Here is a 72,089-nt window from a genome sequence, read left to right on the forward strand (position 1 = left end):
GCATGCACAAGAACTGTACAAGTTCACATCAGGAAAAAAAAATCCAGCACAGAGATGTGGAAATGGCCAGAAAGTCTCCCTCTACCCAAGAAGCTATTTTCAGTTGGTAGCTTTGGGGAAGAGAAAAATTGGTTTCCTCTGATGGAGTGTTATTGGGTTTATCAACCACACAGTGGGGAAGACCCCAGGCCCAGGAGTAGTTGGCCAACATGGAACAGAATCATAATTTTTGTATACCTTTTATTCCATTTTGTTTTATTTTTTGTCTTGTTGGTTTTTATTTGTTTGTTTTGACCTGCTTTGTTTTCTATTATGTAAACAGAAAGAGGAAAAGACAGGGATGAGGAGCGAGAGATGAAGTTGGGTGGGTAGGGAGATGTTAAGGGTTTGGAAAGTGTTGAGGGTGAGAAAATAATATGATCAAAATAAACTAAATTTTTGAAATAAAATACATTAAAATATACAACATGGTGGGAGCAGTCAGAGCTCTGGCATTCACAGGGGCCCTGAAATCATCCCCATAACATACTGCTGGGTGACTCTGTTATAACCATTCCAGTTTTACAGGCAAGAAACTTGTTGGTTCACCCAAAGTAAAGCCTGACTCAGGATCTTAAGAGAGTTTGATTCGGAAGTCCAGGCCAATAGCCATTCTCTGTTGGTAGGGGCAGCATGAAGTTCCCTTCCAGAGCCCTTAGAGTAATATAGTCTAATAAAACTTCCCAGAGGGAAGATGGACTAGGGCATCTTTGTAGTTCACAGAGTTGGGCTAAGATACTAATCCAGGATTGGTAGAGATCTTGCGATCAGCTAGTAGTCTGATGGAAATGGCCAACCAGTACCTGGGAACGAACGCAACTAAAATTGTGTCCAAAAGCCACACATCCTCATCTTATGCAGCCACCCGGACACACCCATAGTCTGCTCTGTAAGGAAGCCCATGAAAGCAAGTGTGATGACCACTCAGTGCCCCTCCTCCCACACCTGGCATTGCAATTAGCCCTCCACTGCTGTCCATTCTTTTGCTTTATATTTTTCAAAAGTCTTAGAGAAACAAGAACTGGATGTGAGGAGACAAAGAAGTGATTAAAGAGAAAAGTGCACAGATCATAAAGGGGAAAGCCTTAGGAGGATGGTAAGTTAGTGGGAAATTTTGTGGCAAAATATCAACACCAACCCCAAAGGAAAACTGCTCTGCAGACTTTGGGGGGTTAGGAGAGATGCAAACTTGGTTCATCCCCAAAAATTGTGTCATAGATCGGGGACTAACTCCACTTACAAGGTAACTCTGGGGAAGTCACAAGATACTCCACACAGCAACTTTGACATAGAGGAAACTGGAACAGCCAGGTGTTACAGGATTAAAAAGCATTGTGTGCCTGCTGAAGGTGTGGGAGGATGCTGGCTACTGACCAATTCCTCTTCTTAAAATTATGTCACCCAGAAAAGTGAAACACAGGTCAGAAGTTGGGAAATCAGATGAACCTGAGATAAGTGCTTTTGCTTCTAGAGAATGCAGCCAGTGACATGAGGGCACATGGGACTAATAATGTTTGCATCTGTTCCAGCTGCATGAACAAAGTGCCTTAAACTAGGTCAATTAAACACAAGTGTCATGTTGTTTGCAGTTTTGGAGACTGGGAAACCCCATATGAAAGTGCCAGAAGATTCACTATCAAGCTAAGGCTTTATTCCTCTTGGATGGTGCTATCTGGGTAGCTTTACATGCCAGAAAGGCCAAAATGTGGCAAACAAGCATCTTTAGGCATCAAGCTTTGTTTATACAGATACTGTCTTAGTTTCATTTCTGTCTCTGTGATAAAATATTCCAGCAGGAAAAAAGAAAGCAATTTAGGAGAGAAAATGGTTTATTTCAGCTTATAATTCTAGGTTATAGTCCGTCAATTTAGAGAAGTCAATATAAGAACTTCAAACAGCTAGTCACTTTTATAGAATGTTATAGGATTTGGTGTATTACCCTTATCAGGAGCATGTTTCCTACCAATGATAATTAAAACCTTAATCAAGGCCTTCTGGAATGTTATGGCTGATCTGCATAAGATTAAACTCCAGTGTCTACCCTAGTGGAGGTTGGTAGTCAAGGAAAAGTAAGATCTCTCTGAGGAATATTTAGCCTAAGACAGGGCATGAATGATGGAATTCATGTACCAATGACAGGTAAGAATATATCTTTCAAGAGAGACAACCTAAGACAGGCTCAATCTTTTGTTCCATAGCTCTTAAGCTATGGTCTTTTAAGATATAAAAAAAAAGGGAGACCTGTGGAGAGCTGCTTGTGTGTCAAGCTGCTTTGTTATTGAGTATTCAGTGAAAAACATGTTTTCACCCTGGCCTCCACCTTGAGACAGAGGTAAGAGGATGTTAAAACTTGTTTGTGTGACTTTGGACCATATCTACTCCAGGGAAGTAGTTTTAGAAAACAAGTTTGCAGGTCCACGAACTTCTTTTTTGTATTGATGTGACTTGTTTTTTGTGTTGCCTATAAAAAGGAATTGTGGAATGGACTCATGGCTGCAGTCTTACTGACATCCTTCTAGAGCTAATTCTGTGTGTAGTGTGACTTGCTTTAACAATTTCAAACCTCACTTCCCACTCAGGAACTGTTCGACTCTGCCAGCAGGCTTTGGCATAGCATTGAGACAGAAACTAACTCTCCCTTAAATACCCTCTCTCCTAATAATACCACATGGATTGGGGTTAAGTCTCAACATATGAATTTAGGGAAAGGGGATCACAACGCTGTGATCAGCATATAGATCCTGTGGCAATCGAGTAGAGAAGCTCCATAGAAAAATCTCCTAGCCAACTGGAGAGATGGCTCAGAGGTTAAGAGCACTGTCTGTTCTTCAAGGGGATACAGGTTCAATTCCCAGTAATCACATGGCAGCTCACAACTGTCTGTAACTCCCATGCTAAGGGATAAATACCCTCACACAGACATACATGCTGACAAGACACCTGTGTACACAAAATAAAAACTAAAAGGTAAGGATTGTGTGTTTGAAAAAGAAAAAAAAAAAGAAAGGCTAAGTCTCTAAGCTAGGGAGGCTACATGTGTACATAACATACTAGGAAGGCTGAAGTAAGTCTAGACTCAACTGCAACAGGATCTTGGGGGGATTGAGAAAGGGGAAGGGCAAGGATTGGGGCAGACAAGCTCTTGTGTGAACCAGTCTGGTTGTCCCTGAGGACTGCCTTAGATACACACAATGCAGAGTTTCCAAAATGCCTTGCTGTGACTGTTAATTCCAGAATGTCACTCATTAAAAGAAAACTCATATTCACTAATAGTCACCCCATCCTCACTCACATCCATTTCTACCCTTGGCAAAGAGTCACCTGCTCTCTGTCTCAGTGCTCAATGAATTTGTCTACTCTGTGTATTTTATGCCAAAGGAAATGAACATGAGTATAAAACTCTCTCTCTCTCTCTCTCTCTCTCTCTCTTTCTCTCTCTCAGAAGAGAATACTTTGGGGGATATATTTTGCTTTCACACATCTTAAGGATTCATTCATGCTGTAGTGTGTATGAGCATTTATTTCTTTTCATTTCCAAGTAACAGTTTACTGTATAACTATACCACATTTTGATTAACTCTTTATCAACTGATGCACACTTAAGTTGTTTCCTTTGTTTTTGTTGTTGATGAGCAATTGTATTGAAAATGTTCATGTACAGGTTTTTGTGTGGACATGTTTTAAAATATGCTGAATTGCTGGGCCTTATTGTGGCTGTACTGTAACTTCTTGTGAAGTTGTCAAAACTGTGTGATCCAGAGTGTTTGTGCCATTTAACAGTTCCACCAAAAGCACATGGAGGCTCTAACTTTCCTACCTGCTTGCCAACATTTTTTTTCTTAGAAAGTGCTCTATAGTTCCTTACCTGGACATGAGGTACATTTGCATTTATCTAATCAGCTGTTCCTCCCACGTATTCATGGATTACTTGTGTGTCTTTGGCTAAGTGTCTATTTAACTATTTTTTCTAATTTTAATTGTATTACTTGGATTCTAGGCTCTTGTCAGATATTCGCAACCATTTCCCCCCTCACATTTTTTCCCCTTTTCACTTTCTTGACAGTGTCATTTTGAGACAGTGATATCAGAAGAGCATTAGATAGAAAGTGAATTTCTTTCTGGTCAAGAGAACAGAATCTCTCTGGCCTAAGTAGAGACCTAACATTCCAAGCAATTCAAAACATGAAAGTAAATACAACTGAGAGATGGTGTATGGCCTGACTAAGGGTCAACTCCTCAGGAAGGCAGATTCACCCATTATAATAAAAAGATGGGGGATAATTAAACGTTTAATGAAATAATGTGCTTTTCCTTCCCCAAAACACCACCCTGGTGCCTACAGAGTTGCAGCCACCTTAAGCTTCACTCTTTCTTTCAAAACCCTCCTCCCCACCATGTGGTTGCTTGTCCTCCTTGTGTCTGACTTGCATGCTGGCTTAGCTTTTTTCTTTCTTCTTCACCTCCCTTCTCTAGGCAACTGCCAAGGTTCACAGTTGCAGCTCATCGGTTTTCCTTTTAAACTCTAGCAAAAAGTCCTCAAGCTTGCTTTTCAGTTTATTCTTAAAGCTTATTATTATTATTATTATTATTATTAAGACTAAGAACCCTAAGAGGGGAACACAGTTCCACAGATAACAGGAGGACACATGATGGCAGCCCAGCCTGTTTTCAGTAGCAAGCTTGTTGCACACACTTTAACTTTGACTATAAAGTCCAGTTTGACTATTTCCTTTGTGCATATGCTTTTAGTGTCTCGTATAAATATCCAAAATCATTATGACTTACTTTGTTTTTTAATCTGAGAAGGTTGTAATGTTCAACTGTATTAAAGTAGGACCATTTTGATCAGTTCATCTGCAAGGTGAGCAGAGAACAGCCTCATTATTTAGCATGCAGACAGCCAGTGGCCCAATAACCCTCCTGGAGAAGTTTCTATTTTCACACTGAGCAATACTGATTCTGTCTTCAAAGATCAGTTCAGCCTAAATATGCAACTTTGTATATGGACTCAGTCTTCATGCCAGGATCACACAGTCATGATTACTGTAATTTTGCAGTGTTTTATAACTCCTCCAACTTGTATTGTTTCTCAAGATTGTTTAAACTTTTTAGGTGTCTATGCATTCTATAGTTAGTATGTCTGGTTTTTCAGCATAGGTTGAGCATTTGATAAGGATAGTATTAAAATCTTGTTTAACTGGGAAGCATTGATTAACAGGGGAGGCATTGCTGTCCTAAAGATTATTAAGCCATTCCACTCCTGAACTTCATGTTTTCCTATATAGATTTTCTCTATTTTATTTGAATGATATTGGAGTTTTCCATGTGCATGTTGTGTATCTCTTTATTAAATATTTTGTTTTTCTTTCTAATGTTATTGTAAGGAGAAATGTTTAAGTTTACATCCACATTTTTTATTACTAATGTATAGTGACATAATTGACTTTTGTATGTTGATCTTGTATCCATAATGTCCTCTGAATTAATTTCCAATATTTTTAAAACAATGTTTAGTGAGCCCTTTAGGACTTAATCCTTTTTTTAATGTAACATCCCTTTAACAATTTCATACACGTAATACAATGTATTGTGATTTCTCTTTACATCATTACCCTCTCAGAGTCCCCTCCCACATCTTCTCCTTGTCCCATCAGTCCCTGCAGCCACTGTATGTCTTCTTGTTCTTAATGCACAACGTGTGCAAGGAGAAACCTTTCCAAACTCCCCCCTTACATCTGGTTCCCCTTTGTCTCTTTTTATTGCTAATTCCTGCTATGGATCTTCATCACAATGTTGAATAAGAATGAGTGCAGACATCCTGGTGCGTTCCTCATTTTAAGAGGAAAAGCATTCATTATTTCACCCCACATTGGTATTGTGAATTTCCTGGGGATGCCTTCTATTAAGTCTCATAGTTGATATGTGGCTTTTACAACCACTTGGTTTCATTTTCTAGCCCTCGCATACATGAAGAGCTGTTTATGCCGCTGAAGTTCTGGATGACAACTGAGAACATTCTGGGTACAAAATAAGTACACCCTGACTGTACAATATAATTATGCCAAAATAATTGTTTCTAGCATTTGCTAGACTAACATGCTAACTAATGTCTTTTATAAAAAAATACTTCCTAGTGTAGCTGAAGTAATTTGGACCATATATCAGAAAACAACTTTCTGTTTGACAAAATTATTTCTCCTGTCTCAGCATTAACTTTCTCTTCTACACCATGTGGGGACATTGCTTCTGCATTTTATGATCTAACTAGATATGTGGATATTTAGTAAGAAAAATTCATTTGAAAATCTGTGATCTTTAGAGTGCTGTGCCTGTTGAAAGATGGTGATGTTTATGCTGAAGATGTCCCAGGCAGAGGATACAGAGGCCATTTACCTTCTTCACCCCGGCCAGATGAGCTGTGGCTGTTCTCTGGGTACCTGCCTTCATACTTTGATGCAATTACACGTGTTCATTCTGTCCATGAATTGAAACACGGCACCTTGCAAGAAGCATGCCTATAGTGGGTAGCACTGTGGGGCAGAGGGGAGCACAGTAAGTCAAGACATGCTAGTTGGAGATGATGGAGATGTGAGGGCTGACAGGTTGCTTACCTTCACAACATCAGGGAGTGATGTAGCATTTGCTGGAGCCCAGAGAGCCTGTGGTCCATCCGGCATTGAGTGAGGTATCTTTCAACGAAGTCTGTGCTAAAACAAGAGCACAGGGTGACACAGAGGAAGAGTGGTGGGAAGCTTGTGCCTGCTGTTCCCAGAAGGGAGCTTTACGCTTGCACTCTGCCAAGGCAGTTGGACTTCAGGAACTCCAAGTTCACCAGCTTTCTTGAACTCAGTATTTACTGGAATAAACACCCTTTTCTAGGGGGTGATTATCCATGATGAGCCCCAAATGTAACATTCCCTACTAAGTGATTAGATGATGAAATGATAAACTCTGAGTTATACTCTAAGAAATATTTTAAGGAGGAAATTTGGAAGTCATTGGGGCATGTCACCATGATTACAATGCTCACAGCTGCCTCCTTTTAAAAGATGGAGCCAGAAAGCTTCTCAAATCAGTAACCAAAAGCGAAGTGTCTGCACACCCTGGCACCGTAACAGCCGAGAGCTTCAGAGAGTAGAAAGGCTTGCTTTTCCTAAGCAGCCATTATTGGATGCACAAGGAGGAGCCAGTAATGTCCTCTGCACGATAGAATGCTACTGTCACCCAGGACCTCATGGGACATAATCCGAAGAAGAGCATAGTGTGCCTATAAGTATGTCACGGAGTAGAAGAAGCAAACTTCCAGACTCATTCAATTTGAAGCACCTGACTTAGTGGAATAACTTCTCTCCCAAATGGACACCTTGGTCTGCTACCGTATACAGACAAGGGGACTGGCTCCCAAAATAATAGTTGGGAAGACACAACTAAAAACATAGCTAATGTTTGTGGCCTGTGAAATAAAAAGGAAAGTAGGTGGAAGAGCTAAAGTGTTTGTGAAGGGACGAAGGGAGAGCTGCATGATTCTTTCCTGAGGGATATGTTTAGTAAGAATTACACAGAAGCACAGGAGGCCTCATACTTTGAGCAACAACTTGGCACCAACTGAATAACCCTTGCTTACTACATGATGCTGGCATTTCCTCTTCCCACATTCTCCCACACTGTTGCTAGGCCTCTTCTTCCTTTTGTGGTGGTGTTCTGGGGAATGTGGCGGTAGGATTACCACATCTCATATAGAGCCATGTCTTCAAGGAGCAGTGTACAAAGAGTAGGTCCTGAAGTTCTCTGTGGTCCCCAGAAGTAAAGTGAGTGAGGAAAGGGTGTGGACATAGCTGGTGAGAGAGACCAAGGCTGATTGAAGGAGCCAGTACTGGTGGGAAAATCCCAGGTGATAGATGGAGCTGGTGATGGGAGATAGGAGGAGGGGATGAGGCTGTGGGAAAACCAGCTGTCAAATGCATGGGTAGGAACAGTCTAAGACCTGTCTCACAGGGCAGGAGAGACCATACAAGTGCTCTTTTGTCTTTATAATCGTGAAAGAAATGAAGATAGGGAAGTGACTCAGAAGAGGGACTGGAAGCCGGGGGAAAAAATTGGTACCAACTTCTCCATAACTGAGTGGGTGCAGAAATACCAAATTTTGAGATAGCAAAAATTGAATGTGACCCCCCCACACACACACACTTCTGTAACCCATGAGCTAGATTGTCTTGGGAAGAATAGAACTGGCTGAGCCTGGTCCCTTTACCTAAGTGCACAGACCCTGCTAGGAATCAAGCCCAGCCTGTAGTTCACTCCTGAGATGGAGTCGTCAGTAATCCACCACAGCCACAGTCACTAACAGAGCCAGAGAGTCCAAACCAGACAGACCCCTTCTTGATGGACTTCTAGTCATTTCTTCATGAAGTGGTGTTCCCCTCAAAAGTTACCAACTCCAGTTGCCTGGAGCCCTTGGTCAGCCAGGATTGAGCAACCATCTGCTCATCCTCCAGAGCTGTGCTGTCCTAGACCTCCAGAATAGCCCTTCAGAGCTCAAGCTGGGTTTCAACACCATTGACAGTCATCCCCATTTCCATGGCAACATGTTTTGAAAATTAGAAAGTGGCTGAAGAGGGGTAGAGTTGGGAAGGCCCTCTGTAGAAAAGAGATACGGCAAGTTGTGTGTCAAAGTTTCAGCCTTAGAAAGGAGGTTCTGAAACAGACCCTAAGTCATCACCTCTGCCTGGCTTTAAAGGAGTGCACAAATTGCTTTCTAAACCAGGGTGTGAGGACCCTGTGTCTGGACCTGAGAAATGGTCATTTCAAAATACATTGTCATGACCAAAGATGGCTCAGTCCACCTCCCAAGTAAAACCCTTGGCGCTCACCTCCCAGCTTCAGGATGATCACCGCCATTTCCACTGGTACTTTCCCAGTCCCTCTCCCCTTATTTCCTCTTCCTACTGTGAATCCTGAAGCCAGCTCACACTTCCTTAGAGTCACAGGCTGAAGGGCAGCTTTCTGGGTGCTGTTTCTGCCGGAAGGACTCAGGTTGGTCCTTGCTGAACCCCTCTTGACCTACCACTCTCCCTCAGGTGTTAGAAAGCTCCTGTTCCCATGGTCCTGCCTCTGTTTGTGCCATTCATACATGTCACATGTGCTTTCTTTTTTCTTGTCCTACTGCCAGATTATGAACTCCTTGAGGACAGTCCTGTGCCTGAGGCATCTGAAGGCATAGAGACATTCTAGATAAGGAATAGTGTCTTGCTATTCTTTTAGTGTGTTGGATAAACACACACACACACACACACACACACACACACACACACATGAATATACATATTTGGTCTTTGCTGTCTCTGCCATATGCCAAGTACTTTCCTGAACATTTTTATGCATTTCATGTGTTAATCTTCATAATAAATGTATATATGTCCTATTGTTGCCCTCTCCCATATTAAAACTGTGAAACTTGAGTTGTAGTGAAATCAAGTATTTGGCTTCAAGTCAAAAATCCAGTAAGTGGCCAAGTTATGGCTGGCCAGATTCATCCATCTGCCTCCAGAATTATTTTAATGCTCAGAAAAACAAATCAGATTGTTTTAAGCAAACTGTAGGCTCCGAATCAAGTAAAGCCAAGTGTATGAACTTATTTAGCATGTGACTTTGGGCTTGAGCCTTGATTTCTCCTATCTACAAAATGGAGTTAGTATTGAAACCACAAATCTTTCCTATGAACTAAATAACCAACATTCAAGCACATATTTGACAATCCTCATGAGGGTGAAGCCAGTGAACAAAACCTTCCAAGGCCCAAGATTTAAGAGGCACACAATGTTAAGAATGGATCAACCTTGACCAAACCACCTTGACCCAGGCACCTCCCTGTGTTTCTCCAGCCTGTGTCTGGGCCAGCATGCTCTAGGCAAATCATTACTGCTCTTGTCCAGAATTGGCCTTGGTTGTGTTTAGCTGCTACGACTCAGTTATAAAATATATCTACAGACTCGTGTGTTTTAGTTGCAAGTGGTAATGCTCAGGGATGCAGCTGGAGGAGGAGGATCCCTGGAGACCTTGTGGTTTATAATTTGCCCCTGTTTTCTGTCCCAGCCATGCTTGCTTGGTCTGCTGAGATACCAGGAAGCAGTTGCTTTCCACCACTGTCATCCCCAGTCCACCCACCACATCTCCCTCATCATGACAGATCACACCTCTTCAGCTACTAGCCCCAATAAACTCTCCTCTTTTATTTATTTTCCACACAATATTTTTATTGATTCTTTGGGAATTTCACATCATGTACCCCAGTTATATTCATTTTCCAATCCTTCCATGTCAGTCTCCCACTCTTGTGACTCCCCCCAAATAAATATTAAAATAATAATAATAAGAAGAAAGTCTAATATGTGTTATCTATATACTCAATGGAAAATGGTCAAACTCTCAGGAGCCTAAAGGCCCCTTAAATGGAACTGAATTCTGCCCCTCCCACAGCTCCACCGGAAGCCATCAATTGTGGAAAGCAACACTTCAGCATCCTTACCCAACCTTTTAAGAGTTCCCTTTGATGAGTTCCTATTTAGGCTGTTACTTTTTTGGGGGTGAGAATTGAAGTTTGGGGTGGGGGTAAGGGTTGTCACAGAAGCCTTCTATGTCCTTCTTTCTCAACTATAGGTCTATAAACATCAATATCACTGCACAAGTTGCTTTCTTGCTTTTTACAGTCAGTGAGAGCACAGATCATATGTTTCCACCTCGTTTTTGGCAACAGCACAGACCACAAACACGGCTCCTAGCTGAGTAGGACCAGGGACCCAGACATGGTCCTTGGAGGCAGCCCGGACCATGGACATCACCAAAGCCTCAGGTGGCAGCATAGGCCACTCACATCAATATGGCTCCCGGTTGTAGCACAGTCTTCTGGACATCAAGATGGTTTCAGGCTGCAGCTCAGACCACAGTCATCCTCATGACTTTTGCTCATAACATGAGCCACAGATATCAACACAGACGCCGGTAAGTAAGACCACTGGTCCAGACAAGGCCCTCATGGCAGCATGGGCCAGACACCACCATGACCTCGAAAAATTTCTCCTTTAAGTCACTTCTTTCTTGTCAGGTGTTTGGTCACAATGAGAGAAACAACCAACAAGGTGACAAAGGGTAGAAGTGTTCTTTCTAGATGAGCAACGATTTCCACACTTCACCCCCTGCACTTATGTACAGCTCCAGGTTGTTAGTGTTTTGACTCTTCCCTCTGTTTCCTACTCTCAGACCACATCCATGCGGTTTCTGAATGACTGGGGGACTTCTGTGTGGTCCCAGCTGTAAAGCGTGGTACAGCAGTCCAGACAGAACCTTTACACAGACACGGTTACCATAGGCAGTCTTTCTAGGAGAGGCATGCTTTGTTCCACTTCTAGAGCATTCTTATCTCTTTCTAGGCACTGCCAAGGCCTTGGGTTGATTGCACAGGGCTCTAGAGTCTTGTTTCCTTAGCCTTGCACTGGTCTCCTCCAAGGCCTTGATTCCTTTTCACCGTGGGTCAGTAGGAAAACCCCAGGGCTTGTCTGAGCAGCCAGGGGGTTCTTGATTGGTATAAAATGGCTTCATGGTGCTGGAGTTCTTTGAAAGCTATTGGATCGTGAAGCTGTTGGGAAGTCACCACTATCTGCCTGGAGGAGAGGTCACCTGGGAAGGTCAATCTTCAGACTAAGGACCTGCTCCCAGGGTTGGCTGGTATGGCTGTTAGGGACCAGTGGCTTAGGGCTGGTTAGAGCAAGAATTTATGTCCTCTTGCTGAGCACTCTCTGTGTTCCTAAAATAAATGTGAAAATATGTCCCGAGATTGTGAATTTTTTTTAAATGTGGAATCTATCTTGCTAACATACATTAAAATTCTTGTTTCTTCTTTTTCCCCTCTCTCATACTCACACTCTCATACTTAAAAAGTGATAAGTAATTATAATAATATTAATAATTATTTTCTTTTTCTCTAGAAATCTCTGCGGTGTAGCTTGGAAGACAACCCTGGCAGAAGCATCAAGGGACCGCTGCATGGATAGAGCTCAGGTCTGACTTGTGAAGACTATTTCTTTGGGTATTTCTGTCCTCATTAACTTCCTTGTCTTGAAAAGCTAACTATGCAATAGAGATCAAAATCTAAACTCTCCTTCCAGTCGGTTCTCTGTGATGGAAAAACGATACAGCTACCACTGGGATGACTCACTTTGTCACTGTAGGTTCCCATAAGCCACATCACGAAGTCTCTTTAGAAAGACAGTAATATACATCACTCAACTTGACATGTCCAAAATATAATTTCAACATGGCATGGGAACGAAATTTGTGATTGAGGTGTTTTACATCTATGTGACGTTTCACACTTACAATACCTCTGAATTCAGATGAGCCATAGTTCATGTGTGTTAAGAGGCTCCCACACTGGACACTAAACCACACAATTCCAATCCTACACGTCTACTCAGGGGAATCTCCCAAAGATGTAGGCCCTGGATGGAGAATGTGGGGAATTTAGATCTAGCTGGCTTTCCAGATGCCACACAGTGGGATGTTTGCTTAGGCAAGGAACTTGGACATACCATGCCTCAAACTTTTTCAGCAACAACCGAGATGTACCAACGTCATAGGTCTAATATGAGAATTTAACTACCAGACTCAAAGTCTCAGTGGTGTGTTCAAGTAGCTCAGATCGTTATTGTCATGCTTGCTTTGGCAGTACACATACTGAAATTGGACCGCTACAGAGAAGATTAGCAAGGCCCGGTGCAAGGATGACTCAAAAACTCCTGAAGAGTTCCATGTTTTTGTTGGGAAAGGGAAAATTAGTTTTCTCCAATAAAGTGTCACTGAGTATATCAGCCACACTCCAGGGCAGGCCTCATGCCCAGGAGCAGTTGGTCAGCACAAAACAGACTCCATGTTTTTGTTTGTGTTTGTTTTTTTTTTTCTTGTGAGCCCTTTGTTTTGTTATTTTTGTTTTGTTTTATTGATTTTTTGGGGTTTGTTTTGATTTTTTCTTTTCTGTTATTTGAGAGAAAGAAAACTATAAAGTTAGGAGAATAGGGAAATCAGGAGAACGGGGGGAGAGGATTTAGGGAAGGGAAAATATGAGGAAATACATTGTATGAAAAATATTAAGCTGGGCAGTGGTGGTACACGCCTTTAATCCCAGCACTCGGGAGGCAGAGGCTGGTGGATTTCTGTGAGTTCAGGGTCAACCTGGTCTACAAAGTGAGTTCCAGTACAACAGTGCTACACTGAGAAATCCTGACTTGAAAAAAACAACAAACAAACAAACAAAAAAAAAAAGAAAAATATTTTTAAAACCTTGATTAATTAAAAATTATTATTGCCATTAGTAGTAGTTGTGCATGCCTGAACATCTTTAATCTGAAAATATTAACTCCAAAATGCTTGAAAACCCAAAACTTTTTGAGTACCAGCACATCAGCTCAAATAGGAAACCTGGCATCTAACTCATGTCACAAAAGACAAGCATGTTGAAATCATTGTACAAAATGACTTTTGGGTTACCTGGCTAGGAGCACAGGAGACATAACTTGAGTTCAGGCTCAGACTTGCTTCCCATCTTTAAGATATTTCTTTATGTGCTTACAACTATTCCGAAAATTGAAACCCAGAACCCATTTGGACCTAAGCCTTTTTAATAATTAAAAAAACTTCAACCACTAATATCGTAAGTACACATGATGGATCCCAGACGTTGGGGCTTTTTTGTGAATGATCACCTGTGCACAATGTGGAGGAGTTGGGAGGAATCTTTGAGGTGACTCAGCCCCAGGTTTCATTCTGTGAACTAATGAGACCTGAGGAGTGGCAGGGAGCAGACAAGCCACGCCATGTCACACACTCCCGTACAAGGGCGCATGCAGGTCTCAAAACAAACACTTTCTTATAATTTAAAGTACGAGGCTTTCCTTATGTAGCTATTCCAGTATATAACATGTGTTAGAAAGTGTATGTAAAACAGGCACCTGCATCATACATCATGCATCATACACACATAACACACATATCCAGGCACAGCCTAGGGGTGGGAGTTGAGTGTGCTAAAAACAGGAGACTGCAAGAAAGACTGATAATTCAAAACCAGTGCAGGACGGTTTATACCGAACATCAGGAAGCCCTTGTTAAGAATGCATCTATTATTAGACTGACAGGGCTTCCGCAGGGACACAGGAAAACCTCGTGACCCGAGACACTTCGGGCAGGACTAGACACTGCCCGGAGAGCACCGGAGAGAAACAAAGTGCTCACTTGCCATGAGTTGCCAGAGACAGACGTGGGCTCCTGTTTGAACCGGGGGGAGAGCAGACCTCGGGGAGGGTGGGGGGCGGGGAGAGCAGAACTGAAGGTCCTTTGTGCAGCAGGGATCTAGGGACCATGAGAGGCAATGGAGGGTGTCCAGTCTGAATCACACAGCAGTACAAGAAAACGAATGCAGTTAGCAGGTTGCACATCAGGCAAAGGTGGTGGCCTTGGTGTCTGGATTTCTTGGCATGTGACAAGCTAACGAGTAGAAGCTTTCTGACCAATCAAAAGACAACATGGTACGGCCCTCGGGGGTTGGCAGAGGGCGGGCCACTGGGCTGCAAAGGGTACTGATGGATATTGAACCCCTGAAGCTCAGCTGTAGCTGGGCAGCCTGGGTGAAATCATGCTAAGATGGCTGTGGTGTTGAGAAGCATGGGATACAGAAAATCAACCTGCAAGTTTGTCTAAGAGGTGTCCCTGTACATACTGGAAATAGACACAATTCAACATCCCAGAAGGCCTATACACAAGCTGAGTGTCCCTTACCCAGACGCACGGAGTGAGAAGTACTTCAGATTTCAGGTTTCATCGGATTTTTGGAATAGTTTTGAAGACCTCACAAACTGGAAACCTTCAATATGAAAGTTCAAACCGTAAAATATTTTGAAATCTGGAAATGCAAAATGTTCCAAAGTTAAATTCAGATGTTAGAGTACTTGGGGTTCAGGACTTCTTTGGGGGTTAGGGATGAGCAAACTGTGGACGACAGCAATGGATGTAATCAATCAGGTAGTAAGTTGTAGAGTTAATACGCCAAGTCTTAAGTGGCCAGACCATACAGCAACTACCTGGCTCAAAGCAGGAATGAAATGTTTGATGCCGAATGAGGGTATGAGATTAGCAAGCGGCATATAGGAAATGAGTTAACTCAACATGAATTTGAAGTGTATCAGCTGTGGGCGTTCCTGCACATAACTGCCAGGCCCCTGCCTGCACGCATGCCCCAAGGGCAAAGCTTCCAGCCTATCCTTGAGCTACACTGGTCAGACCCTACGTACACTTCCTGTGTACTGGACGCCCCAGTGGAGAGGGGTTTGAGAATGGGGTTGCCAGGAAACAAGAGATGCAGGAAGGTTCTGGAAGAGAGGAATTGGGTTAGATAGCAATTCTGTTAAAAAACAAAAACAACAACAACAACAACAACAAAAAACCCCTCAGGATTGTCATGGGTGGTCTAACTGTTCTCCCCCAAAGTGAGGTGAGAAGACAGAGAGGCAAGAAAAACGCAGTGAGACATAAGGAAGCCGTTTCTGACAGCCAGCATCTTAGCAGAATGGACTAAGAAGTAGCATGTCAGGTGCAAGCACAGGTGGAGTCTGAACAGCTGCCTTCCGTTGAGCACCTGAGGTGGTTCCTGTGTGGGTGAGCAGTCAGGTTGATGTGTCTTGCCCAGGGCTGAGACCAGGCCACCGCACTGCCAGCCATACCAGTGCCAGCAGAGGGCGCTCTCCAGGAGGAGAGGTTCTACTCTCCTCCTGCTCTCATCTACTGCTTGAGGTTCTACGTTGGCTGTGGAAGCCTCTGACAGGGGTCTTGGTTGTCAAGTCCCCGGGAAGATTCAAGCAGCTTACCTAGGATGGGCAGTGAGATGTCTGCACAGGCACACATCTCTGCAGATAGGGCAGGTGAGCTGGGCAGGCAGCGGGGACACTGAAGAGGGGCCTCAGAAGAACACCAGGGCCCAGCCTTGGTACTTCTCAGGGTCTCCTTTATTTGGCATTTCCCCTGATTAGTTTCCCACCCCCAATTCCCCCACCCCTTTGTCCCCGACCCCCCTTGGGCTGTTGTGTCCTTCCTGTGTGGGGTTTGTTTTCATTTACTCACTTCCCTACTGACCAGGGACAATCAACCAAGGAGTCGGGGCTGGAAGGGTTTTTCTCTCCTTCTTCCATGGGAGTTAACCGCTCAGAAATGGCAGGCCCAAGGACTCTGTAGTCACAGAGCAAAATGCAATCTTCACATTTTCCAGGGAATGAACTGAAGGAGTTACAGCTGGATGGCCCAGTCTATCACAGTGTCCTATATAGGTTTAGCAAACTTTACCATCTTAGGTGACCCCCACATAACTCTGGAAATGGAAAAAAGTACCAAACACCCTCCCAGCCCCACACCAGCCAACATGCCAGGGACAATCAGCTTTCTCAGTCACAGAGGCAGCCATGGGTGTCTCTGGACATGGTTCAGTTCTAGATGGCAGACATTCCCTGCTGTGTCCCTTGGCACCTCCACCATTCTGTCCCTGCCCTGGCATCCTGTGGGTCCTTGTTCGTGACCTATGAGGAAGCTGAACACCAAACAGACCTAGGCCAGTGGCTTCCCCTGGTGTCAGAAAGCTCTTGGGGGAGTGGCGATGTGCATTCGCCCATGGGCATCTTGATCCTCTCAGGATGAGTGAAGTGTTTTTCTCTCTCCCTTCTTTCCTCCTCCCCTCCCTTTCATAAAACTACAATGATCACTCTTCTACAGGCAGATTCTTGTGCCACGTGATTTCAGTGGATAAACTGTCTGTTTATGATTAAAAGCGGCCACGGTTTATAAGACTTTGCTCATTATAAATTTGCTTTATTTTGCATTCTTTAAGAAGCCAGCAATGCCCAAAGGAGCAGCACAAACCCTTTTGTACCTGGCGGGAGCAGCGCGATTGTTTATGTCCAGCTGTTCCCTTTCCAATGGCACAGCTGGGTAAACCAGAGGGCAGGCCAAAGAGAGGACATGACAGTCCACAGAAAAGAGCTGGCACAGCTGGGTAAACCAGAGAGCAGGCCAGAGAGGGGACATGGCAGTCAACAGAAGAGAGCTAGGGTGGCCTGTAAAACCAGTTGCCTACAGACCAGAGAAGACAGCAACCCAAATCCAAATCCTCCACACAGCTTCCCGCAGGACAAACAATCCTTGCTTGTAGCACATGATTCTTCGAGAAAAACTAACAAACAAAAGGCAAGCATGCACCCAGCTGCAGCACTATACGTTTAAACAAATTATTAAGTAAATAGTTGGGAGATCTCTGCCAACCACTCACTGGAAAGTGAAGAGGGCTGACTGGCTCCAGATTGTGGTGTTTAAAAAATAAAATAAAACAAAACAGAGTATATGTGTTATGAAAATTTAAAACCAAGCTATCCACATACATGTAAGTGGTCACTGGGTTCCCTTTGTTGGTTGAAACACCCTTCACCCTATTGCCAACTTCTAGATTAAAATTGACAGCATGGACAGGCATGCTATTGTTGAGATGAGAGTGTTCAAAGATCGGACAGGGGGATTAGAAGGGACAGCTGCTTGGATGCCCTCTTGGTGATAGGGTTTGGAGATGGGATCAGTATGGGAATTGGGGTGTAAAAAGCTAGGGCCAGAGATGTAGTTTGGGGCAAAACCCAGTTCAGTCCCCAGAATATGAAAACAAAACAAACAAACAAAGAACACAGTGAAAGTTACTGCACAACCAAGTTGCCAATGGCAACAGTACCTAGGATGATGTCTCGGAGTCCCTGGGACAGGATCCCTATACTCGTTTTGGTGCTGACCCAATCCAGTTCAAATGGTTGCCCTTGAGCAGGGTCCAGGGCCATTGAAGTTGTCCCCTGAGATTTCACTGCCCACAGACAGGCCGCTCCTGACTCAAGGGTGGACAGACAGCTGGAGATGCTGGGCTAAAAGCAGAAGTAGAGACAGAAGGTTCTGTCAACACCTAAGCTGGCGGTGTCTAGCGACCAGTACTCTTTCTAATGTGATTTTTGCTGAGGCAGGCAAAGAACAGGGGCGTTTGACAAGAGAAATGTTTCCAGAAGGTGTTTGAACCATGTCTTGTCTTTTCTGTATTCTGAGGCTTTGGCATCTGGAACCTTGCTGACCCTGATGGTTCCTCGAAGGGCTAGCGAATGCCTGCCAAATCGCCTGTCAGTTGCAAACTAACCAATCAGGACAGGCTGAGGTTGTCAAACAACCCAAACGAAATCTGCCTGTCTTTCTTTCTCTTTCCCTCCTTCTGCCTTCCAAGCAAACAGCTCTTGCCACGTGTCCCCATGGCACAGCAGCTCCCTGCTTTAGGGTCCTATGAGCAACAGACTTTTCAGTGGTAGACTGTGTCCCTGGAGTTGGGAACAATGATGGCAGTTATAACTCTTTCAGGGGTTTCTCTTTGGAATGTTCATTGTGAGAAGCCAGCAAGTATCTATAGAGTAGATGCCTAGCAAATTGGCTCTAGGTCACTTTAAAAACAATGATATTATACACAATATTAGAATAGATTAAAATAGAAAAGGCTTTGAATGTAAATCTACAGATTCTTAGAGATCTTTCAGTCCCAATGTTCCCGACCCGATGGTGGTTCAACTTACAGTTTTCAACTTTTTTACGATGTTAACAAACTAATATACTTTGGTGGAAACTGTAGTGTGAAATTTGAGTTTTTATTTTTTTATTTTTTTTTTAATTTTTAACCTAGTCCTGCGTGGTAAGCTGCCCTTTCGGCACTGAGCTCAGCTGTCAGCCAGCCCTACGGACTGCAGCTCTCTGACTGTGCTCAGCTAGGATGTGTAGAATAGAAGTGGGATTCCGTGCTCTTTCCTCTCAGGGTGTCTTTGTCTCCTGGTGGTTTAGAACGGCATCGCCCCATTTTTCAGGCTGTCCATCATCTTCCAGAGACTTTTTTCACTCTCTCTGTTGGTGATGGCCGTGAAGGATGCCCCACCCCCCCCTAGTTACTAAAGAACGCCTTATCTCTATTGATACGCTTCCTCCCATTCCGTCAATCACGAACAAACATGATTGACCACACGTCTTCATCTTTTGTGCTTTGAAATGTTTGAGGATTCGATGCCCTCTACCACCCATTAGTGCTCGCATAACCGGCTGGCATGCTCACTCTTGCTCTTTATTCCACTTACTGACTACTGAGACAACACCGGGAAAAGGAGCCTTTTGTTCTTCAGGTTATCTGCCACTCCTTCCTCTCCCCATGATTCGCTGCACACAGCTACAGTCCCTCCTCTCCTTCTACTAGTGCCGAGGTGAGCCAGCCCATATTTTCCTATTTCAAGTACACTATCTGTGTGTGGAGAGCGGACCAGGGCATCCCAACAGGGGAACTGAGGCCAGCAGCCACAAATGACTGCCTTCCTGTTGCCTCGATTCCTCAGAGCATGGCCGTCTCAGACAACTTCCTTCGTGGCTCTAAGAGAAGATGACCTGGAATCCGATAAGATCGTAAGAGTGAAACTACATCCACCTTGTGCTGTCCACACAGGGGGAGGTGTGGCTGCTCTATAGTCCAAGCAGCAGCTGGTCTAGTGTAGGCCCCCCGCCCCTGCTGCTGAGAACACTGTGTCTATTGGATAGAATCATGGCCTCTGGGGCTGTCACCAGGGAAGTAACACTTGGCAGAGGTTCCTTTCATGTCAGATCCCATCATGCAACTCTCATAAACTCTCATCAGCTTCCTACGCGCTCTTTCATGTTTTCAATATGTATATAGTTAGTCATGTTTTGAGATTTTTTAAAGGAACAATGGGAGAGAATTTCATTATCTTAGGGTAAAATGTTCAGATTTACTGGTAGTAAATCAACATTTTATCTCAATATTCTTGGTATTCATGCCTGAATCCCTTTACTGATGGTGCAGAAAACCTTGCCTAAATAGAAAGGCTACGTCCACACAGGCTGATTTACATGGAGAAGCTGTAGAAGGTGGTCCCAGGCCTACGTCTTGTCACATCCAGCACTTCGTGTCTCCCTTCCTTACTTTCTTTCCTCCTAGGAATCGCCACAGCATTTTTGAACTCTGGCCCTCCTAATTTCCAAATATCATCATCAACGAACAAAACGACTAAGACATACCATGCTCTGCATCATTACCCTGCTCAGTGATTGACAGTGTAATGACAGCATTAACAGCGATGGCAATGGCAGTCGGCCTGAGTGAGCAGCCTGGATGTGAGAAGACACCATGCGTGGGGGTTTGCACCTGTTAGCTCCCCGGACAATTGCTATGTTATTTAGACACAAAGGAGCCTCGGGAAGACTCAACAATTTGGGATTAGAGCAGCACCTAAGGGCACACAGTAATCCTAGCAGATGCATCTTCGTCCCTCCTGCCGAACCCCAAGTGGAGCTGACTTGAAGCCCACCCAGGCAGATCCTCAAATTGGCATAATTTATTTAATAATACTTGGCTTCACATAGCTTATTAAAACCATTTCACTATGAGGAACAAATGCTTGTGCTGGATGGAGGGCAGTGGGAGCCTTCAGCAACAATGAGCTGCTCTTGGCAGGCATCCCTGGCAGATAATCCTATTAGTTCCCTTCTACCACCTCCTCACAAATTCAGCCTCACTGCACAGGGCACCTGGACTCCTACAGAGGGAGGAGATGGGGGAGGGCGAGGAAGCAAACACGTGGCTATTTACAATGCATCCCTTAACGTCTTTATTTGGTTGGTGACGGTATTACAGAAAGCTGATGGTTGGTCCGGTGCATCTTCCGGGGTCTGTGACTTACTCTGATGTACTAACAGCAATTTTGAAATGACTACACTGTAGACACACTGCGTGCTTTGGTCTTGAGGCGTCCAAGTGCCTTCTAGGAGAGCGCCTAGAGGCTCCACAGCATTGTGTCCCCAAGTCACTGTGCTTCCAGAGACTTCCCTGCCATCCTGCTTTAAGCATTCACACTGTCCTGGTCCTTTTCCATACAGACTTCTTCATTTCATTGTTGGGGCTGTTAAAACAGTCTTGACAGTTCTTCTTAAGAACAGCCTATTTGCTAGTCTAGGAACATTCCAGAAAGGCTACGGTTCTCCTCACTGTCCCAGCTTTGACTTCCTGGTACTGAGTCTAGATCCCAGCTCTGCCTTACTTGAATAGGTTGACACTCTGCTCCCTGAAACTGGCTCAGAACCAACAGATATCTGGCATGGGGAGATTAATTAGGTTCAGGGCAGGGGACGCAGGTGGCTTAGCAGGCACTCATGGTCGTTACCTATTCTTCATGATACCATGCGCATGAGCACACACACACACACCCAACATCACCGACACCACCACACCCAATCAGACAATGGGCACAGGAGTCTCCACTCCAGGAATGATGGGCGGTTACTTATCTCAAAGGGAGAAGGACAAGCCAGTGAACCAACTGTGGTCAACCAGAATCACCGAGCGCATGTAATTTCTGGGCGCAGAGCCAAGGCTCCAGCCTGAAGCTATGTCTGTCACCAAGGCTGACAAGTGTAAAGTGACTTAGTCTCCAGTAATTAGGCATCCTTAAGCAAAAAGTAGCCTGATTAATACAGGATGAGGTAAGTCAGAAATAATAACATGAACAGTAATACTTGGCTTGAATTTAAAAGCACCTTTATTTATTTATTTAAATTAAAACTATGCATTTATTTAGTCTCTCTCTCTCTCTCTCTCTCTCTCTCTCTCTCTGTATGTGTGTGTGTTTGTAAGCATAGGTTTTAGTTAGAGTTCATTGCTGTCATAAAACACCATAATCAAAAGCAGCTTGGAAAAGAAACTGCTTATTTCATCTTACAGCTCTCAGGTCGCAATCCTTCACTGAGGGAAGTCAGGCAGGAACTCAAGGCAGGGTCTTAGAGGCAGGAACTAAGCAGAGGCCATGAAGGAAGTGCTGCCTACTGGCTTGCTCCCCATGACTTTTGCAGCCTACTTTCTTATATATCTCAGGACAAACTTCCCAGAATAGCACTACCCACAGTGAGCACAGCCCTCTCAAATCAACCATTAATTAAGACAATACCCCACAGCTTTGCCTACTTTATGGAGGTATTTTCTCAGTTAAGGATCTCTCTTCCTATCTGTCTCTAGGTTTGTGTTAAGTTGAGAGAAACTAACCAGGACAGCAAATTTGTGTGTGTGTGTGTGTGTGTGTGTGTGTGTGTGTGTGTGTGTAGGTCAGAGAAGAAAATGGAGTTGATTCTCTCCTTCCATTATGTGGATTCTGAAGACTGAATTCAAGTAATCAGGTTTTTACCCCAAATATTCGTCTCCTAAAGAGCTGGGTCTTTCAGAATCAGCTCACTGTGAAGATTGTTCTGAAATTCTTTCCAAGGTGCCAAGGTTGCTCTGGTAAAAGACTGGGCAGGTGACTGGCTAGCACACGCCACCGATGGGTGCCAGCAGTAGGTAAGAGTGTTAGCAACTGTCCATGTACTGGCCACACACCTGTGCTCTTTGTCCCGGGACAATGCAGGCCACGAACTATGTATGGCTTGTGATCCTTCACCACTGTTCTGCAGTGGGAGAAAGGGAGGCAGACTGGTTGGGGAAAGGATTCGCAGTGAGCTTCTCTCTCCGGTTAAGTATTTTCCTGCATTACTAGCATTCTCACTCACCCACACAGCAGCACACTGCAAGGCCCTATGGCTGCTTAAAATCACGTATGGAACCATGCTTTCTATAGAGCGCTTTTCCTAGACACACACACACACAATAAAATTTGATTTATGAATAAGGTCAATTAAGAGATCAACAGTGAAACTGAATAATAGCAATAGTCCTCAGTTGTAATGAATGTTATTAAACACTTGTGAATTCTTTATTTCTGGAATGTTCCATTTAATATCCTGGGACCTTGGTTGACAGTGAGTAACTAAAACAACAGGAAGCAAAACTGAGGGCAAAGGGTGATTTTTGCACATACCCAGTGTCAAGGGTTAAAATGACCCCTCCTCAAATTCATGGATTGAGTTCCAACACCTAGAGACCCCAGAGTGTGGGAGCATTTGGAAACAGGGTCCTTACAGAGGAAATTTAGTTAAATTAGATCATTAGGGATGGGTCCGAATCCAATGTGACTGACGTCCTCATGACAAGACAGCTATTGGAGAGAGAATGTACTGGGTGATTCTCTCATTGCTCTGACTAAATCGGGACCGAAGCTATTTAAGGAAGGAAGGACTTCTCCTGCCTTATATTTTCAGGGTACAGCCTGTCATGGTGGGATTGTGCGGGCACACCAGCAGCAGGAGCATGAGGTGTCTGCCGTCAGGAGGGAAAGAGAGAGGAATGCTGGTACTTATGTCACTCTCTTCAGTCCTGGACCTCATCCCGTCTAACTGTTCCATTCATGTTCTGGGTGAGTCTTCCCTTTTCAGGTAAGCTGTTCCGGAAATGCCCTTATAGGCTCCAGGCACATGTTTCCATGGTGATTCTAAATTCAACTGAGTGAACAATAAAACGTAAACACAGAGACCAGGGCCAGGAATACACAAAAGGCCACATGAAAACAAGATGAGCCGTATAGACGTCCAGCCGACAGCCAAGCAGAGAACACAGGGGAAAGAAAGCAGCAATTCTGACAGCTTCATCTTGAACGTGAAGCCTCAAACCCTGAGGCCGTGCATTTCTGACGTCTGAGTTTCCAACATGCAATGCTTAGGTATGGCATCCCCGACTGACTAACGCACCTACCCTGACAAATTAAAAACACAGCCAAATGTGAACGAATGAAGTAATTGCTCCAAATCTCTCCACACAAGGAAAGCTTTAGATATTGTAGTGTTTTTTAAAATAAAATTAAAAACCATATTGTATAAGGAGATAAATTAGCCAGTAATAGGGGCTAGAAATAATATTCAACACCCAGCCCGCTTTCTTCTTTTGTACCAACTGAATGAATGCTGCCTTCCAGCAAGATCTAGCCGACATGGCATCATGACTTGAACACTGGCCATTCTTTTCTGTCTAGAAAGACAGACCCTAGACAGACCCTCACACTCAACTTTTCATTATTATTATTATTATGGAAACGTTTTCATGTCAGTAAATAGAGGTTTGTGAAATTTTTGTGTCCTATTTCAAAGAGGTTACGCGTTCCCTTTAATCTTAAATTGATAACTGCTTAAATTTTTTCATCTAAAACTCATCCCTAAGAAGATGATGGTCACCTCCCTCTCTCATAGAACAATGATCACGCAGCTTTAGTTCTGACACCCTCACCATTGTCCATCAGAACGTGGTGACATTGTTCCCAGCAGCCAATGAACAAGAACGTGCATAGGGACATTCACCATTTTTATTTTTTTGACTTAGCTGGCAGAGAGTACTCTTGGACATGTCTTCCTTCCTGGTCATTTGTTCTTCATTTTACGTGGATTTTCCTCTGTATTCTCTTCTTGCTTTAGAAAATTGTGTTCCTTCTTTTTTCTTGCAGCTTAACAAGATTACATTAAGCAAAAGTATTGACGATTCCCTTCCTGCCCCTCCGCCTACTCCCCAGTGTTTTCGGGTTTTTTTTGTTTGTTTGCTTTTGTATCTCGGCTCTGTATATGGCACGTTTCTGTTTTACTGCAAGGTACATCCTAAATTTTTATTTACTAATATCTATTAATCTCCCCTTATATTAGTTCAGATTTTTTATTTCATGCTTAGAAAGGTCTTTCATAACTAGTTGGTTGTGCGAGTTTTCACTCTGTTATTTTACTGTATTGACCTTACACTTTCTTATGCTAGATCTTGAGAGCATCTGGAATTCATTTGTGTATGAGAGAGGAATGTAACACTTTTCTCCTAAGATGAATAGGAGGCCAACATGGCACATTCCCTGGTCGATCTGTCCTTTTCCTGTAGATTGAGAGAGGACTAGATCCTTAACCCAGCAGTCATGTGGCTGTTAGCAGACAGCCATCAACTCAAATGCTCTCTGAAGCATGTGTCTTTGGCATAGGAACTTTGCTAAATTATGGAGTAGTTTGGAATACAAGTTATATGGTACAAATGTTTTGTCTCCTCCTTTCCAGTATTTAGATGAACATTCTTACCTTACACCAATACTATACCAATATCCCTGAGTACAATAGCTCTGTTAGGGCACTGTGTTTGTTTGTTTTTCTTTGTTAAGTTCAGGTTTAAAGTGGAGCTAGACTTTAGACTTATATAACCAGTTGAAGACAGCTAGTAAAGATTCTATGCCCTGGGATATTCACATCATACTTAACTATTCCATGCTGGGGAATCTTCGACAGAAAGGCTAGTTTTATATTCTTTATGCTTAAACACTGTTTCTCCTTTGTCATTGCATCACGATTTCCTTGCATTGCAGAGAGAGGACAAGAGTTCTAGAACTTCAGTTTTGCTCAAAATAGAGCTGTTTAAGGCTTAAAACGACTTGTAAGAGTTATTGAGTAATCGATGTTTGTAACTATTGCGCCATCGTAAACTATTTTAAAGACTGGGTCTCAGCTCTGCTTAGTTTGCAACATTGCACCTGTAGCTGCTTTGCCAAGTTCATCTCTTCAGGTTTGTTGCTAGTATTGTTCGGGTCTCTGGTGTCTTTGTATTTTATTTCTTCGATGTTCAAGAAGCTGTTCAATGGGTTAAAAATTCTTCAAAACCAAACAATTTTTATCAAATTCCCTAGTGTGTTTTGTTTTTGCCTACTTTCTTGGGGGCTAGGATTTGGAGTGCAGACACTCCTGACCACAGTGCCTTAACTGTGGGTTGCACGTGCCATTAAGAGAAATGACCCTTTGCCAACCTCCGTCCCCACTCAGCCCCCACTAGGTTCACTGGGTTCAGTCCTTTCCTGTATTTGATAGCAATGCTGCTGCATTGCTTACGCTAACTTTCTGTTAGATTCTAACTCATGTCCCGACTGTTAAAGCCTCAGGCTTCCTGCGTGGTTTACTGTAGACAAATCTTTTCGAAGCACCACATGATACTTCGTGTTTAGACTAGGAAGTTCCAAGTCCGTATTTTGGCGGTATCATGACTGACTTGTTAGGCCATGAACTTGCTCCCTTCTTTTCTCTTTTGCTTATATCCTGTTTCTGACCACTCCCTGTTTTAAACTCTCCCTCTCTCCTAACCCTCCACCTCTCAATGGCTGGCCCACTATCATCTTTCCCTTTGCAGTTTTCAATATTTGGCAAGTTATATATCCGATTTCTGTTTTCCAGTAGTACCTTTCAGCTTTTAAAAATAAACTCCATAAACTTCCTTGACTTTACATTTTGCTATAATTGTTTCCATGCGACAAGTTTTGAAAGAGAGAGCCTGTGCCGGTCTCCTCCTCCACTGACTTTTCCTTATCAGATGTGGATAGCCTGCAGCGAGAGCGGTGGCCAGAGAGAAGGGTAAATTTGCTCTCTGTGGCTTTGTTAGTGTGGCTTTGTCTGCGCCACGGAGCCTATTCAAGAAAGGGAAAGTGGTGTGCTAAGCACTTGAGCATGGGAAAGGGTATCATTTGGTGGGAAGAGGAAGCGAACACACACATTGAATGTCCTTTTCACTGATGTAAGTTTGGACTGTAAAAGCTATCTATTTCTGGATGTGTGCGGTGAGCATGTGTTGTGATGCCAGCGGTGCATGCTGGGTACTTGGAATGAGACTTTGTGGTCAGGTGATATGTTACATGGTAAGTTTTATCAAATGCTTCTTGATATCTGAGAACTTACTAGGCTGCTAATCAAACTGACCTCTTTCCCTCTTCAGCAAGGGAGAATGCTTTTGCTATTGTTCCCTTTTGTATAGTTTCCTCTATATCTTCCACAGCCCCACCTTCTTGAACTTCGGCAGATATGTTGAAGACCCAGGCAATTATTCATACTCCTTAACTTTTAATTCGCGTGCACAGTTTTCCATTTTTCTGTTCTGGAGAAATTTCCAAGCCCAAATTTTCTTTATTTAAACCCAGTGATCTGGCAGGACTCAGAATGTAGATGGAGGGGTTTGTGACAACAGCAGTGCTAGGCATATGCTCATAGACATGCACACTCATCAGCATCACATCTTCATCTCTAAGAGCTGTGATCCTCATTTTCATAACAGCCTGTGCTTGCTTTGCAGAAATCCCCTGGAAGGTGAATTATGCCCAAACAGTGTCTCCCTGGTGTGGCTGTTGACCTTGGGTCCTCTCTGACTGGCACTGTATTCCCCAGTACTTTGTAGGGTTTGGTGTTACCTTGTTTGGAGATCTGGCAATTTTTCCCCTCCAGAACATTTTTGCACACAGCAGAGGTCTCAGTGAGACCATTCACCTTGCTCTTGGGTGAAGGGCTTCTTCGTCCTTGCTGAGGCTTCCAGATCTCAGACTGTTACCCTACTCATGAGTTCAAACCCATAATTCACCACCTCCATTAATGGCAGCAGTGTGTGTACACGCGTGCATGTGTGTACATGTATGTGTGCTTGTGTGTGTGTGCCCTCCTAGATGTCCTGCCATGCATGTGATCTCAACGAATAACCCTGCCATCTCCCAGCTCCTTCCCTAGCTTTCCACTCCTTCATTCTCCATGTTTGGGTCTGCAGCCCCTACAGGACTGCTCTCAATTTTTCAAGCCCTTTCCTGTGTGAATCTGATTGATGGTTTCCTTTTTCAAGTTAATCCCATCTGCTTTCTATCACGTAAGGACTCTCCCGAGTTTCACTTTACGAAACCTCCGAGTTTTGTTTCCAGTTGCATTATAGGTTTAGTAAAAGCCCTGTCTTGAATTTGTCCAGATTTGGAGTGGGAAGTGGAAGCAGCAGAGTACATCCCTGGGTGTCTTTCTCTCGTTTCTCTTTCTATTCGTCTTTTAGATGTGTTCAGGATCAGCTGCCTGAGTCTGTCTGCCGAATCTGGCTCTGCTCTGCTCACTCTTAGCCTCTTTACAGATGCAGCATTTGCCTTCACAGAAAAATTTCCATTTAATAAGCTATGGAAGGTTTATCTCGAATTTTCCCCTCTCCCTCATGTCTCTTGTTCTGTGTGAGTCACAGTTAGACTTTCTCTTAAATGGTTATTAATTAAGGTAGACTGCCCAATGCGGATCTTATCTATATTGGCAAAGTGGAATAGAACACATATAACAATCTGTGGAATTGAGCCAAACAGATATAGGTGTGGAGAGGAGATGTGTAATTGACAGGCTCAGAGTAAGGATGTCTTAAGCCTATTTGTGTTGCTATTACAAATATCCAAGCTGAGGAGTCCAAAGTAAAGAGGTTGACTTGACTCAGGATCCTGGTGGTTGAGAGATCCAAAGAGCCTGGTTGCAGCATTCTGGCAGGAGTTGCCTAGCTGTGTTACATCATGGTGAGTAAGGAAAGTTCTGCCCCATGAAGAACGATCCAAGGTTAACGTGGCTTTTCTTTCTAACATCCCTCTCTTCTATTAACCTGGTTTTGGGACAACTCTGTTGATCCCTTCTGCTGCAGGGATTGAAGGCATGAATTAACCACCCCTGGCCAAGCTCCTGCCGCTCTCGACACTGTCACCCTGGGACCAAGTTTCCAGGACACAAATCCTGGAGGACTAGACATACCCAAACCACAGCAGTTGGATACAAGGAGCCACACCCAGAACAATGAGCTCATCAGTCTGTTCACAGATGCTGCAGCTTACTGACTCACTAAGTCCCACAACTGAACATCACCCGATTCCCACGGACTATGTCTGGGGACAAGAAAGTTTCAGTGGGGAAAGCCTTGGTCTCTTACACAGTAATTCTCAGATATCACCATCCACTGCATTCACCTTCAGACCATGCTGCTGCCACAGAAGGTGGCCCTGCCAGAGTTTCTGATTCTGTAGGTCTAGGGTAGGGCCTAAGAATGTGTACTTGTAACAAGTTCCCGGATGCTGCTGTCCTTGATCATCAGAGACACACCAGGAAGGCACTGGGCCAGACCTGTGGGTATCAGATTCCTGTCCATCCCAAACACTTGTTTTTTGCTTTTTTAAAATTAGCTCATGTCTTGATTTGACAGATGATTGTATATATTTCTGGCATACAGCATAATATTTTGGTATAGATATACATTATAATGATTGACTCAGGATATCTAGATTATCCATAATCTAAAACACTTCTTTGTAATGAAGGCATTTTAAATTGTTTGTTTTTTTTTTTTCCAGTGACTTTGTCTTAGGTAACACTGTCAATTATATCACAGCTATGTAACATCTGTAACAACTCATTGCTGAGAACTGACCTGGTCGTCGGATAATGCCTTTAGTCTGTTCTGATGGTATTCTACTTGGGATGCATTTAATTCTTAGAATCTAACCCTCCTCTCAGTTTGTGTCTTTGTAGTCTTTAACACCCCGCTCTCCATTTCCCCAACCTCCCTACTTCTGTGTCTGCTGTCTACCCTATTTCTGTTCATCTCCAGCATCCTCTACTAGTGTTAGCATGAGCAAGCTCCTGGATGTGCCCCAGCCTCCATGTGCTTCACCGAGGCCCCAAGTGGACTAGAACACTAGAACTTCCCAGACAGGTTTGCAGTAAGAACACACAACATGAATGTATGCAAAACCCTGAGTGTATTACCAAGTTGCAAAAAAAAATAATTAAAAAAAATATTCATGACGTTCTTTGACAAAGTTGAGGACAACCAATTCGGATTTTAGATGCTTAGCTGAATCCTGAAATTTGATCAGGTGGGATAAAGTCTGAGCCCAGACTTTGTGAACCACTGTTGAGGGAAGGACATACTGTCAGCAGTTTAACAGGTAGAAAACTGGAAGGACAGTGGCTGCTGTTAGGTTGCAGGGCAGGTGAGAGGTGGAGCTGGGTGGGTCTGTCTGTTCTCCAGGCTTAGGCTGCACGCTAGGCCTTTGAAGGCTTCCGCTTAGAGCGACTTCACATATTTCCTTTGTTTTTCGCTGTTGTGACAACTAAACAGCTGTCACAGCAGCTTCACAGGGAGTCAAGGATGACGGGACACAACATTCATGGGAGGCTGTGAGGGCCATGGCTGGACGATGGGAAAGTGAAAGAGGGTCACAGTCTTCTGCTTCCCTGGAGGACCCGGTGAGGCTCTGAGAGAGGAAGTGTTAGTTACGTGGCACCGTGGACTTCCTGGATGCCTGTGGTCCTGACTTATTTTATTCTCTGTGAGGAGTCAGATCCCCTAAGACACTGGCAAGGGAAAGGAAGTCAGCGTTGCTTGGAAAATGACTTGACGATATCAACATCCTCAATGGCTCTAACCTGTTGCCCCCTTATTGGAAAAATTGAAAGTGTGGAGTCAAAGCACATATCCCCTGAATTAGAGCAACGTGAGGCCCTCTGATGCTTGAGACCAGAGGGGTCAAAGTTGCCTTTGAGAAGCAAAGTTGCGCTCAGCTTTACAAGATATAGTAGAATGACCAAGTAGGATCTTTTCTTGTCTTCACCAATATCTGTCTGTCTGAATCACCCCCAGTTCCCCAATCCCCCCCCCCACTTATTAGAACTCACCAAAAATACTTCTCAAGAGCTGGGTGGTGTCCAGTATGTCATTGACATATAGAGATATATATGCATATTAAACTTTTTAGTGTGTGTGTGTGTGTGCACGCGTGTGCGTGTGAGCCAAGGAAGCCAGAGGTGTTCATTCTCTCTGGAGCTGGAGTTACAGGTAGCTGTGTACCCCCTGATATCGGTGCTGGAAACAGCTTGGGCTGTCTGCAAATGCGCTTTCAAGTGCTGAGCTATCTCCAGCCCTGATAAGCATTTTAACATATCACTACAGTTTATATTACAACGTTATGTTACAACATATATAGCATGTGTTCATATACACATACAAGCATATATATATGAAATGTTATACCTTTGGCTTCAGCTCACCATAGTAAGCTAAATACCTCAATGCAGAGAATCACGCAAATTTCTTGTTTCTCAGTTTACATATAAATTTTGTTTACACTATATTGCACTCCACTGAGTTATCAATGAGTAGCATTTTGTCTAACACATCCAAAGTCTAATGCCTTAGTTAAAAATACTTTACGGCCCCAAATGCTAGCAGATACTTGAGCTGTTGGCGCAAGGCTACTGATAGGATGTGCTCTGCAGGTTTACTGAAGATTTCTGATAACAAGGTGCAAAATCCTCAAAGCATAATGTAGCAGAGTGCTACAAGAGGGGGACTGACTGCCCTCGGAACCGTAATCACAGAGTAAGTTGTGTTGTCCAGGCCACGATCCATTTACATCACAGTCCAAAGGAAGCCCTTTTGCAGCCATCCTAAGGCAGCAGAGCCTGAGGGATCCAGCCTGCCCCATGCCACACACAACTAAGCGGTTGCTCTCTCTTGGAGCTGCACCCCGGCTGCACCATCATCTCAGTTTCCTCATCTGCAAAGGAGCGAAAGCAGATAGCTTTGTATGTCTTGTGAGGTTTAATTTTGGGATGCGGTCATACAGTTAGAACCATTTTAATGGAAAATATTATAACAACGTAATGATGATTAGTACCGATATCTCTCTATTTACAACGTGATGATGTCCTAATAAACCTGTAGGCTGACCATATAAGGTTGTAAAAGCATGTAACATTTACCTACTCTGTCTAACAGTACAGCTCATCCTGCCTTCCCAACAACCCCTAGTGGTGGTACTTAATCCCAGGGCTTTGTGCATGCAAGGCAGGCACTTTGCCACCGAACACTAGTCCCTATAACCTACCTTAAAAAAAAAAAAAATCAAAACGTGAGACATCTTAAATAGGAATCACTATAGTTTCTTCTCTGCGATGTTCTCACCTGCCAAAGTGCCTTGTAGAGGCTTTGGGGCCTCCACATGCGCTTTGGGTGTTTAGGCCCAGGCCCTGGCACCACATCCTGCGTCCTTGGAATAGTGTTCTGCGTTTTAATAGCTCATTATCTCTGGGTTGAGTGTGAAAATTGACCTGGGAAGGTGGGATCCTTTAAACACTTCCCTAAGGCAGGAAAGCCAGAGGGCAGCAGAGGAAAAAAAGGAGAGAGACAGGTATGAGGCACCAACATCCTTGTTCCAGGGAAGCGGAAGCAGAACAATGCCGTATGGCTGGGGAGTGTGTGGCTCCTTCGGGCCTCATCCCACAACTCAGGCCTATGCACTGTGCCCGACAGAGGCTCCGGGACATGATGACAGTGACCCTTTCCTCCCCATGCAGTCTGCCAGCTGAAGGGGATGGGCTTGGGGTCTCCACAGCTCTCACTTCGTGGTGCACAGTAGCGCGTCCCCATCACTCTTGTTCTGCGGAGCCCTGTATCCTTTCTGGGAGGCCTCTGTAGGGAGAGGAAGTGGAAAAGGCACAGATACCAGAGGGGCAAGCTTCAACGTGGAAGACTCCGGCTCCTGCCTTGACCAGTCAGCTGAGCTCACCCTTGGCAACCTGTGAGCATCTAATTGGTAACCCCAGTGAAGCCCTTTCTTTTCTTGCCCCTGTTGGCAGCGCACAACACTACTAATTGCTTCCTTTCTCACTTCCTGTTTTCCTCCTCCCCCGCTCTCCGTTCCACCTTCCTCTCTCGAGTTTTAGTTTTGTTTTTAGTTCTCCCTAGGTCCTCATTCCCGTGGATGCCACGGGATTGTCTCAGGAGCGGGTTGGAGGAGGGGTGCAAACAAGATACACACCCTGAGACGACGTGATATGCTTTAGGCTCTGAGACACAGGCTCAGAGAGCCATTCCAGGAGCCACGCACTCCAGCCAAGCAGGGGCTTGGGTAGTGTGTCTGGCCATAGCCATAACCCGCTGCACAGGATGGGTGGGGTTGGGAGATTTCACACTCCTGGCCTGTGCTTCCAGGATGCATTTCTCTGTGTCTCTCCATCCACGCATGTTCATGAACAACACAGAGATGTGTGTGTTGGCCAGTCGGGTGGGTATACGAAACAGAGCCTGCAAGATTTTGTCATTTTTGCGGGTAGGTTCACGTCAGGGCTGTAGGCTCATAACGGTTTTCAAGGCATCGGTTCTCAGCATAGCTTGAGAAAAGGCATGCTTGCCTCTTGTCTCATGAATACCTTGTTACCCAGGCACTGCAACACTAAGGCCGCTCAGAAGCAACCGCTCTAGAGAGCGCATGCCCAGCTCCTGGGCGGTGGACCATTTTGTTGGTTAGCATGCTTTCTCATTGAGTTTTACGAAGCAGGCAGCATTCCACCCATTGCTTCCAAGAGCTGCAGCTCAGCGTGTTTTCCCGAAATCGTTTTAATAAAAGACACATGAAAAAGCACAAAGCCTCTTGAGCAAGTGTGAAATGACATTTTAAAAAAGCAGTTACTAAAATACCGAGGAATCTCGTGGGTGGACTCACTGTCAAGGAGACCCTAGATCCCCTTCCTGGGTGAGGTATCAACTTCCTCTGTGGACACAGTGGAAGCTGCCTTCCAGAAAGATTCATTATAAAGGGGAAGCAGCGAATGCCAAGGCAAACAGTTCAGCCTGCTCTTGGTAGCTCAACTAAGCGTACATTTTCCTTCTGTCCTGGTAGCTCGCTGAAGGTTTCTGGTTCGAGTCCCTCAATCCTTACACCCTCCCACTCTGCCATCATCTAATCTTGCAATGCTGCAGACCTCTTAGGAAAACCTTCACCGTGTGGGTCCCCAAAGGGTTGTATCTATACCATACAAATTCCTGAATGGTTGGTATTGGCTCACCAAGTTTTGGGACTGCCCATGCTGAAATTATCTTACCATCATTGGGCCCATACACTGGTAAAAGATTATGGAGGAAAAATGGCATCAAATCTCTTATGATATATCACTCCTGGTCTGGCCAAGACTTTGCTTTTGGTGCGTTTATAATACGGAGGGGTGCTCTTGTTTGCACGGAGTGTGAAGATGCTCTCTGACTTACTGATAAACACACTGCAAATTGAAAATCTCACACCAAGAAAATCGGGTATAGCCGAGTGCACCTTAAATGTGCGCAGAACACCTATATTAGCCCATGGTTGGGCAAAGTCAGGTCATCTACTGCTTCATAGTGTATTATGTAACACACCGTAGGCTGAACTAGAAGTAAAAATGGTATCTTCTGCACCACTGTGAACTCAAAACTCAATCAATTTCATTCCAGATGGGACTGTCTCTAGATAGGACACCTTACAGATCTGAACTTTTTGTGGGTAGAGTACACACTCAATAAATTATAAACTTAGTTACAAATGAGGGCTCAGATAATGGGTACAGACTAAGAAACTCATCCAAGAGACTGACATGATCTGTTTATATAGACTGATTTCTATAGAAGCTAGCAGGATCATATGTGGAAAACCTTGTAGCACAGCACACACACAGTATACATTATCTGCCGAAAGCAGAATATTTTCATTGTAATGCAATGTGAAGGAACAGCCTTGAAGGCTGGCAGTGGTTCTGGGAGCGAGGGAAGGGTATAGAGCACTGTGGAGGATTTTCACACTCCCAGGACACAGTCCCGAACAGCTCTGCTGGTAGAGCATGGTCCGTCAAGGTATTTCCACTCAGCTCTGCTCAGCTGTTTATGTGGGGACTGTGACTCAGTCCAGAAAAATATCTGCTGCCTTTTTGCATCCCTTCCCTGATGAAATAAGTATACCTGAAAAGGAGAAGGTAAAACCTGGAGAGGAGGGAAGGGCCTGAGCAGGAAAGGCAAGCCACTCTGGTGAGTAGTTCACAGGTACGTTTATAATTTTTATAATCATCAAAATGATTAGAAAACATAAAAGCAAGGGGAAAAACAGAAACTGCTTCCTGTCTAAGTGATATGAGTGGGTTCCCTGGACATAGCCATCTCCAGTCTTGGTCTTTGCAGTCCTCTGAGGAGGGATGGCCAAGAGGTCCCTGAATTCTGCAGATTCCTTATGCCCCAAACACTCCAAATACATGTTCATGAACACAGAGAGGTTTATGTCATTTGCTGTTTCCCAGACAATAGGCTATAACTAGTGTCTGTGCAGCACCCACATTGTACGTCTAGGGGTGATTTGGAATATATACAAGGACGCATGCGAAAGTAGACAAACAGCGTGCCATTTTGAACCAGACCCTTGAGCTGCTGCAGGCTCAGGCATTCGTGGAAAGTGGGTACTGAGGTCAAGTCCACACGGATACTGAGAGGTGACCCTCAGCCCCAGTCATATCAAGAAACCCTTTCAAGATACCAACAGCAAGAAAGTGAGCCCTGGCAAAACACCAGGGAGCTATGACTCCAGGGTGGGAGACCCAGAGCAAAGCTTTGACAACAGAGAGGCTGTTGACAGGCCTCAGCATGTAGGGCTGGCAGAAAACAGTCAGGGTAACAGATCTGAGCACGACACTGTAGACTTCTAGTGGGTGCCAGGAAAAGCCAGGGTTCAAGGCCAGCCAGGCAGGACCCTTGAGGGGTCACTGGGCCTTGAAGAGGAGTGCAGCGGGTTGAGCAGGCATGTGCCAGAAACCACTCTAGAAAGCATCCTCAGACAGGACCTTCATCAGCTTCCTCCCCACTGAGATGTACAAGCTCCAGGCATTAGCCCAGCCAGAAAGGCTGAAATATGGCTTGTGCCAATATCCATGCCCACTCCTCACCCATGTCAGGGTGTTGGGACACCTGAGGGAACCTTCATGCTTATAATGGTGTCTCTAGCCTCCAGTCCCCTTCCCAGCTCTGTGTGGGGGCACATATGCACTGATATAAATAAAAACTGTCTCAAGTTCAAGTCCTGGTCATTTTTCCTCATGTGACTGACTCCCTGCCATTCTTAGTTAGGCTACCATCTGATACCCCCAGAGTAACTGTTTCATGTGTGGTCTGAGGCTTTGGCTTCTTATGTACCTTTGTTTAAGCTCAATGTCACATTGATGAAATCAGCATTTCTCTGAGAGGAATATGCTCTCTCCAGTTTTCATGAGATGTACCCACTTCTTGCACAAAGACTGTCACTCACACTGTCTTAGGCCAGTTTCTGTCTGTCAGCATAGTCGTTACTAACACTAATCAACCTAAACTTTGAACAGACTTCCCTTTCCTTTCAGGCTTTCTGCCATGAGATGCTATGTAGCCAGTACAAGGAATGAGCCGGCATTTCCTGCCTAGAGTGGGAAAATGGTCCCTGAACAATGTTCATTTTAAAACAGAGTTGTGTGAGAGCCTGTTCCGAAGGATCTTGTTTCCTTTGTCTCCTCCTAGGGCTCAAACCTGGGTGTCATGATTTCTAAACCCTGGGGACAGGGTCCCATGTAGCCTGCCCAGGTACACTGTGGTGCTGTCTGTGTGGGCAGCTTGTTGAGACACTGGTCTGGGGCCAGCCTTCAGAGCTGGCTTGGTGGCTGGTTGGCTAACTTAATTTTTTTTTCTCAGAGTTGTGTAGGCAAGCAGGAGTAGGCCTAGGTGGTCCCTTACCTGGTCAGGCTAAACTCTTGTAGGAAAAGAAAGCTTTACCCACCGCATCAGTCTCCTGGGGTGGCTGTAAAATATGGCCACAAACCCAGTGGCTTTTTGCAACAGATGCTTGTTCCTTCATAATTCTGGAGGCCGGAAGACTGGAGTCAAGATATCTCCAGAGCTAGGCTTCCCAATGAGGCTCTGCAGGCTACTCCTTCATTCCCCTTTCAGCTTTGGTGACTGTCCTAACGTTCCTGGACAACAAATGCATCCCTCCAATGTGTGGCCAGGTCTTCACCGAGCTGTGTAGGTCTAAGGATGGATTTGATGGCATTAGGGTCACCTGGCCCTCTAGGGTGAGCTCTTTTTAAGCTCTTTCTCACATCTTTAGTCATAGGGTGCTATTTACAGGCCATGGGGATCAAACACAGACGTATCTTTGGGAAATTATAATATACCCCACTCAACCCTGTGATATCAATGCTGCGGTGTCAGAAACACAACCCATACTCTGTCCCTAGAATAGAAAAGCCAGCCACTAGCCAATAGCCAAGTGAGTGCTAAGAGCAGAGGTACTCTGTCTTGCTTTGTTGCTCTGATCTCTGCCTGCTGGGCCCATTCCAGATCTCTCATCTCTCTCTCTGTAACTGTAAATGTGAAAGTGTTACCATATGATAGTACAGTGAGCAGGACAGGGCTGTCATTACTTGGAATTCTGACCTGCAAGATGTGCAAGAAGCTCTTCCAGATCTTTGGAGGTTGATATGTGCACCATACCCTGGCTTTAGGCTCAACACCTCCAGGAGGGGATCTTCAGATGCCTATTGTCAGCGCAAACTCTGATCTGACAGGTCTCAGCTCTCCGCTCTGAGTCCAGCTTAATTTGTGAGGTTCCAGGTCTTTTCCACTTTCCCCAATCTAGCACGAGAAAGGGGTAAGTGCCTGGAGCCTTACTCTGTGCTGAGGGTAAGAAACTTGGTGCTGACAAAAAAATGTCCCATGATATGAGGCGATTTCTTCTCCCTGTTTCCCAGTTCTCTAACAACAAGTTAATGGGACAAACACACGATCTCACAAGGTAAAGCACCGGTGCACATGCTAGTGACTGATACATCTCTGTGACCAAACCATCTGACAGAACAACATGAAAGAGGAAGGACTTATTCTGTCTCATTGTTCCAGGAGGATCTGTCAGTGGCTGCTCAGTCTCAGGTACTTGGGCAAGCATCAGGACAGCAGGCAAGCACACACGAGGCGGACAGCAAGCAGTGAGAAGGGGACACAGGAAGAGACCAGGGCAGATCTGTCACCCAAGATCTCTCCAGTGACCTACTTGCTTTACTTCCTCCTTTTCAGTAACTCTCAATAATGTCAGCATCTTACAAATTCATCAATGATTATTTCGTTGCTCAAATCTGAGTCCTCATGATACAGTTGTCTGTAGGCATTGGGGTTCTAGACATGGCTATGCTGATGTGGACAATACACATTCATTCGGGATTTCATCAGCTTCCCATGTTTCTGGCCTTGGATCGAGGAATTGGTTCACATGCCCTAATCTGCAACTCTTTTCCCTTTTGGGTATGAGTACCATCACCATGGTCACCATCACAATAACACATTGATAGCCTACAGGCAGGACACAGATGCAAGAGTTGGTCTGTTTCCTTCTGCCTCACACCTCCAGCTTTGAGGCCCTCTGGGAGTCTTTGTGCAGGCCTACATCAGTCTGCACACATTTCCTCCTCCATCAACCAGGTTCTATGCAGGCCACTAGCATCAACTGAAACCAACCCAGCCTGGTGTCAATAGGCAAAAAGCCTTTGGGTTTTGACTGAATCCAGATAGGATCTGTGGTTTATTTATGAACTCATGTGGCTTTTAACTTCTGTCTTATTTTTTTTTCCAAATTGCTGACATGTTCTTAGATTACCCATTTTGTATTTTCTCTTCTTCTCTGTTGGTTGGGAAGATAAGCCCTCAGGCCTATGTGCTCCCTCTGCCCACAATGGGGAGGATTTTACTGGCTGCTGTCACCCATCCAGACCACAAGAATTATCTGAGCTCAGCATTTAGCCCCAAGGAGTATAGACAAGAGTTTAATCTGTGTAGATGGAGAAAAAAAAATTGTGACAATTAAAAGAATCCCCAAGCAGCATCTGTGCCTCTGCAGGCTGACCTCTCATGATTTACAGAGAGCTAAAGAACTATCAGTTGCTTTAAGGTTTCATGCAATGGTGAGCATTGAAGATGGGTTTGTCAAATCCTACACATCATTTTATAGCACAGAAATGGCCCATAGGTTCGGGGAACAGTGAACTTCATCTTTTTGAAAACACTCCAAAAGGTTTTGCCCTTGGCCTGCCACCTGAACTCCACCCTAGTCTCCATTAAGTCCTCACCTTCTGGAAGATACCATTCCCAATTTCAGCACACACCGGAGGTTCAGACTGGGCGTGATTAACGCATTGTAACTCCCAAATTAAAGACAGGAATTGCTTCATCATCATTCTATTCTTCTAATTACACTGTAGATTACTCACCAAAGAACATCAAAAGGAGGTAAAGAGGGCAGCAACCTCCCACACTGTAGACTGCAATTGTCACTTCCTAAGAGGAAACTCGAGTGCCTTACCTAAGCCTGTTTAGTTGACTCTGGTGAATTTGCTTTGGATGTTAAAATCGTCAACCTCTGGCCTCTCTGCACAGATGTATCCAAACGGCCCCAGGACATCCCTGTGCTGGTTCAAAATAAGTCCACAAATTTTGGGACACTCCCTTCAAATGGCAGATCCCTTCTCTTAAGTGTGGATGGACTTACTAACACACTGTGTGCAGATAAAGGAAAGATGGAGTAATGGGTGCAGCCCTAGACAGTGATCAACTGCTATATGATGTGTTGCCAAGAATCTACCCCAGTTAACTTAGGGATGACCTCACAGTTCTGTGATTTGGAAATCGAGGCACCCAATGATCGAGTCTTCTACCCAGAGATTCAAAACACTGAAAGCAAGGTGCTGGCTAGGACTAAGGTCTCCACTCATAAGGCTCGTGAGGCTGTGTCTAGCTTTGATTATCAGTAGAATTCAGGTTCTAGAGTTATAGACCTGACAGCTGCAAGAACCCTCTCAGCTCTTAGAACCTGTTCTTGGGACCTTCATAACCCCATCCACAATATGAACTTTGTTTATTAAATTTGCATTTATACCTTCAAATTCCACTAACTTTTGTTAAGGGATTGCCTATCAAAATAATCTCTCCTTGAGTATAGGGGTCTATCTTGGAATGGCTTGCCACAGTAAGACATCAGGATCTCCAACTCTGGAGAACAGTAGCTGCTGTACACAGAGGAAATCCAAGCAGCCTTCTGGAGAGGCCCCACACAGGTGCAGTCCCTTGTCTACCTCCAACCAAAAGTCATATGAGAAGCTTCTTGAAAACAAGTTCTGTAGGTTCCGCTCAGTCTGCAGGTGATACAGGTCAGAGGTCATGCTCTTTGAAATCTCCGCACAGGCTCTCACCCATAGCCACTCATCCTAACTGCTTCCAGGTCCCTAGCCCATAGACTCACGTGTGATGATATGTACTTACTGATCAGAGCTGCCACAGTTTGAGGTTAGGCAGTATTAACCCTTGCACTGTCTTAAATTTTAGGAAATCAATTGTTGACAATGGGAAAACACTGCACTGAAACATGGGAAGAAAAATTGCACCAACAGTGCTGATTTCCTTCCTAGGCACAAAGGCAGAGGTCTCATCTGGGTCTTTGCCACATTCTCAGTTATGCTGTGGTCACCACTGGCTCCCATCACTCTTTTGTGGGAGGTGACAAGCCATCTTGCCAAATAACCAGCCCATTCCCTGGAGCCCTGCTGCTTCCTGGTTCATTCTAGAGTCTTCCCAGCGGCGTCCCTGGTTCTGATTGTCCTTAGCTCCACACTGAGAGCCGAGCTTACCATCTGGCTATCCTTCTGTGGTCTTCTTGCTTTTTCTCTTACTGACTATCCCTGCTTGTGCCGTCATGCATGGTATGGCTGAGGAGTGAGAAGAACAAGGCCAGGACCTCCCAGCCTTGGCTTGACTGCCATGGCTTAATTCAAGCCATTTCACAATGCGAAGGGAAACTCGTGATGCTAGGCTGTCCTCGCCCTCCCCCCTTCCCAAACAAGCTGTGAACCCCAGTCCTAGATAATAAATCGTAGCACCTCTGCTCCCTCCCTCCTTTGTCAGCTCCATGTCCCACCCCCAGAGACTCCCAGATAATGTGGAGAATCCCAAGGGCACAATGTGGCCAGATGCCAGGCCTAGAAGAATGGCTGAACAAGCCTTGGCTCCAGACTTTCCCTTCTTACTGCCCTATGGAAACTTCTGCCAGCCATATGAAGAGCAGGGAACAAAGGGCTCTGTGAGCTCCCCTCCACTGTTTACGGCGCAGGGAGAAGCTGTCTCTCTGAGCAGTAGCAGATCCATGTGACACACCACTCCAGACGAGACAAAGCTAGGGCCACAGCTATTGTTATTTCAGGTCAGTTCATCCTGGGCTGTCAGTGGCCAGAAGGCACAAGGTAACACAGTCCAGCTCTCTAGGCCGCCCATGCCTCTGTGAATAATTAGAACTAAACATTCAGTGTGCCTGGATCTAATCTAACCCAGGCTCAACTGCTTCATTCAGCTGACTGAAACCTGCCTGGAGCCTGTTTTCCCACCCTGGCAGGTGGGCAGTAAGCATCAGGGACACACTCCCTGTCCAACTGGGACCGCGTGTCTAGAAAGCAGCTCCAGGAACCTCTGAGAAACTAGAATCTCCAGCTCACGAGTCACTTTCCTGCCTGCTGCTCACCTAATTTCCAGTCCAGAATGCACATACACACACACACACACACACACACACACACACACACACTATTACAAGAACGAGAAAAGGGAAGTCCCAAGACACGCTCACCCAGATGTTCCTTCCCACATCACTGAATAGGATGGGGACCAATGCCCAAGCTCCATAGGAGGATGTCAACCAAGAGGCACAGGCTGTAGAGCAGATGGAGTTCCGTGTCCTAGCTGTGACTGCACCCACTCTTTTTCACCATCTGTGCTTCCCGAGGCCAGCATATCTCTATGAGAGTGCCTCTCGGGGAGCAGAATCTAAGCAAGCCCAAGTTCTCGGGGCTCAGGTGAGTCCTGGCTCTGGCTTTGAAGCAAATAGGAAACTCCCAGCAGGGACCTGCATCTCTCTGCTTCTGTGCCAGATACGCACATGCAGGGCGCAAGCATTGTCTGCACTCCTGTTCTGGATGCCACAGAGGAATGCACTCAGGACTCTGCCCTCCACTGACACAGTAAAGACACATAGTTGGAGAATAAGAACACCCACTGCCTCATTTGTTCTTTCAAAACGGCGACTCATAGGCGAAGATGTGAGACAAAGTGCAAAATTATGCAACTTGGACACCATTCTGAGTAAAATATTGAGGTAATAAATAACTCAGTTAATGTTATTTAGACCATTTAAACTCCCTGGCACCACATTCAAGAAATGTGATTTATATCACTTACTTCTTTGTGCCTTGCTTCCCCCACCCATACAATGTGGACAAGGAAAGCACCACCTTACTTAAATGCTTTGAAGATTGAGAGAATGCACAGCCACAGCCTAGAACACAGACTAACCCCTCTTATATCCCCGGCACATCTAAGCTAGGATGTGGGGACAAAAAGTTTCATCTGAGATAGAGGCAAGTTCCAGGTGATGCAGGTCAGAAGAGGGAGTGAGTGGCAGGGCTTTCCTGGGAAGAATCAGGACAACCTGAGCTCAGGAGTTATTAGGTAAGGGTATGCTGGCCTATAGAGCATGGGGAGCAAAGCAGTCCATGGGGCTCGGCTTGGAGGCCAGCAGCTTCTCTGTACACTACGATAGAGATAAGGACAGATAGAGAGATGGAATGCAAGATGAGGTCACAAAAAAGTGCTGCCTGCCTTGAGCTAAGAGGCTTGGTGCCTCACTCAGCCAGGAAGGTGAAACTTTTGGGGATGCTAGAACCCAGTGGCAGGCATTTCAGAGGATAGGGATCAACAGCGGTTGAGATACCATAACGCATGCTCTGCTTCTCAACAGAAGTCAAGGCATCTCTCTGGAGCCGTGGTTCTCAACCCGTGGGTCGCAAGCTCTTTGGGGGAGTTGAATGACCCTTTCACAGGTCACCTAAGACCATCCTGCACATCCACTATTTAAGTTATGATTTATAACAGTAGCAAAATTACAGTTATGAAGTAGCAATGAAATAATTTTACAGTTGGGGGTCACCATAACATGAAAAACTGTATTAAAGGGTCTCAGCATTTGGAAGGTTGCGCTACAGCAAGAGGTCACAGTTGGAGTTCAAGCTGAGGAATAAGGAGCTTGGACTTGGTGCTGGTACCAGTTGCTTTCAGCGTTTTGACCAATGACCTAAATACCTTTGTCAGTTGCCTGGAATGTTCAAGGCCCTGGCTCATCCCGTGGGGAAAACCTGCAGCTAGCTGGAGGCCAAGGCGTGCTTCCCCTCTCCCAGGATGAAGAAAGAAATAAGAGCATTTGAGGAACCCACAAGAGGCCCTTTCCCAAACCTGCTGGATGAGCCAGCGTGGGTCTGTCAGAATGAGTCCCCATCTGCCTCACAGTTCCAGGCAGCCTCCAAGATCCCCGCTTTGAGGCACCGTATGGCCTCCCTGCAAGTTTAGAGCTCTGGAGACAAAGCACCAAAGTGACACACCAAAGATTCTGATGATGGATATGAGCCATGGACTAACCCAATCTATCTAGTACCTGTGTCCTATTTGTAAAGTATTGAGAGGCAGGATGACTATTTGATCTTCTCCCCAACTCCAAGTATCCTACTTGGAGAGAGGCTATGTTGTATGATGTATTAGTCTGCGAAGGCTGCTGTAACAAAAGACACGATGCTCCAGGAGCATCGCCAGTAACCAACACCTTGTAAGTTTCTATAGCTAGATGTCCAAGATGAAGTCACCAGTAAATATGATGTCTACCAAATGTCATCATCCTGTTTCCTCAGTAATGTTTCCAGCTGTGTCTTTAATATGATAGAAGAAGCAAGACAGCTTTCTGGGACTTATTTTAAAAAGGCAACTTGTTTCATACATCAGAATTCTGTTCTCGAGACGTAAGGACATGTTGAAGGGCCATCTCTCACCACCCTCACTGGAGCAGGTAATAAACCCATGGGTTTTGATGGAGCACCAACTGTCAGCCTGTTTGTCTCCTGGCACTGCCTGCCATGACACAGCCATGCTGAATGCCTCTTAGACCTCACCTGCACACATCTTTGAGAGACACACTTATAGATGTTCATACAGGGACTGTTGTGGTCATGGTGGTCATGCTGGGAGGTGACACAGGACAGATTTGCACAGATGCAGTTACACACATACACATAGGATGAGCATATGCAAAATGAGGCAAGCCTAAACAGGGCCATGGGTGCATTAATGTCAGTCTTCTGGCTATGACAATGCACTGCTCTTATGCAAGATACTGATACTGTGGGAGAATGGAGATTTCTCTGTGCCATCTCTTAGAACTGTATGTGCTCCTATAAGTATTTTTTTAATTGAAAATCAATCCTTATAATCTGAAGTGTGTTTAAACAGTTTTAAGAAACAGACAGCAAGGTCCAGAAAGACCATTTTTCTCTTTGCCTCTTGACACCCCTCAGGTCCAGGATTCATGCCCAGCAGGCTGTCTGTTTCCCAGCACCCTATGCTGCAGATCTGAGGTCCACATTGCCTGGGCATGGGCAGAGATGAACACTTGGTACTGCTGCAGACATCAGTACAGTGGTAAGATGACTGCTTGACAATTGAACACTAGGAGCTGTGAGGGGAAGGAGTTGGCTGGGCATTGTAGGGTGAGGTTGGGGTCTTAAAGCAGAGAACTGTGGGAAGGTAAGCTGAGACACTGAGGAGTGAGAATGAATCTCCAAGGGCAGAATTCTGAAGGCAGAATGATTTCACACTGGGCAAGGAGATCTGACTCCACATAGGGAGATCAGATGAACCAGGACATTCCCATGCACCCAGCCAGGGACCAGTCCTCTGAACTATCCAATGAGGATGAGCTTAGACTTTCACTACTTGTTGGGATGAAGGAGAGGAAGATGAAGAGCAAAGTCATAGAAACATCCCCAAAGGCTACATCATGGAAAATCTATTTCTACTAAGGTGGTGTTTTCCTTTTTAGAGACTCCCCAAATTAAAATCTTGATGGTTTCTATTTTATTTCAGGTATGTGGTCTGACTCATTTATTGCTATTAGCATTTTATCAATATGCTATAGTTTTAAGAGCACCCCATGGTCAGATACTCTGAGGAGATGCTGGCAATATGAGCAAAACCAGCAGTTCCAGGAATGGTCTTAGGGTGTTTCCGTCTTGTTGCCTAGAATTCCTTACCACTCAAGGGCTTGCTTTTCTCATGGTCTTTGTTCTCCCTATAGTTGCTCCAATAGGACAGGGTCACACAGTGGTAGGGGGCTGAGTCTGTGTGTGCCATTCAAGCAAACTTTACTTCTTACTACTCAGTCTGGCAGATACAAGGGACACAGACTGAATCACCAAGCACGTCTGTCTAAAAGTAAAAATTATCTCACTGTGCTTAATAGGGCACACTTTTCCCCATGGAAGCTTTTGCTGCTGGTGTGTGTGCAAGTGTGTGTGTGCGTTCTGTTTCGTTTGGGATTGTGTTTCAAGCAGCAATAGGGAGGATCAGATTGCATCTCCTTCCTTGGACAGTTACTCAAGCTTGATTCCTTCCCTAAGGTACGTCCTTTCTCAATTGCTCAGAGAAAACCTTCTCCAGTTGAGTGTTAGTAGGTTGCTGTGAAATGTAAACAGAATGCAAAAGAAAATGGGAATTTCGGCTTGACTGCATTAACTACAAATTATTTGCATACCCACGAACAATTAGAAACTTAAAATATTTCCCAGATGTTCACACCTGATTATATTACAAGACAGCTATTTTAAAACTGCTCCAAGTCAATATCCTAAGCAACGTAATCAACTTATGAAATCAAGAGCAATGTATATTGGAATCACATGGTCTGTGATGGACATGAGGAAGTCAGTAAAGCACACAAACTGGTGGGTAATTGGAGTGGATAATTGAGAACACATTAAGTTTTAGGTTACAGTTTGCATTCATTTGGACACCTGAATCATACAGATATGTGGTTTCCTAACCTTGATACTTGTTACAAGCAACTATCTTTCATAAAATAGGGCCGCATTTTCCACAAATCATGTGAAAATTACCTCCAGGCTTGACAAGGAGCTGAAACTCCACCATAAGGACCCTCAAATTTCAGGACAAGAAATGGGTAGTCTGTGTGTTTAGAATACTACTTTTCAACCTTCTGGTAGACATGATACAGGGAATTTTAAAACTACTGTTTGGTCCCCTAGAGCCTTATGGCTAAGATTCCAGAGAGATCCTGGAAAACGAAGGGCCCTCACTCTGGGAGGGTGTCACAGGACACGGGGATGCTTGCAAGTGCTCCCCAGGAATGTGCTGCTGACAATCCCTTCAGCACACTTACATCCAGCCTCTCCCAGATCCTGAAGGTCAGGTCAGCTACAAGTGGCGTTCAGTCCTGAAGCCTGAATAAACCACCCCAGAGTGGGAGGGACCAGAAGCATGGGTTCAGTCTGGATATCCAAGGGTTGGGGAGTACAATAGCACTCGGGAGGATCCGGTAAGCTTACCAGCAAGACACATAGCCACACATAGCCAGTTACAAAAAAGGAGAAAAAAAGGAAGAAAGAAAGAAAGAAAGAAAGAAAGAAAGAAAGAAGGAAGGAAGGAAGGAAGGAAGACAGAGAAGGAAGAAAGAGAAGGAAGGAAGGGATGAAGAAAGAGAAGGAAGGAAGGGATGAAGAAAGGGATGAAGGAAGGAAGAAAATCATTGAATACCACTGAGGATGTTCTGACTGAAAGAGGAAAGCAGTAGTGCATGGGTGCTTTGTAGGGCACATGGCATTGGAGGAAGCTGAGCGGACTTCAAGTTGTCAGTTCAAGAACAAGCCTTGAGAGCTCTTTTTAGGTCCAACACCATTTTTTTCTGAGCTGAGTAGGACCCCACCATTGTAGAGCTGTCTTGTCTGACATTATACATTTCTGTTTGTTTGTTTGTTTTTTAGATGGACTCTGTGATCGGCTCTTGGTAAGCAGTGGCAAAGAAGACTTAGAACCTGACTTGAAGGAAATAATTATAATTTAGTAATGAGAATGTAATATGGTGTCTTAAGTTCTGTGATAGGGCAGGTTCTGGCTACAACTGATGTCTCTAAAAAGTCATTCTGGTAGAAGGAGAGGCAAGTGTAACTGAGGAGGCATTAGAGCATTAAAGGTGAGCCGGTGAGAAGGACATCCCAAAGACAGAGCCAACATGGGACACAAGGAAACATCTCAGCCTCCCCTAGGCCAGTGCTCCCTTCCTTGCCTGGATGTCCTTCTTATTTTCTCCCATAAGTACACAGAAGGCATGGTGGTTGAATCGGAAATAACCCCCAAAGGCTAATGTGTTGAAGGGCTCGCCTCCTATACAGCCATGTTGACAGGTAGTATTTGGGGAGCTGGTTGGATGAATCATAAGGATTCTGACCATCAGTGGACTTACTCCATTGATCAAAATCCCAACTTGGTGTGGTATTGGGGTGCCTTGAAAACTAAGTGGGTGGAACCTTCTTGAAAGGAGTGAGAACTTAGGTATATGCCCTTGGAAACTGTCCTTTTCCTGGTCCCTTCTCTCATTCATATTCTCTCTCCACCTCCCTCTCTCTTTTGACACTTCTCTCCCTCTGTGTCTCTGTGTTCTCTCACTGTGCTTCTATGTACTGATATTCTGGGTCATCAGAGGCCCAAAAGCTGCAAGATAGACTGTGGATGAAAACCTCTGCAAGTTTCACCAATAACAACCCTTTTTGTATCTCTATGTAAATTGTCTGTGCATTCTCTCACAGTGGTTGAACACGGACTCATGTGGAGTAGCAGCTCCACAGCTTTGCAATCTCAGCTTGCAAAGGCTTGCCAAGGGCATCGTCCATTTCCCCAAGTCAGCTGTGATGTTATATTTTGTTTGTTTGTTTAATCACTTATTAAACTTAAACAGATTTCTTCAAATTAATTAATTATGGGTCCAAAAAAAAAAAAAAAAACCTGAATTTCTGAAAATCAAACTTCAATTTCAAGTGTGGAAAGATGCAGACATGAACAAGAGCAACTGGAAACATGGATGATATTTCCATGGAGTTTTGGATACATTCAAGAGGCCAAGTCAGAGAATAAATGATCTGAAGTAGAAGCAGAGATGAAATCTCTGGACCAGAGAGAGAGAGAGAGAGAGAGAGAGAGAGAGAGAGAGAGAGACAGTTCAGCAAAGAAAACTACATATGGCAAGTACCTCAGGGATGTATGCTGGGAGGAAGCCAAGTTATCTTAGAAGGTTAAGGATAGATTAATAACTGCTCAGTTCTTGTGCTGTGAAACTTGTTAAAATAATATAAAGGAGTCTCAATTATCAGTGTGAAAGCTGGGTTAAGAGAGAAACTAAGAGAAACAAATTCAGTTTTGTAAAAGTAACATTAACACAAAAATATTAAATTTACAACAACCATAAAAGCCAGAAAAGCATGGAATGGAATATTTCAAGCTCTGAAAATAAATAACTAACCAAGGGAATTAACCAAGAATGCTATACCTAGCAAAATTATCTTTCAAAATTGGCAAAAAAATAAAGGCACTTCAAAACAGACACAAATTAATGTAATTCACAACAACCAAGCCAACTCTGAAAAAAATTTTTAATAAACTCTTTGCAGGGATCTTCACCAGGATAAATGAAAGTGTACACTTGTTGAAAAGAACAGAGGATCAAACTAGACTTTGGGAAGAAACAACTATGAATAAGAAAGTAAATTAATGAATCTTCAAAGCTAATATGGAAGAAGAAAAAGAAATAACAATAATTTGTTGTTCAAATGAACAGCATCAAACAAATTTACAAAAAGTAGCAAACCTCTTTCTATGGCAATTTTAAATATAAATGATCCTAATTTATAAATGACCACTAAAAAGATGTAGACTAATAGATTGTGGTTAAAAAAACAAAACAACAACCTAGAACCAACTATGTTGTCAGTGAGAAAGATACTTAATCAAAAGAAAATAAACACAAACACACACACATGCATACACACACTCAGTACCAATGGATGGAAAACAAAATACCAGGCAAATGGAAACTAAACAAGCATATCTTTATATCAGATAAAGTAAACTTTAAAAACTAATTAGAAGAGATAAAAGAGATGCCTAAAGCTGGGGAAAAAAGTGTATTTCCCATATGTTGAGCAAAATATTTGTGTTTAAAAAGTAGAAATTTCATTAAGAAGGCATAATAATTGTTATGCTTTCAACATAATATACATCTACATTTATGAACGTTGGTGCTCCTAATTTCATAAAACAATACAGAGCCACATAAGTCCTATATACTAATAGTGGGAAATAAATACCCACTCTTATTTTTAAGTAGGTCTTCCAAACTCAAAACAAGTGAAGAAATTACTTTACAGAGTTAAACTAAACTATTGATTAACTGAGCTTAACCTGTATACAGAATATTCTACCTCGCAGATAGGGAATACAATTTTTTTCTCTCAGCTTCAAATGTAAACTTATCAAAAATTAGTCACACCGTAAGACACAAACAAGCCTCCATAAATAGAAAAAGTTTGAACGAATTCCATGCACCATATCACAGTGGAATAAAAGTAGAAATTAACAAGAGTAATTACAGAAACCACTAAAATACTTGTAGACTAAGCAACATATTTTTGAGTGAACAGTGAGTCATTCAGGAAACTTAGAGGCAAATGAGAAAGAGAAGCTCTGGGATCCAGCCAAGGCAGCCCTAAGAGGAAAAGTTATAGCAGTAAGAACTCACGGTAAAAACTCTGAGAGGGGCTAGAGAGAGTGCTCAGTGGTTAAGACCACTGACTGCTCTTCCAGAGTCAGTTCCAGTACCACACAGCAGCTAACAACAATCTGTAGCTCCAGTTCCAGGAAACCCCACTGTCTGTTTTGTCCTCTGTGGCACTGTGTATTACGGTGTGCAAATAAATGCAGGAAAAATACCCATATACATAACAAAAAAATTTAAAAATCTAAAAAAGGACCTCAAAGACAGCAAATAAATAATCTAATGATGCATTTCAAGGCTCTTGACAAACAACAAGCAGCCAGTCACAATTCCAATAGATGGCATGGAATAATGAAGACTAGATAAGAGAGAGACAGTAAGAATAATACACAAAGCCAGCCAAAGAGTTGGGGCTCTGAAAAACCTAATAGTATTGACAAACCCCTACACAATCTGACAAAAGATAGAGAAGACACTAATTAACAAAATTGGAGATTAAAGGCTGTCATTACAGCAGATTCTAATAAACACGGAACATTATTAAAGATTAGTTTTTAAACTTACTCTCTAAGATGCTGGAAAAACTAGAAGAAACAAAAATGTATAAGAACATATCGTCTACCAAAATTAAAACCAAAAGCTATAAACAAACTAAAGAGACCTATTACACACTATGAGATTGAAGCTATAATCAAAAGTCTTCCCTCAAAGAAAAGCTCAGGACCGGATGGATTCAATGCTGAACTCTATCAAATTTTCAATGAATATCTCATCCTAATTCTCCCTAAATTGTTCCACAACACGCTAAGTGAAGGAACCCTGGGAAATCAATCAGCGAAGCCACTGTTATTCTGATACCACAATCAGGTAAAAAATAATGACAAAAACTTCACCCTGGCCAGAGTAGCTACCATCAAGAAATCTGACAACAGATGTTAGCGAGGATGTGGGTAAAGGGAAGTCCTTACTCATTGCTGATGTAGTACAAATTAATACAATGTGGAAATCAGTTTGGAGGTTCTTCAATAAATTAAAAGCAGAAGTACCACATCATCCAGCTATTGCCTTCTTGGGCATGAACCCAGAAAATTTTATACCTTACTTTACCAGAGAGATATTTACAGCCCACATTTATTCTTGTTTTAATCATGATAGCAGTGAATTGGAATCAGTCTACTTATCTGTCAACAGATGAATGGATAATACAAATTTGATAATATTCAAAATGGTATAGTGTTCAACTCTAAAGAAAAATGAAATCACAAAATTTATAGGAAAACGAATGAAGTTAGAATGTATAATATTAAAAGCAAGGAAACCCAAATCTCAGAAAAAAAAAACCTCACCTTCTCTCTGTCATATGTGGCTCTTATCATATAATGTGTACACGTATTCATATAAACAAATGTACATGTGTGTCTAGGGTAACAGAGAGGAGAACACAAATGCATAATAAAAGAAGAGGCAAAATGGCTGCTAATGATTGACATATAATGCACACTTTATGTGAGTGCCTTGAATGCTCTCTCACAGTGCAATACATTCTCAGTGCAAAATCCATCCTTAAATGGGCGGTGTCCACATGTGACTCCAGAAAGGGCTATTACCTTCCTGGCAAATCTGAATCTGAAATTATGCTTTTATTGAATATCCCAGGAAGATGGAGTTCTTCATATGTACTAAACTTAGTACATTTTATTCTTTAAACAAGAATCCTGCTACTCAAATTATAGAGTGTCAAGATTGTTAGAAGTGTGTATAAAATACCACAATTTTTAAAAATATGAGAATACCCGGATGTTGTTGTTTTTTTTTTGTACATGAATCTCAAAGAATAACACGTCAGGAATTTGAAAACACTGAGAAATGCGTTTGTTTTTATTTTTCATGGTTTTTAAAATAATTCTAAATTGCATTATTGTTGATGAATAAAGGGACTCTTTGAAAAATAAAAAGATAAAACAAAATATGGAGTTACCCATGAAAGCCATGTAAAAAGATATGGAGCTTTAAACATAGCCTCAGTTCCCAGACTTGGGTCTTGTTATGGTCTGGATTATAGCCTTAGGGACATAAAATAGCTCTTAGGGACAAGAGCAGCCATTGGTCTATGCACATGCTGTCTGTAATGTTCTCCAGCTTATCCTCTGAAACTACGCTTACAAATAAGACATTATATGATCCATGAGAAAGTGGAGAATTCTCTAGATTCCTTGTGGGCTAAATTCTACATCACACACGTGGCCCAGCACACCAGGCCCAGCAGCCTTGGCCTGTTGTTTTCCTGAGTGGCTGCCAGACTGGATGTTTAGAACTTTGAACTACTTGGGTTATTCCAAACTTGGGTTATAACCTAAACTTCAAGTGTGTGAATTCTGAGAATACGGGGAACCCAATGCAAACCTATGAAAAATAAGAGAGAGGCACACAGAGAGACTTGGCAGTTGGAAACAGCAATGATAGAAAGACTTATGTAGCTTAGTTGTCAGGGATATAACTGAAAATGTGAAACCGGGTTGAGATGATGGTTATCAATCAATAATCATCAGAATAACCTGGAGAATACAGATGCCAGGTGATTCTACCTACTTGAGGCAATTACAGTCATCCAAGTAGTAGAAACAGAAAACAGAATAGTGATTGATGGGAGGAGGGGGCATGACAGGACCAAGGCTCACAGACACAGAATTCTACTTTCCAGGTAAAAGATGTTTCAGAGATTGGAAGCTGAAGTGGGAGCTTCCAGTTTCTTTGAAGACTCAGCTGTATCATGTGATGTTTTGCGGTGAGCTGTCTCTTGCAGGGGTGTGACTTTGGCCAGCTGAAAATATACGTGACTGGACTTTCAGGAGATAGATAGAAGCCCAAGGACAGCGAGACGTCTCTTTTTGGATCGACATCACTGCGCTGGTCTTCGTTCTTCGACACTTCACTTCACAGAGTTAAGTAAACTTCCAGAGGACGTCTCAGGGCAATCCAGCTGAGTTTTGTGGCTTCCACTGACCTGTCCTGATCTTCTGAATCATGTTAATGTGTGTTGCTGCTTGGTGTTGGCCTTTGGACTGGACTGCTGGCATCCGGACAACGAAGAGTAAACTCACCCCAAGTTTACTTCCACAAAGGTCTACAACCCCTTTTCCAAATAACCTTTTCTTCCCTACCTCTGGATAGTGGGTTGGAAGGGAGGTAGAAGCATTTAAGAACCCTAAATAAAGACGGCTTGTTGAAAAATCTCAGCCTACCGGAAGTCTAGCCACGTAAATCTATGTAACACCCCTAAACTGTAGACTCATCAAAACCTAAGATAGGTGTCTGAGGGGAAACAAGATGGCTGAGCAGGTAAAGGTGCTTGCTATGCTATGCCTGGCTACACGCTTTCAATTCCTAAAGCTCACACGAAGGTGGAAGGAGAAAAGTGACGCCACAAAGTAGTCCTCAGACTACTCACTACTTACACACTTGCATTGTGTAAGCACACACACACACACACACACACACACACACACACAAAGCAATGAACATTTTAAAGAAAAAAAACAAGATGGTAAAGTTTATGTTATGCATGTTTCACCGCAACCAGCACTTTGAAAACACAGGCTGGGAAGTGGGCTCCATCAGTCAAGAGCCGTACAAGGTCGAGAAAGAACCCCAGAGACATGTCTGGAAGGAAAAGCGAGGTACAGCAGCAGCTGCACTCTGTCCCAGCACACGCAGGCAGACACACGAGGGTCCGTGGATGCAGCTTGCTGGCCAGCCTGCCTACCCGAATCAGTGTCTCATAAACGTAAGGAGGAAAGTGACTGAGGAAGTCAGCTGACTGGCCTCTGGCTTCTACGCGTGTGTGCATCCATTGCACCCCTACATATGTGAACACACACATACATACATACACACACACATATTTTTAAAAAATCTTTCAAAACATAAAAAGTTTTTAAAAAGTTGAAGAGAAGGAAAGTGCTGGCATACTGTGCTGTCCCTACTCCCCTTTCCACTGGCAGGGTCCCTGAATATCTCTGACTGCTGAGGACAGTCCTGTCTCACTCCTATTGCCTTTGTCCCTGTCTCCTCTCTGGTGACCCTAAGTCACAGAGGACAGAGCTCTCTCTCTTCCAAGTCACTCGAGATCTCCGAATCCAGAAAGCTTAGGTAGTCTTCACATGTCCCCAAGCCTGTCTCCACTCCCATCTTACTCTGTTTCTGCCCTTCTTCTCCTCCCTCTTCTCTGTTCTTCATTCCTTCTTCTTTCCCTTCTCCCGCTCTTTCCACTCCTAATACCCACTGCCTCCTCCTGTCCACTGTATTTAGGAGTTCTGGGACAGCAGGAGGAGAAGCCTGCAGAGGAGTGCTAAGCAAATGTTAATGAGGCAGCAGGTTCCACAGGGCGGAGTGTCTTTTAGGGATTTCTGGTGTGTTTTGACAAATTAAACCCTACATCTGGATGGCGTTTGGATGAAGCAGCATCAAGAGGGCTCAGTGATCCCGTGCTCAGCCCTGCTGCTGGCCAGCATTTTTCTTAGTCCTTCTCAAAACAACTTTACTTTCGTTTATCCTCTTTAGGGTATTTTTACTGTTTTATTAACTTCTGTTCACATCTGTTGTTTTCTTTCCTTTACAGAAATCCCCAGTGTTTTGAGATGGAGCTTTGTTCCTTAACTTGAAATGTTCTAAGGCATGGTGCTTTCTTTACTCAGGCATTGTCAGGTCCCTTTAGGTGCCATAGATGTGTGCTCTGGGAAGTCAGCAGGTAACCCTAAGTCTTAAGGAGGTTCTATTTTAGAAAGGAGATAAGACATTATATGTTAAGTATTAAATGAAAAATCCAGTAGAATAAACTCTAAGACCTCGGAGGCATGTTGATTGGCCAAGCTCAGAGAGGCTCAGAAGGGATCAGCATCAGTGAGGATAACTGATCTCCAGGTCCTCGCTCAGATGGTCCTGGAGAAAGCCAGCGGGAGGCATATTCAGAAGCCCACTGTGGCTTGGGGAAATGCTTCTCTCAAGGCAAGCAGCCTATGAAAGACAGAGTCAGCATGCTACTGTGGAATCCCCGAGGAAGGCTAATCCCAAGGGCATCTTTGTCAGTGCGCAGGGAGGCATCGAGGCATCAGGGGGTTGTAGGACCACAGTGAGGTTGGAATAAAAGGGTTTAAGGGGAGAGGTCAGATGCAGGGAGATGGCATGGGGGAGGAACAGTGAGCATATAAGGGCCCCAGTCGGATGACACAAGAGGGGACTTATCTGGATGACTTCACTCCTGAACTTCCAGGTGAGGGCAGGCAAGGGCACCTAGCACATTCCATTTCTGATAGCCTCCCAGATGTCTCCATAACAAAGCTGTGAGTCCAGCTCTGGGTGGAAACGGAGGCAAGGCCTTACTGGAGCCAGACTGAGAATGAAGCTGATCCCTGGGGCTGGACACTGTACCTATTTTAGCATACCCCAATAGGTCCTAAGTGTCCACAGGAGGAGCTGTACTCCCTTCTCCCTTCTCTTTGTTGTGACCAGGTCCTCAAACGTGTTTACCTTGTAGCTCTGTCACTGTTCTTGGGTGCATCCAGAAGGAAGCCCAGGCAGTTTCTTTCCCACAGCCTGGCAGCCCCGAGATTTTACTCACTGCCCCTAACTGCAATGGTTGTAGGTCTCCAAGTCCTGGGAACCTCACCCACAGTGGGGAAGGCACACTCCTCTGAGAAATGAACATGTCTTTCCCCACAGATGGGGCATCTCCAGCTTGGATCCCTTGAAGAGGATGTGTAGGCCTTGCCCTTGATAAGACCCCGATCCTACATGGCCAGTGTCACACACAAGAGTGTGGCTCTTGGGCAGGTGGTCTAGGGCCCCTCATCCCACCTTGGCCCATTAGGGAGGTTTCTAGTTCCAGGAAATGATAGGGTTTCCTAGACTGGGAGTCCCAAGACTCGTGCTCAGAGAAAGCGACTGCTTGAATCTCCCATTTGTACCCAGTGTTTGTGGCCCCGTTTTCCTTATAGAAAAGTCCCTCCTGAAAGTCATGGGCACCCCAGGGATCCAATCCAATCCTCAGGGTCAGTCTGCTCAGATTCTTCCCAACCCAATCCAGGGATCACTGGAAACTCATTTGTTTTTCTTCTTTTTCTTCTCTCCCTCTCCATCTTCTACTGTGTTTCCTCTTAATCTCTTTTTAGTTTCTGCCCATTTTCCACCGTTTTGCTGATTCTTTTCATGTCTGTTCCCTTTCCTTCATCCCCTTCCTCTCTCTTCCTTTTACTGTCCCTTCTCTTCCTCTTCCTTCCTTTTCCTGTCTGTTCTCTTCTTTCTTTTTCCTTTCATGAGTCTCAGAAGGAAGACTGAATTTCACCGAGTTCCTCCAGAGAGTAAAATCCGAAGGCATTCATGAACTCACCTCCTTTCTCACACATGCCATGCCTACCCCATGAGACATCTGTCCATCAAGCCTCTTTTGGCTCAGCAGTTCTATCCATACCATCTGTGGCTCCTCCCTGTGCAACTCTTGTTAACTCAGTCTCTCTTCTCTCTCTCTCTCTCTCTCTCTCTCTCTCTCTCTCTCTCTCTCTCTCTGTCTCCCTCCCCTTCTCTCTCCCCACTTCCTCTCCTTTTTTATTCCTGTCTCCATCTGCCTCTCACTCTTGGACCATCTCTGTTAACTTTTACTATGTTGGCACTGAATCTTTTTAGTCTCCAATCCTGCATTTCAGGTAGAATTGTTGTTTGTACCAGGCAGGACCTCGTATCCGATAAGTTTTTGAAGGTGTTCTTGCTGGGGGTGGGGAGCTGGGAAGTCAATACAGTAAACACATTCAATTGATACTGCTTCGTATCCACGTCCTCTGTGATACCAGTTAGTCTGCAGGCTGTGAAAGTGTTTGGCTGGTCTTAGAAACGAAATCCACTCATCCCTGTGGTAAATATGACCGGTGAGAAAACTGCAGGTCCTTAGACAGCATACCACACATCTGCTCACACACCAGGTCAGCCACGGCATTACTGATCTGAACCAGGTAATGCATGCAGCCCGGGGCAAGCAGGTTGGTATGTTGAGTTGACTCTAATCCAATCAGAGATAGACTCTGGACCTGGTCACTTTCTAGCACTTCTGATTTCTTCTGTAGAATTTGCATACTTAGTTCATCATTTGCATACTTAGTTCATCATTTGCATACTTAGTTCATCATTTCTAATCTTCCTGCATTCACTGCTCTGTCCAGTGCTTGACACGCATTCGCACACCCGGCTTAAAAGGAAAATATGGGTGTTGAGACCCACAAACACACACTAACCCTGGAATCTCTGCTTACGGCTTATGCAGACTTTGGACGCAGACCTAAAGTGGACGGGTGGGCCCATAGCATGGGAAGCCGCGGGTAGATCCTGATTCCTTTTGCTAGCACCGTGCCTTGGCCTACCTCAGCAAAGTGGGAACCTTCACCTAACAGGACCCTTTTGTGAAAATAACATAAGGCAGTGAACATGCCCTGAACGGATGGCCACCCAGTAATTGCTGCCAGTAATGTACCCAATGATCTCAATGGGCCCTTGGTCCGCAGTTTTGTTTTGTTCTGCTTATTCCATTTTCCTCAAAGGAAAGTGACCTTGGCCACTCAGAAAGTCAGAGATGATGGCCTTGGGAGAACTTGGAGGGGAAACAGAAATGTCGGGTCCCCCAGAGCCTGTGTTTAAGAGGCATGGCCTTCCTGGTTCAGGCGATGCGGACACAGGCTGCAGAAAATTGAGACGACATAGCATAGCAACGTGTTGCATTTAGGCCTTGTGGAGTTTCCAGTGGCGTTTTTCAGATCTACTCCAGTTTAGAATTTCTCACTGAGACTCTAATAGCCCTTATTTAGGAGCGAGGATGTAGAAAGAGAAACTCGTCTCTGTAGCTGGTGTCTCTCAACTCTTCAGCAATATAGTCTTATACTCCACCCCCCCACACACTTCCCTTCATGAGGTGGTGTCTCTCCAGCTGGAGGTTACTGGGATCTTTTCTTCTTCTTCTTCTTCTTCTTCTTCTTCTTCTTCTTCTTCTTCTTCTTCTTCTTCTTCTTCTTCTTCTTCTTCTTCCTCTTCTTCCTCTTCTTCCTCTTCTTCTTCCTCTTCCTTGGATTTTAAATTTTTATTTTATGTACATTACTATTTTGTCTGCGTTCATGTCTGTGTGAGGGTGTTGGATCCCCTAGAACCGTACTTACAGATAATTGTGGGCTGCCATGTGGGTGCTGGGAGTTGAACCAGGGTTCTCTTGAAGAGCAGCGAATGCTCTTATCCACTGAGCCATCTCTCCAGCCCCTTGCCATTTTCTTCATTAGGGAATCTTCACCCACCCACAACTTCATTTGCACCTGTTACTATGGCTGTGTGCTGTTCACTTGGCCTACCTCATGGTCTGGGAGGCCCTATATTCCAAACATTGCAAATACAACATGCTTCACAAATCCCTCTATCTTTCCCCTCTGGCTTTCTATCCCCAGGTTAATTGAGTTAGCCTGTGGTTCCCTCACCCTCTAGGATTCAGGAGAGAAGCCAAGGGCTCAGCCCTGGACTTTCCACCACACTGTAAACAGTTACCAGTCTAATAGGATGAGTGACAAGCTTCCAACTATAGAAACACATAAAAATTCAACGAGTTATTGACTGAATTCTCTGCCCATCACTTTGTAAATGATAGCTCAAAAAAATAAAGATGGGACACTTTCTATATCTACATAAACATTAAAAAGATAAAAGCAAAACTAAACAGTCTTCCAGGCTCGAATTCTTCCTTAGGATTAAAATAAAACATGGCTGTGTTTTGTGGCCATCCTGGGTTACCTGGCCATCTTTGTTCAACTCATGCTTCAAGCATCTTTTTCCCCCCAGTGATGGGGATGAATTTGGGGCCTTGAGACTTGATAGACAAGCAGGGAACTACATACCAAACCCCTCTTTTCATTTTTGAGACAGTCTCACAAAATAGGCTTTGATCACAAAACTGGCCTTGATCTGTAATCCTCCTGGGTTAGCCTTCCACGTAGCTGGGATTATAAATCTGAGCCACCAGACCCAGCTTCCACAGTTGGAAGCAGGGACTGTGTGGCCACTTCTCCCTACTTCAAGATGCCCCCCCACTGCTTCCTCTGACAGGAATATGTTGGGATAATCTCTTATGCACTGTGCAAAGGTTGTCTTTGGATTAGTCAAATGCTGATTTCTGTACCATCAGAGAGCCGAGTACAGGCTGAACTTTGATATTGTTAGTTTTATGTTTTTATGTTTTATGTTTTACAAAACATTTAATGTTTTATGAAACACCTGTCTCAGTGTTCTGTAAACATCTTCTCCATCACCTTCTGATTGGTTTAATAAAGAGCTGAATGGCCTATAGCAAAGCAGGAGAGGCTAGGTGGGACATCCGGCAGAGAAAGGAATTCTGGGAAAGAATCAGGTGCTGAAGATTCACCAGTCAGATGCGGAAGAAGAAACAGGTGCTAGGACTGAGGCGAGGTAACAAGCCATGTGGCAAAAGGTAGATTAGTATAAATGGGTTTAATTTTATGAGCTAGCTGGGAACAAGCCCAAGCTAAGGTTCAGCTTTCATAATTGATAAAAAGGCTTCGTGTCATTACTTGGGTTGTTGGCTGGTTGAGACAATCCAGTGATAATTGGCACCCAACATGAGGCAATCATTGGTGACCAACGTGGGGTGATAATTGGTGCCCAATGTGAAGCGACAGGAACACTCTGTGTTCTTCACCCAGACAATGTTCCATCCTGGATTGTTCTTCTACATTTTCCAAAACATTCTATCTGGGGCAAGTCCCCTGCACTCTCCGCACCAAGGCTACCTTTCTCCCTCACTGTGACAAGAGACTTGATGGCTGGTTGGCACTTGACTGTCTTTTCTGATTGAATGGTGGTTGAGAAGTATTTAACTTTTACCCTGCTATAGAACACATCCAAGCCCAAATCCACCATTCCCCATTTTGTAGATGAGGGGGCTCAAAGGTCCTAAAGGACTCCAGTGAGGTGACCTGGCCAAATAATGCCAGAACTAGCGTCAGAACCCACTGCAGCCTGGATTCAAACATTCGAATCTACAATCTATGGTAACAAATAGACTATTTGATGGGGGTGGATTGTGAATCAGGACCTGATTTCCAGTTCCCTGAGACTGAGACTGATAACTCAGTGTATAGAAGATTTGATTTAATGTCTGTGGCCTTATAGGCTATCCTGAAAGTTTGCATCAATTTTTTTTAAAAGCCAGTGAATAAAAAACAATTCTATTGGCTAAGGGATCTGAGTACTGAGCCTCCCTCTTTGGTATAGGCTAGATGTTAAAGGTGTCCACATATTATTAACTGGTTGTTTGCTCACTATCTATCCATTAGTGTGGGTCAGTAAGCCCACCACACTATGGTACGCATGTCAACACAGACCACAGCGCAAGGTTTGTGTATGACTCTGGAGTTGTACTGTCCTCCTGGGCCCAGCTCAGACCCACTGCTCCTGGATGTAGCACCCTGGGGGAAGTTACCACAGACCTGGGTTTTCCTTTCCTCAGAAAATATGTATAGTACTGCTCACCATTGAGACTGAGTGATCACAAACAATAACTCATGAGAAATGGTTAACATCTCACAAGCGTCACTCCTCTTCCTGCTCCTCTTCCTCCTCCTCCTTCTCTTCTTATTCTTCCTCCTCCTCCTAATTCTCTAATCTTCCCCTGTCTCCTTCCACACCAACCACACCTGGTTTTGCTTGTCTCCTAATTTCCTCCCATATCCTTCTCCCCTCCCCTTCCTTTCTAATGATATTTCTTGTGATAATCCTACCTACTTTTCAACCAAGGGGGGAAAAAGTGCCACACTGCATGAATCAAGAAGTGGTGGACAACAAGAAGACTCACAGAGTAAACCAATCTGGACCCGTGGGGGCTCACCGAAACTGAACTCTAACCGAAGAGAATGCATGGGCTAGACCTAGAGCACATACACATATATGCAGCCGATGTGCAGTTTGGTAAACATGTGAGTCTCCTAACAGTGGGAGTTGGGGCTGTCTCTGACTCTGTAGCCTGCCTTTGGGATCCCTTTCCCCTACCTGAGCTGCCTGTCTGGCCTCAGTGGGAGAGGGTATGCTTAGTCCTGCTGTGACTTGATGTGTGAGGGAGGATTGGTACCCCTTGGGGCCTCCCTTTCTTTGAGAAGAAGAAAAGGGGCTATTGGGGGAGGGGTGATGAAGGTGGGCCTGGGAGGATAGGAGGGAGGGGGCTGGGATCAGGCTGTAAAGGGATGAAATAAAATAAAACGAAGTGGGGGCCATACAGACAGGTAGTATTTTATATCAACTCACAGTGTGAGTGTCTCAGGGTTGAAGATGTTCTTGGTCCATTCTTGTTACATCCTTCTAAAATAGGAGTATCCGAGATAAAGCCTATAAGTGGATTCTATACAAAACCGAAAAGGCAAAATTATTAGCAACTTGCTCGGGAGACACACTGGGCCTCTTACAGAGGAGTCCCAAATAGCAAGCTTGTTATTTTTGTATTGTTAAGAATAATGGTTGACTCAGACTGCGTTTGTGAGAAACATGTGTAACAGGAGTGATCTCAAAAAATGGATGTGAGGGCAAGGTTGCTAAGGTCAGGTTGTGCTAGCAAACTTGGACCTCCACCCAAGAGCAAAGTTCAAATGCAGCTCTTTATGGTAAATATTTGACCATGGTTTGCTATTGCCTCCATCTTGCTTTGTTTATCTGGGGGTCACGTAGCCTTTCACTTTCTCATCTGACTGGCAGCCAGAGGTCGTGGTGACCACACAGCTGGGCAGATTTCAGGAATCTAGACGGAGATGCATTAGTGAGAGTGTCAGAGTGGATTCTCTCTGAAGCACCGTGTGGGAGAGGGGAACAAAGTTCTCTGGGGACTCAGGCCTTCCCTGCTCATCCTCAGGAGCAGCTCAGCAATGAAGCTGTGTTTGTCTCAGAGCTCGATGGCATTGACTGCCCAAAGGTGATGTCAACGACCACGGGAAGGTGACGGCACTGACCACCCACCCAGCATAGCAGACACCCGAGCTCTTTGGCCAGTAGCTTTTCAGAGTCAGCACAAGCACTGGAAAAACATTTTGCAATGTTGCTGGCTGGGATGAAGATGTAGCCTTGACCCCATCCACCATGTGTTTTAAATCCCTTTATTTACTGATGCCAGCTCTGAGTGTTGCCTCTGTGCTCTATGGGAGGGACCTTGGCCCTTAACATCATCAGTAAGCATCCTAGCAGGGCCGTGGGTTCCCTTTAAGGTGACAATAAAGCTGGGCATTGGGAGTTTAACTCTCCCTAGAGCCAGCATCTAAGAAACAGACATACAAGCAGAACGGGAGTGCCTAGCTAGCCAGTCCTCCTCCTTCTTTAAAAAAAAAAAAATTACTGTTTTTTTTTTTTTTTTTTTTTTACAAATTTATGTATGTATGCTTTGGACACTATCACCTTCACATCCCATCTCTCTACCTTCCCTGTCCACACTCACTGCTCCCCACAAATCTCCCACTTATGTTCATATTTAGTTGCTTTTGTGGCTCACCAAGATTAACCGGGACCACCTGGGTGACTGTGGGTTGGTTTTGACCTATCCGCTGGAGCCTGGTCAGCTCAGCGAAGGGTACACAATGATTCCTCCCTCTCCAAGAATCTACAGATTGTTGGAGTGATCTTTCTGTGCACCGTGTCAAGGTTGTCTTTGTATTATTCAAGCACCGATTTCTGTACCGGCAGAGAGCTGAGTACGTGCTCTGGCATCGTTATTCTTATGGATGCATCGTATTTTGTCAACACTCCCTCCAATACCTTCTGGTTGGTTAAGCGAAGAGTAGAGCAGCCTATGGCAAAGGCAGGGGAGCATAGGCGGAACTTCCAGGGAGAGATAGGAACTCTGGGAAAGAATCAGGTGCTGGAGGACTCGCCAGCCAGCCACAGAGGCAAGAACAGGTGCCCGGACTGAGAGACAGGAAAGGTAACCAGCCACGTGGCACAACAGAGATTAGTCCAAGCGGATTAATGTTAGGTTATAAGAACTAGTTGAGAATAAGCCTAAGCTAAGGCCACGTTTTCACAATTAATAAAAGGTCTCCGTGTCATTACCTGGGAGCTGGCGGTCCGGACAAAGTCCCATTACAATAGGTAGCTGATAGTTTAGATTTCCCTGAGTCACTTCCCCCTCCTTGACTGACTGTTGACAGGGGTAGTCTTGCTGATGGGAGTTAAGGAATAGAGAAGTTTGTCAGCCTACCGTACTTACGTACTTCCTAGCTCTCTCCCAAGCTGTGCCCTGAGCCGTGTAAGGAGTGGTATGAGTGACTCGTTGAGGTCTGGGCCTGCATGCAGAACTCCTTATGTTCTGCATCTTGGGCAGCCCTGAGCTTCTGCAGAGCACCTCCGCACAGACTAAGAAGAGGAGCCATTCATTAGAGCTGGTATAGCTTTTGTAGAGGGCCATATGCTCAGGTACTTAGAAGGCAGTTTTCTACTCTGTCAGTTTAGCTGGCTGACAAAAATATGCTCCCAGACATTCACCAGCTCTTTGTGCTAGAAAGCCATCACGCAAAAAAATCAAATCAAATCAAAACCAACCAAACAAAAAACCCCAAACAAGCAAGCAAGCAAACAAACAAAAAACCACAATTAAATGTCAACCACATACCACTGCTACTATGGTGACTAACTGCATCCGTGTTCCTGTTAAAACCCCTCTCTCTTTCGCCTTCTTTTTCTCCTCTTCAGACACTCACCAGGGGATTTTAAATTCGATTTTTCCTTTACTTGTGTTTTTATCTTTCATTTGTGTGTGTCTGTTTGCTGGAACCCATGTGCGCCCTGTGATGCCTGTGCCTACAGACACCACAAGGGGGCATCCGTTCCCCCGGAACCAGAGTTACAGGCACGTGCGAGGCACTGGACGTGGGTGCTGGAAACCAAACCTCGGGTCCTCTGCAAGAGCAGTATGTGCTTTTAACCACCGAACCGTCTCTCCAGACTCCGAGGAAGATTAATTTCAGCCTAACTTCATCAGGTTTCTTGAGCGCTTTCAGTCCCAGGTTTGGCACTTAGTTGGCGGGGACTAAGGTGCTGTAGGAAGTCACTGTAGCTCCGAAGGGGAGAAGTTGTCTTCCTCCTCCTGAGCATAAAAGCACTAAGACTAGAGTATTGCTAAGACCAAGAAAAGCCAACTAGTTTGCCCATTTAGAATGAAATGCCTTAACCCCTTATCTTCTTTATTTCTGCACCAGATTGAAGAATATAATATTTGCAAGTGTGAAAATTATGAGTGTCCAGGTAATTAAATTTCCCAACGCGAACGTATCTGTACAATCACCACTCAACAGAGCAAAGCCCACGAAGAGATCTCCGGGAACCCTGAGGTCCCGCACCCTAATCCCATCTCCCTGTTGATTTGCGTCCTGGTGCTTTTGCTCAGCCTCTGTAGCAATATTTCTTTGTTGTTACTACCTGGTCTTTCACGATACAGCTTTGCCATTGTCTATCGACTCTTTGTGCTAAGAGTGGATTTTTTGTTTCCATTGTTTCTTATTATTACACATTTATTGCAGGGAACACTCCTTGAGAATCTTCCTGAGTATATGTATGTATTTTTGCTGCACCTAGAAATGATACTGTTAGTATCTTAATTTTAGCCTTTTTTTAGCACCTTTCTGACCTTCGTGTTTTCTGGATGACTCATGAGGTTGAGCACTTTTCATTATGTTCCCTGGGCATTTAGTTATCATTTTTATATCATCTCAAGACTACACCCTTTAAAAAAAAAAAGCTAAGTTATTTTATCTATATGAGTTACTGACATATTGTGAATCATGAACTTTATAGATAAATAATACTTGAATATATACTCTCAATATGGTGGCTTTGCTATATTTAATGGCATGTTTCAATAAATTCCAATTATATTCTATAATCTTATTTAGCTTTCTTCTTTTTATTGTCAGTAATTTTTGCATACTGGCTAGGACATGCTTCCTAATTCATTTTTATGATAAAATAAATTTAATTATTGTCTACTAACTATGGTGTCTCAGTTAAATGTTTAGCCTATGCAGAACTGATGGAATATACATTATATAGCTATGATAAAGATATATTTATACTCCATATGGTATATTCCAAACTTTCAGTACATAGTTTTTTTATAAAAAATTATGACAAATTTTCTTTTTTAAATAGACTAGATCGTTAACATTCACTATTGTTATTTTTTTACTTTTTGTGAATAATATATGCTTAAAATTTCCTACTTACATGTATTATTTTAGTTTAATTTAAATTATTCAGTTTTCTTCTATTGCCTTTTTTATGATAGAGTCTTTCACTATTTTTAGTGGTTACCATAGAGATTGAAACATACAAACCTCTGACTCACATACAAAGGGTAAATTTTACTTATTTGCCAGTAATTTAACTCATTTTTATTTTACTCATAATCAACTACTTGATTTGTATTATCATTCATTTTATTGCTTTACACTTTCGTATTTTCATTCTTATCCAATTAAAAATATGTATTTTATATTTCATACCCTCTTCTGTTTATATTCTTTTCATATGAAATAGTTTTACCTCTGCTGTTAATATTATTTCTTAAGGCAAATCTGTTAATAAGGAATCTTTCGGATTTTTAAATGGAAATATTTTTATTTAGCTTCTCAGTTTTGAAGTCTGTTTTGACTCTGAGGTCTATTTCTGATAGCTATAAGCTTCTATTCTGACACGTTTTTTTTTCTTCGCTCCTTATGTTATCATTTCCAATTTTAAGCCATCTTTGACTTCTGTGGAGGTCAGCTCTCAGTCATATTTTTGCTCCATTTCATATTAGTCTTAAACTTTTTTTTAAAGTTTTCACACATCTATATATCAAGCACAGTTCCTCCACACCTCCTACTCTTCCTTTCCTCTCCTCTCCCCATGAGCTAGCTCCTCTTTGTCCCCTCAGACAGTTTCACTTTTACTCTTTCAGTGGGAACTACAGATGAGAGCAAGCACACAATATTTGTCTTTCTTAGCATGGCTTGATTAGCTTACTGTGATTGTCTCCAGTTGCACCTATTTTCCTAAAAAATGATATAGCTTCATTCTTCTTTGTGGCTGAAGACCATTCCACTGTGCATAAGCCACTGAGTCCTTATCCTGCCCTCCATTGCTGGACACTGAGGGTGGATTGGTAGCTTAGCCACTGTGAAGAGTGATGCAGCACATGTCAATGCCTCTGTGATATGCTGGCATGGACTCCTTTGGGTAAATGCCAGGAGTGCTGAGTCACATGGAAGATCTATTTCCAGCTTTTTGAGAAACTGCCATACTGACTTCTGTAAAGGCCGGACTGGTTTATATTCCTACCAGCGGCATATGAGTTCCATTTTGTTTCTGCCAGTATTTGTGATTTGTTTTCTTAGTGACTGCCATTTTGACTCAGGTAAGATGGGATCTCAGTTTAGTTTGACTGACATTCCTCTGAAAGGTAGTGGGGTTCACCATCTTCTCAGACCTCTTTTAGTGGCTTTTTTATTTCATCTTTTGAGATTGTTCACTTCACTAATCAGAAAGAAATCAAATAAACTATTGGATCCATTTTTCCACTGGGGGCTTTCCAGAACTTGGTCTTTTCTCCATCTTTATTGTGATACATTGAGGTACATTTTATCTCTTTATTAAGTCTGTTCTATGAACATTTAAATGTACAGCTAGGAGTCTTTTATTTTGCAAAGTTCTTAGCCATTACTTTCCTATGTTTCAATGTCTTTCCTGTCCTTCTAACATGGCTTGTAAGTCTGAACTTACAGTTCAGATCCAACTATCTGCTGACTTTTCTAAAGAAACCAGGTTCCGGTGCATTGGCACTGGCTGCAAATGCTTTCTCCAATCCTGTTCAGCTACCAGCAGTTTAACAGAGAATCCTTCCAAATCCACAAAGATCGCCAGTTGATTCTCACCAGCCAGCACAGCACTGGCTCAGCCTTTTTTATTGTCACCTATCGGTTATGTGCCTTTTGTGGTTTTTGTCTAGTTTTCTTTGCGCTACTGGAAATCTTTCTGTGGACCAACCCTCCAGTTTATTGTTATGAAGGGATCACAGGAATGTATCACTGATAGACCCCACATCATCCAATGATACAGGAATAAGTAAGCAGTGTCCTTCATAAGCCAAGTAAAGAACAAAAGAATCTCCGAGGAAGTGAAAACCCCGTGTGGATGCGGCATCACACGTGCTAAGAAGACTCTGAGAGATGACACGGTGAGAGAGACCAGGGCCCACTGGATTTGACGACAGGAAGCTTGTTGAGAACCTTGAAAGGAGCAATTCAGTAGATTCTGTGAGCAATAGGGGAGTCAGCTGAGTGAATGAGAGACATCCATCAGGAGAGAGCAGGGTGCTGTGAAAAGTCTTCACGGTGTACATCCTGAACCCACACCTTTCCTAAGCTGTGAAGCTCCCTTGGTCTCAGCATGTTTTATCTTCTCCCTGTCTTTTCCCAGAGTCCTTGTTGCTCACCCACACAGTCTCTCTCTCTCTCTCTCTCACACACACACACACACACACACGCACACACGCACACGCACACACACGCACACACATTTCCCTCTGCAGGACAACAGGCACCATCCCAGCAAGGCTGCTCAGTTCACAGGTAAGATGCGGTTTTTTGTTTATTTGGTTTTTTTTTAATAATATTTATTTCAGGGGCAGTTTCTTTATGTTAGGTGAGTTCTAACTGTTCTAACATGGCAGACTGTGCCAGGGTTCCGGACTTAAGTGCAGGGTGAATTCTGTGCCCCTCCTCTGACCTTACACACACTTGTCTTCACTGTGCTCACTTTGCTAAAACCACAGGTTCCACCTGAGCTGCCACGCCCTCAGGCTGCTCTGGCAGGATGGGCTCCCACTCCCCCACTGGGCCTGCTGGAACCAAGGGCTTCATTCCAAATGAAGGAAACCAAATCTTTGGGGCATCTGGACAACAGTAAGCCGAGACCCAGCACTTAGAACTGTGGCTCTGGCCAGGCCCCATGACTTCTGTAAAGGGTAGTTTTCTTAATGACCACATCTGAACAATGACATTTTCCTGTAGTGAGGGAGCCAGGCAAAAGACTGAGGAACTAAGTGCCAGTATTGGGTTTGTGTTTCTGGTTTTTACAATCTCTGGATGTTTCTATAATAGTTTTCCCATCATTTTTTTTTCTCCAACAAAAGTTTTAGAAATAACTTACGTCTTTTAAAAACAGGTTATGGTAACGGGTAAAGCCCCTTGAAATCTGACCATTTTCTGTTGCTGACATAATACCACAGATGGGGAAATTATAAAGAAGAGCTATACTTTGGGCTCTTGGTTAAACTCCAGGTTTAAAAGGTTGCAATTGGCAATGGTATTATAGCTGGCCAACCCAGTAATCCACAAATCCATCAACCACATGAATAGGGTATTTACCTCCTGAGTCTCCTAATATCTTATGATGAAGATTAAGTTTCAGTTATGATCTTTGGAGAGAAGAAACCATATTCAAACCATAGAATGGCTTCCTACCTTTCTGTGCTTGGCACTCTCTATAAGCAGAAAAAGACCCCAGCGCAATTTGAGGCTGAACTTCCACAGAGTTCCATCGCCTGTGGACCCTGAGCTTGGATCCTACCACAGCAGGAATGAAGGACATCTTTCTCTAAAGCTTGTCTGATGACATATTTGAAAAGAAGTCTCCTAGATGGATCCCAAGTGGCAGAGAACCTTCTCTTGGAGAGTATTCTAGAGTTTCTGAGATACAGCAGGGACATTTCTTTGAGTGAAATTGCCTTTGTATGGAGACTCTTTGGTTGGCCTGACAGAACTCTTCAGAGGCAGCTGGCACAGTGGTGGCATCCGGCCACTGCCCCAAGTACTGTGGCAAGCATCATGTGGGCCCCTAGAGGGCTTCCGGGATCTGGTGAACAAGAAAGACCACATGGTTTAATTCTGAGACTTCACTTTTTTTCTGGCCTACCTGCCTCTCCCTTTTTGAAAGAAACTCAGTTCTGGGACCTGCCTGGATTTGGGAGTTGGAACACGGTGTGACCTTGCCTTCTGCTTGCTCGGGGCTGGGCCAGCTGCGTGTCTTTCGTGGGAGACGTCAAGAGGGAAGAAGAAGAGGTAGCAGCCTCACTAGCATTGGGAGATGCACTCCGGTGTCTTCTCTAGTCAGGAAGACGTGGGATCCTTATTTTCTGCACATCTGGAAAAGCCCAGAAATCCTGCGCCACAGAAAAGGCAGTAGAGAGACGTGTTAACACAGAGAATTAACATACCCCGGGGAACTAAGTCTGTCCTGTGTGGTCTCCTCAGTGATCAGCTGGGCCGGCTGCCTCTAAGCAACCTTCTCTCAGGCTGACTCTCCACTGCCGTCTTACTCCCATCCATGCTGCTCAACTTGCATCTCACCATCGCTGTGCCAGACACTGTGCTAAGCTCTTCAGAAGAGTTAACTTCCATGTGCAACTAAAAATAGTTGACATGTGAAGGCAGAGCGCAAAATGATAAGAACCGGGAGAGCAAAGGGGGAGAGCACTTAAACAGAGATTGGTCAAAGATTAAAAAAAAGAGAGAGAGAGAGAGAGAGAGGATAAAATGCCTGTTATATAAGACTAAGGCAACATTCATTTGCAATGTAGGGTATTATATTCTTGAAAAACCCCGAAGGAGTGTATATAATAGTTTCCTACTACAAAATCACAACTGTGTCCTGTGATGCCTATTTTAATAAGCTAAATGCAATCATTTAACACGAGTATGTTTTAAAACACCATGTTGAACATGACGCCCATAATTTTATCTGTTGACTTTAATTAACATGTGAAATCCTAAAAAGAAAAGAAGTATTAATTCAGTGAGTTTTCCTATGGAGCTCTTGTCAGAGTTGGTATGCCCTATCTCTCCTGAGGGGATGAGGTGGTTCAGTGACCCAGAGGATGAAAACCTCAGCAGAAATTTCACTGCTGGCCCATAACTCTCTCACACCCATGAGATTATCTGTTGGTAAATCTCCACCTTTATGAAGAGATGAAGAGATTTAATGGTGACCCAGGGAGGGTCACCCTCCTCCCACTATAGTACATTCTGGGTTAAATTGTGTCACTATCTCCGGAACTTCTTAATTCCCATCAGGATGTGACCAGATTTAAACTTTCGAGGGGTCTTTAAACAGGTGATGTAAATTAAAAGTAGGTCATGAAGGCAGGTCCTCACCAACATCATCAGTGTGCTTACAAGAAAGGTAATCAGGAGATAGAGAGATAGCTCAGAAGTTAATAATACCTATTGCTCTCACAGAAGACCCAAATTCAGTTCCCGCCCGTCACTCACATCTGACACCTTTTTATGGCCCCTGAAGGCCCCTGCACACATAGGATGCCCATAAGCTCCCAGAGGCACACAAACATATACACAAAATTAATTAATCGGCTAATTAGTTAATTAGAAAAAAAGGGGATGGGGACACAGGCACAAAGAAAGATGACCATGCAACACAAAGGGGACTAGGAAGAGGTGGGGATTCTGAAGGCCACATGAGGAGGCAGCAGAGAGGGGCAAAGGGCACATCTGGCTTTTAAGGAAGGATGTGGATCTTTATCCCAAGAATAGCAACTACTCCGAAGGACTTTATGGGGGAGGGGGGTGCGACCAGGTTTAGTCTCACAGCTCATTTGGCCAGCCAAAATGTCACTTCTTGTGATGAATAATGTCTCTGGTTCCCATCAGTGACAGTGGGAAGACCTGGGGTGGCAATTGGCAATTTGTTCTTTATATATCCCAGCTTCTGAGCCGAGAGCGGGGAACGACACGGCCTAGGGGAAGGCAAGCGGGTTCTCCCATCACACTTCAGAGAACCTATTGTATCCTTTGGCCCAGCTGTTAGCTCCTTATAGGTACTGAGCTAGAGACACGTAGCTGTGTCTCGGAGCAGGTTCTTTGCTCTTAGTCTAAAAGGCGACCGAGGGAAATATCTGGGCCTGAGTGGCTAGCATGAAATCAGGACTAGCAGCCCCATAGCACTTCATTTGCAGCATGGTTACGAAAACAGGACAGATGTGTGTCTGACAGGGCCTTTATTAATTTTCGGTAACGTGATAACATTCCTATAAACGTAATTTACAGGCGGACTTGAGGCAGCTCTGGGAATTGAGCTTGTGGGATTAGGGAAGAACCCGGAGGCCTCCGTGGGGAGCTGCACTGAGTTTGTGTTTCACAGTTGAGGCCTCTTGCTCTTTGCTCTCAAATTTCAAAATTACAGCCACTCACTTTAATGCAACAACCCGGCTGTGAACCCTGAGGCAGGAGAGCTATGGGGAGGCTCTGCCCCTCCCCAGGTTCAAAACTGAGCAGAGGCAGGTTGACTGCTCAAGTTTTGTGTTCTCCAAAGTGACCTTGTGAGGGTTGTGGCTGGAACCTAGTAAACGAGGAGGGAGCAGACACAAGCCAGGCTGGTGGCACTGGCTTTTACTGAGAGATCTACACAGCACTCTAGGGTGGTTGTCAAACGAGATAAAGTATAAAAGCAAGTTCCCCCCCTCGGTTTTGTCACAGCTTGAGATTCTGAAAGAGCATTTGTGGCACAAGTCAAGGAATTAAATGCAACTTGAGGGTGGGGAAGGGAAAGGCCATCTCCTCAGTGAGATTTACCTTGAGTCTACAGAACGAGACAAAGGACTGTGGAGAGCCTGCCAGTCACAGGAATTGCGTGGTAAGGTATGAAACAGAAAGGACCTTGGCTGGGTTCAGACAAGAGAAAATGGGAGAGTGAAGAAGACAAAGCTGACAGAGAGGGCTTAGGTCATCATTGAGGGTTACGCCGTGAGCTAAAGAACATCCCCACCTCAGCGGGCAGTGCAGATGACATTTGTCTTCAGAGGTCACAGATAGGTTGACAAAGCCCTGTGGAGACTTAGGGAAATGAGGAGCCCGCTCTTTCTCCTTGTGCCCTGGTTTTCTACCTGTCAGCAACATGAGACCCTGCTAACAGCCTCGGTGTGGTGTGTTCCTGCTGTGGCTTCTGGTCACTCCCACTCCGGACTTCATCATCCCTCTTCACCTAACCTGGAGAGTCATTCTTCAGTTGTCTTAGTCTGCCTTCCTTCACCCACTCTGCTCTTCTTTCCCTCTTTCCCCACTTTTCTCATCTCTCCTACACTTTTCCTTTCTGTTTTATTTTAAAAATAGACTATTTTTAGAGCAGTTTTAGGTACACTGAACAGAAGTTGTCATTTCCCATATACCTTCTGACACACACACACACACACACACACACATACACACACACACACCTTCTCCCTGTATCAACACCACACAAAGTAGTGGCTTTGAATAGCTGATGAGCTTGCTTTGGAAATTCATCCCACCACAGCCTTAGCTTGTGTGAGGGGTCACTCTTGGTCTGGTACTTGCTATGGGTTTCAATAAAGGTATTGAATGTATACAAAATAGTTTCAGTGCCTTAAAACCTTTCCTGGCTAACAGCGGGAGCCCTGGCTGTCTCTGACTCTGTTGCCTGCCTTTGGAGTCCTTTTTCCCTAACTGGACAGCCTCATCTAGCCTCACTCAACAGGAGAAGATGCACCTACTCTTACTGCAATTTGATATGCCAAGGCTGGTTGATATCCACAGGAGGGCTTCCCTTTTCAGAAGT

At 44.2% G+C, this 72,089-nt stretch overlaps 1 non-coding gene across 1 annotated transcript; it reads left to right on the forward strand.

The window, feature by feature from the left end:
• The first annotated feature begins 12,748 nt into the window (after positions 1-12,748).
• On the forward strand, positions 12,749-12,850 carry LOC132654398 (U6 spliceosomal RNA). Its single transcript, XR_009592052.1, has one exon. It is a non-coding gene; the product is annotated as a U6 spliceosomal RNA (small nuclear RNA).
• Positions 12,851-72,089: the final 59,239 nt, after the last annotated feature.

Source organism: Meriones unguiculatus, chromosome 5 (assembly GCF_030254825.1).
Source record: "Meriones unguiculatus strain TT.TT164.6M chromosome 5, Bangor_MerUng_6.1, whole genome shotgun sequence".
In the NCBI taxonomy this organism is placed as follows: Eukaryota; Metazoa; Chordata; class Mammalia; order Rodentia; family Muridae; genus Meriones; species Meriones unguiculatus.